This window comes from Bidens hawaiensis, unplaced genomic scaffold, assembly GCF_021521415.1.
Source record: "Bidens hawaiensis isolate Kalapana, Puna unplaced genomic scaffold, B.hawaiensis_p1.1 tig00014139_1, whole genome shotgun sequence".
Taxonomy (NCBI): Eukaryota; Viridiplantae; Streptophyta; class Magnoliopsida; order Asterales; family Asteraceae; genus Bidens; species Bidens hawaiensis.
Window position 1 is genome coordinate 1 of NW_027492216.1, and position 72,089 is coordinate 72,089.

General features: G+C 36.1%; 1 pseudogene; it reads left to right on the plus strand.

Annotated features, from left to right (window-relative positions):
• Nucleotides 1–10,522: 10,522 nt before the first annotated feature.
• LOC143545958 (abscisic acid receptor PYL2 pseudogene) lies at nt 10,523–11,083 on the plus strand (annotated as a pseudogene).
• Nucleotides 11,084–72,089: the final 61,006 nt, after the last annotated feature.

The window sequence follows — 72,089 nt, forward strand, 5'->3', positions numbered from 1 at the left end:
AAAGGCCGTTATCATGTCAGAAACCATCACCGGTATGTTCCTAGTCAACGACACCTATGCTAGAGTTTTGTTTGATTCGGGTGCCAATTTATGTTTTATTGATTTTAGCTTTTGTAGTCTATTAAACGAACCTTTAACAAAGTTAAATAAAACTCTAAGCGTCGAGACTGCTAGCGGTGAAATAGTCAAAATCTCTGAAGCCCTTGAAAACGGAAAAATTCTCCTAGTTGGTTATATTCTGCCTATTCAACTTTTACCAATGACTCTTGTTGGTTTTGATATTGTACTTGGTATGGATTGGTGTTCCAACAACCATGCTCGTATCATCTGCAATACCAAGACTGTTGAACTTCGAGCTCCTGATAAACGAACCATTCGAAGAAGGGGATAAAGATGCGGGCCAAGTTAGTCTAATCTCCATGATAAGGGCTAACAAATGTTTAAATCAAGGATGCTTAGCATGCATGGCCTAGGTCACCGAAGAATCTAAAACAAAAGAAATCAAAGATGTTCCTATTGTTTCCGAATTTTCCGATGTTTTTCCCGATGAACTTCCTGGAATTCCTCCTGATCGTGAAGTAGAGTTTAGGATCGATCTTATCCCTGGTACTACTCCGATCGCTAAGGCACCATATCGTCTCACTCCGACTTAAATGAAAGAACTAAAGAAACAAATCGACGAGCTTCTCGAGAAAGGCTTCATTCAACCGAGTTCATCGCCATGGGGAGCGCCAATACTTTTTGTCAAGAAAAAGGATGGCTCCATGCGTATGTGTATCGACTATAGAGCATTCAACAAAGTCACAATCAAGAATCTTTATCCACTCCCTCGAATCGATGATCTTTTTGACCAACTCCAAGGTGCAAGTTTTTTTTCCAAAATCGATCTTCGTTCTGGTTACCATCAACTCAAAGTCCAATCCGAGGATATTCCGAAAATAGCGTTTCGAACAAGGTATGGACACTATGAGTTCACAGTCATGCCGTTTGGACTTACTAATGCTCCAGCCGCGTTCATGGATATGATGAATCGAATCTGCAAACCATACCTAGATAAATTTGTTATCGTATTAATCGACGACATACTTATTTATTCTAAGTCTAAGGTTGATCATGAAATTCACCTTCAAACCTTACTTGAAATACTTAGAGCCGAGAAATTTTACGCCAAGTTCTCAAAATGCGAGTTCTGGTTGCACGAAGTGCAATTTCTTGGGCATATCATAAATGTGAATGGTATTCAATTCGATCCCGCTAAAATTGAAGCCATCTCGAAGTGGGATATTCCAAAGTTGCCAACCGGAATCCAAAGTTTCTTAGGGTTGGCCAGCTATTATCGAAGGTTCATTGAAAATTTCTCTCGTATAGTTGTTCCCCTAACTTCTCTAACTCGCAAAAATATCAAATATGAATGGGGAACAAAACAACAAGAGGAATTCAATATACTCAAACAAAAGCTTACTTAAGCACCTATACTGGCCTTGCCAGAAGGTACCGAAGATTTCGTTGTTTTTAGTGACGCATCTCATTCAGGCTTAGGATGTGTACTAATGCAATTAAAGAAAGTAATCGCTTATGCCTCTCGTCAACTCAAGGTACACGAGAAGAACTATACAACTCACGATCTAGAGTTAGGTGCCATAATATTTGCACTTAAGATAAGGAGGCACTATCTCTGTGGAGTAAAATTTATCGTGTATAACGATCATAAAAGCTTAAAGTACATCTTCGATCAAAAAGAGCTTAACATGCGACAACGGCGATGGATGGAAACTCTCAGCGATTACGACTGCGAGATCATCTATCATGAAGGCAAGGCCAACGTTGTGGCCGATGCCTTAAGTCGTAAAGAACATGAAAAGCCAAAAAGAGTCCGAGCGTTAAGACTAGAACTACAAATAGATCTTATTGAACAAATCAAATCCGCTCAAACTCAAGCGATCAATGAAAACAAGATCTCCGACAAGAAACGTAACCGCACCATTGACTCTCTAGTCAAAGGTGACGATGGTATCCTTAGAATGGGAAACCGGATTTGGGTACCAATCGTTGAGGCCTTGCGAGAAAAGATAATGAATGAAGCTCATAAGTCCAAATACATGATGCACCCCGATAGTGACAAAATGTATCAAAACCTAAAGCCGAACTACTTGTGGAATGGAATGAAAAAGGACACCGCTTCGCATGTGGCGAAATGTTTAACTTGTTTGAAAGTCAAGGCTGCACATCAAAAGCCTTCGGGATTGCTTCAGTAACCCGAACTTCCTGTATGGAAGTGGGAGTTAATAACCATGGATTTTATCACCAAACTCCCGAAAACGACTCGAAAACATAATGCCATATGGTTTATTGTGAATTGATTAACAAAGTCTGCCCACTTTATACCTATCAATTATTCGTACTCAATGGATAGACTAGCGCGAATCTATGTGAACAACATCGTTGCTTTACATGGAGTACCGCTATCTATAACTCTGATCGAGACATTCATTTTACGTCTCACTTCTAGAAAATCTTCCAACAAGCCTTAGGCACCAAGCTAAACCTTAGCACCGCCTATCATCCACAAATTGATGGGCAAAGCGAAAGGACAATTCAAACGTTTGAAGACATGCTCCGCGCTTGTGTAATTGACTTAGGTGGAAGTTGGGTTGACCACTTACCCTTAATGGAATTCTCGTATAACAATAGTTATCACACAAGCATTCAAGCCGCACCATTCGAGGCGTTATATTGTCGTAAATGTAGAACGCCCGTCTGCTGGTATGAAACTGGAGACAATCAATTATCTGGACCCAAGAACTATTTAGACACATGTCAGTTCAGTATTCAATATGCTGATGTGTCCATCAGTAGGCCTGTCCACACCTTCCTTTGAAAAGCTTTCCCTGAAAGCTTCTTTACTAAATCTCGACGCTGCTTCCAATATAACTTCTTTCAATTTCAAATTTCAAATTTAAACCATAGATCTTAAATTAAATCTATTGAAAAAAAAGACATATATCTCCGTCACTTTTTCAAATTTAAACCATAGATATTAAATTAAATCTATTGAAAAAAAAGCCATATATCTCCGTCACTTGTTCGTGAAACCCATTCTCTGTTGTCAAATTGACTCCATCTCGCCATCGGTTTCTTCAATACGGTAACTGATTTGATCGGGGTGATTGAGTTTTGCCCCCAAATTAAATTCTAGTTGCAAAGCAGTCAAAACCCACCACCACCACGTACACTGTGGCTGCGTTGTAGATAACCCTGAATCTCCAACAATAGAATCTTCATCTAAGGTAAGATTAAAACCAAGGTTATTACGCTTCATATTGTCATATCACTTGAACCCTTTTGTTTTATGAATTCTTATTTTATATTCATTCTTTTTGCTCACACTGCCAGCCACTGTTAGTAGCAATTTATGGTAATGATTAGTAATTTTGAGTATTGAGGTCAAACATAGTAGTTTTTATATGACACAGTTGATTGTATATACACTGTATAATCTTTATGGCCATGAAAGCTTATTGTTTTATCACTAGAATTGGATTTTTAGCATTGAAGAAGAAAGACTTGCGGTTTTTGTGTTTTTATTTTCATTGGATCAGCGGATGATAAATTAAGGTATTATTGTTTTTGTGTTCCTAAAACTTTTTGTTTCAGTTTAAATTCAAGGGCTCAAGCTTATCAATTACAGTTTAAGCTCTAGGGTTGTTTCTAATTTTTTTTTTGTAGTTCTTTAATCGGAGCATGAATACGACAGCGTTGATGACGGTGGGGGCGTTCCTCCGCCGAAATCTGTGAGGTATGGTTTTTTACTTTGCTTTGATTTGCTTGATTTTGTTTCTTTTTTATCTCTAAATGAATACTTAGTATTTAACTGCAATCATTTTAATGCATAATTAACTAATATATCTTATATTATGATGTTGAGTTCTAAGTTGATGGTGATATTGGGGCCATTTGGAGTATAAAAAACCTCTGGGAAAAAGGCTTTTAAAAAATGTATTCTTCATTTTGCATTATTGTTTCATACTTCACTATTGTCAAAAGCCAAAATAATAACAACAAAAAAAACTGCCATTTACATTGGATATTAGGTTGGCAAAAAGTTTATGCTTCAATTTCATATACATTATTGATTTACATTAGGTTGGCAAATGTACCTTTCGATTCCTTATCTTTATTGAAAATTTTGATATAAAGCAATTAATGAATAGGAAGGAATTGAATTAGCAAGGAATCAAATGAAGGTTTCTGATTTGATATGGAGATTCCTTATTTCATTTTCTCATAAGTTATGTGATACAGATTTGCAGTTTTCTTTCTTGGCTTTTTTATTTTAATCTCATGTCCTTTCATAGCCCTTTAAAATACTATTATTGTAATTAATAGTAATTTCTTATAATTTTGCTGTGATCTTATTTTTCCTAGAAATATAACCCTAATTTATAAAGTAAGGCTTTAAATAATATAATTTAGGTTTCATTAAGTAGTATGTTGTACTGCTTGCTAGCCTAAATAGATAATTGATGTGTGACTGTGGAATTGAAACTTGATACAACTTTGGTATCATGCATATATTTTCATTTGTTTGCAAATGTCTAAGTCGTTATTCAAGTACTAAATTCGATATAATACTAAGAGTTTTGGTTTGTCAGGTTTTGCAACACTTTGAAAAACCCGGTCAGAGACGAATATTTTTACAAACCTCTCCTCAAGAATCAGTTTGCTTATAAGAATCTTAGTCCAGTGTCGCTGAGCTAAGATATGGTATTGTTGCTCTTTAAGCGGCAAAATGAGTTTGTTGGGCAACAAATTTATAGCTGCTAACTTAACTATAATGGACAAGGATAGGTTACTAGCCTAATTCACCTTTGTCTACAATTTTTTTAGATATTTTGTTAGTGGATTTTACATTTATTTTGTTGTTTTGGGGCACGTATGATTAGACTATGACTTAATGTTGTCACAAATATGTGCTATCTATGTTTTGGCCAACTAAACGTTATGAATATGTATAAATTGTTAATTTTTTATGCTTATTTACATTATATGTAAGTTATTACTTATTTCATCTTATTTGGTTTGGTTGTTTGTTGTATGTTTTGTCAAGACTACAAATAAGTGTGTACTTGGTAGAGGTGAAAAAAAACCGGTTCCGGGGTACCCGGTTTGGAATTGATTATTCCTGGAAATCCCTACCCGGTTCTATCATTTATTTATGATATCGGTTCCTACTAGAGATGTTCAAAACGGTTTGGGACTAGGAACCGGAACCGGTTCCTAACTGGTTCCGGTATTCAAAACCCCATTATAAACCGGTTCCAGGCTCGAACCGGTTAGGGAACCGAACCGGTTCTCCCATCCTCGGACCCCTAACCTATCTAACCGGTTCTTACCGGTTCTTAAACCGGTTCCTGTACACGGTTACAGTGTAAAAATTTTTTTTTTTTTTCGTTTTTCGTTTGCGATTTGGATTCTAAACTACGATTCGTATTTGTATAACATGAAAAATAAAAAAAACAATTAACATAAAATTCATTTTATTTACTTTAAGAAGTTCAAAAAAAAAAAGGTTACATATTTTAAAATCTTCAAAAACAAACTAACAAAACATTAAACTTATAAATATAAAGTTGTGACATATTATTTCTAGAAAAGCCTTCTTGTTCGTCGTAATTATTGAGCGGCGACTTCTTCCTCGGAATTACTTGTAGAAATGCCTTCTTGTTCGTCGTGCACTCGAACATCAAGTGGTGTTTCATCTTCGAGAGTGGTTACGTGTTGAATACGATCGATTGAGTCCAAGTGATCCTTTAAGCAAATGCACATCTCCACCGACTCCGAATTTAGTCTTGTTCTTCTCACCGATATTACCCTGCCACTAAGAGAAAAAGCGGATTCCAAAGCTACCGTAGAAGCTTGGACGGTTAGTAAATCACGGGCCATGGTGGCAAGAATCGGAAACTCGGTTTCCTTTACCTTCCACCAAGTCAAAACATCAAAAGTGCCATATTCCTCTTCGGATAAACCGGTAGAGTAATCATTTGCACTATACCTTCCTAGTTCGCTTGAAGAGGTGTTACCCCTTTGTTTTTTAGCCGTTACGTTTCGAACGGTGTTCATAAGGCTAATCATGGGATCTCGTACTCTAGTAGCACTTGAACTTGATGAAGACCCCCCCGGCATAGGCATGTGTATGTTTGACCCATATTTATTTAAATAAAAGTCATACATAAATTTAAAATTCAAGTTAAAATAATTTTTTGCCTCTGTTGAAAAGTTTGGGTCAACTTCATGCATATCTAAGGCTGAAAAAATTTCGTCTATCACACATTCAACTCCCGTAACATTTAACATTGGGTTTAAAGCGGCGGCGCAAGTAAAAACCGGTGGCAATTCAAGAAAGTATTTTTTTAATTTAAACTTCATTGGTAATATGATGTTTGAAAACATTTGACTTTTATATTCAAATTCTTTAAGATTGTTAACCATTAAAAATAACTCCGAAAGAACCAAGGGACTTGTCGGATAATACGTTCCCGATAGTTTCGTAGTTGATGTTTTAAAAACTTCAAGAAAAGTCGATAAGTCATTGATAATTTCCCATTTCTCATTTGAAAAGGGGATTGCCAAATCGTTCTCGGCAAGACTAGAATGAAACATTTGTAAAGTTTCTCTTTGTTCCAAAGCACTTTGAAACATTATGCAAGTGGAATTCCATCGATGAGGTACATCCCAATTAGCTCCCAAAGCTTTTCTTCCCGTATCTTTACAAAATTTTCTATAATCCATTTGTCTTTTTTTACTTTTCTTAAAAACTTCATGTATCATTAGTCTAAAATCGTTTATAACCGATGTAACCTCATCCGAAGCAAGTCCGTCTTGCACGATTAAATTAATGATATGTGCAACACACCTTGAGTGAAAAAATACACCATTGCAAATCGGCGTATATTTTAATTTTAATTTATCAACCGCCGATGTATTATTCGACGCGTTATCAAATGTCATTGAAAATATTTTATTTTCTAGTTTATAAGTTTTTATAACATAATCTAAAATTTCAAACAAATTATCTCCCGTATGTGGATACTCAAAGAGTTCGAAAGCAATGGTGCGTTTCATCATTTCCCACGATGACGGGTCTACCCAATGAGCGGTGACACAAAGATAAGATTCGGGTAGACCATGTGGAGCCGACCAAACATCACTAGTTAAGTTTATTCCCGTATTTATATTTTCAAAATATGCAATTAGTACCTCTTTGGCCTTCTTCCACAATTTTAAACAATAACGTTTAAGAGTATGACGACTTACGTGAGTGTATTGTGGTTGAAGCGTATCTCGAATCATGGCGGTTAAGCGAGGGTTGTCGAAGTGGCTAAACGGCAAAGCTTCTTGAATCACAAACTTCGCCATACGATCTTGAACTCGATCAATTTGGTATGTAAATATTCCGCCTTCACTATCCATTTGCGTTTGTTGCGAATCGACGTTCTTTTTCAACGCCTTGCAATACGGTTTTTCGATGTGTTTCTTCAAATTTGAATTCGAAAGTGGGTTTAAATAAACCCCACAAAACTTGCACCGAGCCTTCAATGAATGGTCACTCAATTCAACCAAATCCCAATTGCACCAAATCTCTTGATTACGATTATGATGTACAATACGAACGAAACTTGGTTCGGCGTTGGAACCTTGACCAACCGATGATTGTGAGGCAGCCATAACAACAAATATGAATATAGAAAAAGAGAAAACAAGATATTAGAGAACTCAAAACGTTGTAATAGCGTTTTTTTGTATTTTTTTGCGTTCGGGTTTGCGTTTTGAGTGTTGTGATGAACCCATAACACCAAATACCTATTTATACTAGTAGTGGGGTGCTTGGGGGAGCCAAAAAACGGCTATTTTTGAACCCAACGGTCAAAAAACGGCCAAAAAAACGATTTCCAACGGCTATACTCGATCCAACGGCTAGAACCGGTTCCTAACCGGTTCCGGATGGAACCAGTTAGGAACCGGTTCCGGTTTGGTTCCGGTTCCTACCCGCCCCCACTCAGAAACGCAAGAACCGGTCACGGATCATCGGGTTTAATCAGATAGGGTCTGGTTCCTACAAAAAACGGGTAGGAACCGGTTCGGTTCCGGTTCAGGTCTACCGGTTCGGTTCCAGGAACCGGTTTGAATGATCATCTCTAGTTCCTACCCGGTTTCGATTCCTACTTGGTTACATATTTATTTGTTTTTTTATAATTCATAGAATATATATATATATTAATATGCTCTAACAATAATTTTTTCAACCCGTGTGTCATACGAGCACATAAACTAGTATATATATATATACTTGAATAAAGTAACTGTATGTCTGGATGATGGGGTCATGCTCCACAATTTGAAATTTTAAGTTGACTCTCAGCAAATTGTATAACAAACAAATCCATCATCCCTTAATTGGTAAGAAATCATAATCAGCCCTCACAATTTGATTATATAATTAATAAAGCAAAAGACAAATTACACTCTCACCCCTTTGCGTTCATCTAATTTAACCTTGAGCCCTTGTAGTTATAGCCCCCCTAGTGTTTTAAATTATGTATAAGTATCTAGAATAAGTTACAAATTATACAATCAATTACATGTTGGTTCTAAATCTTTATTAACTACACTATACAATCTTTAAAGCAAGGAGCGGATAACACGTTACATCCTCACCTTCTCTTTACATTGGTTAATGCCTCCCTCCCCCCCCCCCACACACACATCGTTTTCGGCATCTTGCAAACCAAATGAGGCAGCAATAGCTTTGATTCAGGCGAGAAACATCGATGATATGATTTTAATCAAGACTACCTTACGTCATCTTTATCAACACCCACCCCCCCGGCACACACAAATACACATCGTTTCCAACCACATCTCTCTCTCTCTCTATATATATATATATCTTAGTCATTAGATTTAATTTTATTTATACACACACAAATGTATCATATAACATATTTTCCATTTAACATGGATTTAACTAAAAATTCTAACGTCATTTATTGTGAAGGACATAAAGTGTTACAAACCCATTAGTTTAAGGACATATAGAGTAGCTAATAAAGAATTAAGGACACAACCAGCAATTAGTTTAAGGACGTCTGATATAACTGATAATGAATTAAGACGTCTATATTGATGTATTGTTTAATAGATAAGACATTTTATGGTGGAGTTGGCAGATCTACAAAATGCATACCTGCATATAGCATTGTCGATCAAAAGATACTTGGGCTTGGATTGAAAATTCTTCTAGGATTTTTTGATTGCATCTATGAAGATGATTGTATTCAACACCTCGTTTATCTTTTCAAGGAATAAATGAGTTCCAAACAAAGTAAATATTTTTGTTTGGAAAGCGGAGATGGATTGCCTTTTGACACATGAAGGTCTAGCATACAGGAATGCGCAAATAGAGACAATAATTTGCCAATTATGTGAGGAGTCCGTTGAAAGTGCAAGCCACTTGTTAACTTCTTGTAACATTGCCAATCGAGTTTGGCAATCGGTATGCTCAAGTTGCAAAGTCCCCCTTTCATTCGCTTTTTCGGTTTGTGACTTGCTTGCAATCCAAAAAAAAATCCCTATTGGCAACAAAAAGAAAAAAAGTCATATACGAGTCAATACATTTATTATGAAAGCGTGTTGGTGCATTAAGATAAAATTTAGAGAACTCCTCCATCCTTTTTTTTAATGGTAAAATTTAGAACACATTATGAACCAAAATCAAGAAATATATTGGTTGTTAAATACAATTAGTAAATTTAGAATGTAATCTCACTATAAAAGTTATATAATTTCTTTTGTTGTTAAAGGACCTGAAATTAAAAAAAAAAAAAAAAAAAAACCTTTTCTTACTATTATTCATTTTCTCAAGAGACAGAGAAAGTTGGTGACTTTTCAAATCAGTACATTTGCTTTTCATTTTAAGTTTTTAAAAACACAATAAATTTTGAGATCTTTCTTAGAAAAACATGGTATCATGATTCCCCAATCTTACAAATACTAGAAGCACATTATTTGTGTTTGTGAACAATACAAACTTTAACAGTAGTTCATGTAATCATGTCTCATCGGAAGTGGCAATAATCCAAATTTGAATAAAATCCTAAAACCCTCATGAACCCAAATGTCAAATTGGAACACCCTTTTAACAATCTCCAAAGTCCAAACATAAGAGGACTAAACAAAAACAAACCGAAAGAATAAGGTGCAAATCTAAGTTTTAGTTAATTCCAAAGGACCAATAACCAACACCTTCAAAGACTGCCTCAAACTTTTATATAAAATTGATAAAAGAAAACCTCCACCTCCATGGTTAATGTGCCATTGTCCACCAACATCTCTCCTCTCACTTTCATAATTCATAAAACATAAAAAAAAAAAAAAAAAACTTAATTAATCTTGCTCTAAATTCAGCAAAAGCCACCTCATGATTCACCCAAATTAAACCCTCTCCCCCCCCTCAAGTGTTCATTCAATGGATTGTAACTCAATCCCACAAGGGCTGAGCCCAGATGAATACTCACAACTGCAAGCATTGATTGAAGGGTACCACATGATTGAGAAAATGCCAAACACATGCACATCTCTGATCACGCAGCGCATCGATGCGCCCGCCCACGTGGTGTGGCCCTAGTACGCCGCTTCGATAACCCACAAAGGTACAAGCATTTCATCAAGAGCTGCAACATGATCATCGGTGACGGTGGCGTCGGGAGTATCCGAGAGGTCAATGTTATCTCGGGCCTCCACCAGCACCGAACGCCTCGAGCTCCTCGACGACGACAGGCGCATACTCAGCTTCCGCGTCGTCGGCGGAGAGCACCGCCTCAACAACTACCTCTCGGTTACTTCGGTTAACGAGTTCAACAAGGAAGGCAAGCCTTACACCCTTGTGTTGGAGTCTTACATTGTCTATATACCCCAAGGGAATACGGTCGACGACACCAAGATGTTTACGGATACGGTTGTTAAACTCAATCTGCAGAAGCTGGGTGTGGTGGCTATGGGGTGTTTGCATGGTGGTCAATGATGGTGGTGGGTCCAAGTAAGACTTTTTTTTTCATAAAATATGAAAGATGGTGATGGGATAGGATGTTTCTTTGATTACTTAAATCTTTTTTTTTTCTTTTTTTACGAAATAAATTTGTAGTTGTTATAATATTAGCTCTAACTATAACAATATTATTAGTGTAATATGAGAACTTGAAGATAACAAAACAAAAGAATAAGAAAATGTATGATTCAGTAACTTTTTGATGGTGTCTTCTTAGATTACAAAGGTAGATATATATACAAAAAGGTAATACTATTTAGAGGACATGTTCATTAGTTGGGATTGAAAATTTGGCATCCATCACATGGATATGTCTTACCGACACTTTCATAATACTTATGTGGAGTGTTCATGTGGCCAAGACTTTTGACAAATGTGAAAAGGTGTTATACAACTTGTAAAATCGTCGGTGGTTTCACAACACTCCCCCTTGGATGACACCTTTTCAAAACTTCAGGGTCTTGAAGTACTGCCTCATTAAAAACCTTGCTAAAAAAAACCCAATGGGAAAAAGCTTTAGCTAAGGGAAAAAGAGTGCAATAGATAGCTCCCCCTCAAGTTGCAGGTCGTTACATTGTTCGTACATGGCGCATGCCAATATCATGGACATGTTTTCTGAATGTTGCTGTGGGAAGTGCTTTTGTGAAAAGATCAGCTGAGTTGTTGCTGGATTTGACATATCTCATCTCAACCTGATTTTCTTTAATAAGGTCCCGAGTATACTCAAAGTATCTTGGTGGTATATGCTTTGTTCTGTCACTTTTGATATACCCTTCCTTCATTTGCGAGACACAAGCTGCATTATCTTCATAGATAGGAGTTGGGATTCGATCTTTCTCTAGACCACAAGAAATCAATATGTGTCGTGACATAGATCTTAACCATACACATTCTCTTGAAGCTTCATGCAATGCAATGACTTCAGCATGATTTGAAGATGTTACAATGAGTGTTTGTTTCTGAGAACGCCATGAAATCGCAGTTCCTCCATTCTTAAATACGTATCCAGTTTGAGATTTTGCTTTATGGGGATCAGATAAATAACCTGCATCTGTATAACCAACTAACCCTTCTTTTGAATCGTTAGAATAAAATAAACCTAAATCAACAGTTCCTTTTAAATACCGAAAAATATGTTTAATGCCATTCCAATGTCTTTTAGTAGGGGATGAACTGAATCTTGCCAATAAATTAACTGCAAAAGAAATGTCAGGTCTTGTACAGTTAGTAAGATACATAAGTGCTCCAATTGCACTGAGGTATGGTACTTCGGGACCAAGAATCTCTTCATTATCTTCGCAAGGACGAAAGGGATCATTGTCAACATTGAGTGATCTAACAACCATCGGTGTGCTTAAAGGATTTGCTTTGTCCATATTGAAACGTTTTAAGAGTTTCTCAGTATAATTTGACTGATGCACAAGTATCCCATTATGCATATGCTCAATTTGTAAACCAAGACAATATTTGGTTTTTCCAAGATCTTTCATTTCGAATTCTTTCTTTAAAAGAGCAATTGCTTCATTAATTTCTTTTTGTGTCCCAATTAAATTTAGATCATCAACATACACAGCTATGATCACATATCCTGATGTTGTCTTCTTGATGAAGACACATGGACAAGTAAGATTATTTGTGTATCCTTTGCTTATCAAATAATCACTCAAACGATTGTACCACATCCTTCCAGATTGTTTCAGTCCATACAAGGATCTTTGTAATTTGATGGAATACATTTCCTTAGGCTTTGAGCTTATTGCTTCGGGGAGTTTAAATCCTTCGGGAATTTTCATATAGATGTCACTATCTAGTGATCCATACAAGTAAGCTGTGAAAACATCCATAAGACGCATCTCTAACTTTTTAGAGACTGCTAAGCTGATTAAATATCTAAACGTAATAGCATCCATAACAGGAGAATACGTTTCTTCATAGTCAATTCCTGGCCTCTGAGAAAAACCTTGAGCTACAAGTCTTGCTTTATATCTTGTAACTTCATTTTTCTCATTTCGTTTTCTCACAAAAACCCATTTATATCCTACAGGTTTCATTGACTTTGGTGTAATGACAATAGGTCCAAAAACCTTTCGATTGTTTAGTGAGTTTAATTCAGCTTGCATAGCATCTTTCCATTTGTTCCAATCTTGTCGATTTTTACAATCATCTATAGATTTTGGTTCAGGGTCATCATTTTCTTCCATGATATCGCTTGCCACAGAATAAGAAAATATATCATCAATATTTTCCATTTCATCTCGATCCCACATTATATGTGATTGACCATAGTTGATTGACAATTCTTTATTGGAATCATTTATTCATTCCTGAGGAAATGTTATATCATTTATTCTTTCCTGAGGGAAGGTTTTGTCAATCATTCCTTCCTTAGGGTCAGTATCCTTTTCAAAACCCTTTCTTTTTCGAGGATTTTTATCCTTTGAACCGATTGGCCTTCCACGTTTTAAACGTTTTTGAGATTCATGAGTTGCATTATTATGGTTTTGCTTGCTTGGAATCTCAACTCGAGCTGGAGCATTAGCAGCTGGTATATGAGATTTAGTGACCCTGTTTATATCAGTAAATGCATCAGGTAACTGATTTGCAATTTCTTGTAGATGTATTATTTTTTGAACCTCTGTCTCACTTTGTTTTGATCTTGGGTCTAGGTGTAACAATGATGGCACACACCATGATATATCTCTTTCTTGCTTTTTCATTTCTCCCCCTAATGTCGGGAACATTGTCTCGTTAAAATGACAATCAGCAAAACGTGCTGTAAATACATCACCTGTTAAAGGTTCAAGGTATCTTATGATGGAAGATGTTTCATATCCAACATATATTCCCAACCTTCTTTGAGGACCCATTTTTGTGCGTTGTGGTGGTGCAATAGGAACATACACAGCACAACCAAAAATTCTAAGATGTGAGATATTTGGCTCATTTCCAGAAACAAGTTGTGTGGGAGAGTATTTATGATTTGCACTTGGTCTCACGCGGATTAATGATCCAGCATGCATAATTGCATGACCCCAAATAGAAACAGGGAGTTTTGTCCTCATTATTAATGGTCTAGCTATTAGCTGTAGGCGTTTGATCAATGACTCGGCTAAGCCATTTTGTGTGTGTACATGAGCAACAGGGTGTTCTACAACAATCCCCACAGACATGCAATAATCATCAAAATCATGTGATGTAAATTCTCCCGCATTATCAAGCCTTACTCTTTTAATGGTATAATCCGGAAAATGTGCACGTAATTTCATAATTTGAGCAAGAAATTTTGCAAAAGCAACATTACGAGTCGATAATAAAGAGATATTAGACCATCTGCTGGATGCGTCTATTAAGACCATGAAGTATCTAAATGGTCCACATGGTGGATAATTGGTCCACATATGTCACCTTGAATTCTTTCAAGAAACATTGGTGTTTCTTTATCGACTTTTAATGGCGAAGGCCTTGTAATTAATTTTTCAAGAGAACAAGATGTACATTGAGGCATTTTATCTATTTTGTGGATCTTTTGACCTTTCAGTGGATGCCCATGTGTATTTTCAATGATCCTTTTCATCATTGTGGATCCTGGATGGCCTAATCTGTCATGCCATAAGTTTATGATACCAGAATCGCAACAATTTTCTTTGACTGCCATATGTGCTTGAGGCACATTTATATATGTATAATGCAAACCAGAATGGAGCATTGGCAATTTTTCCAATATTTGATCTTTGCTTATGATATGCAAATATTTTTCATTACTAACAGTCCTTGACTGAGTATCATATCCATTATGATATATGTTTCTGTAACTCAATAAATTTCTTGTTGATTTTGGGGAAAATAAAGCATTTTCTATTTTGAGCTTTGTACCATTTGGTAATGCTAAATTAGCTTTTCCCACTCCTTCTATCAAGTTTGTAGGACCTGATATTGTATTGATGATCCATTTTGTTGGTTTCAGTTTATAAAAATATTTTTTAGATCTAAGTATAGTATGCGTGGCTCCACTATCCGCTATACATATATCTTCTTCATTTGTTTGATCTTGTGCTCCGGTGATTTTCATTTTAAATCTTGAAAAATATTAAGAAAAAAAATAAGTGTATAACGAAGACATATGATATTTTAATAAGAACTTTATTTAATTGAAACACAAGTAGTACATGAAAGAGGAACTACATAATTAAAGATAATGAGAACACACTTAATAACTGCATCTAATTATAGTAGTCAAGCAACTTTGTTTCAAAGTTCTACCCCAAAGTCTTTAACGCTCAGCTCAGCATTGATATTATTAAAGTTATCAACATAGTTCACTTCTTTCTCTTTTCCTTTTAGAGAGGCTTGGTACAGTTCACACAAATGTGGAGCTGTGCGACAAGCCTTTGCCCAGTGGTTTGTACTTCCACATCTAAAACATGAAGTGCCATTGTTTTCGGACCTACCAGCTTCGTTCTATTTATTTTGGTGGTTGGAATTGGTATTGTGTGGGACATGATAATTATTGGCTCTCTGGTTACGACCACGGCCACGACCACGACCGTAAGAATTATTGTTCCATTTGAATGAAAGCTTACGATCATTAAAATGTCTTTTGTCAAAATGACCACGGCCACGTCCACGGCCTCGTCCTCGACTTTGTTCCCATTTATGACCAGAATTTTTATGAGAACTTTTGTGAGCAACATGTGCTTCTGGTATTGCTAATGAACCCGTGGGAAGAGATTGATGATTTTTCATCAATAATTCATTATTTTTCTCTGCTACAAGGAGCAATGCATTTAGATCAGAGTATCTCCTAAAATTCTGCAAACGATAACGTGTTTGCAAGTTTATGTTTGATGCATGAAACGTGGAGAAAGTTTTCTCTAACTTTTCTTCCTCTGTTACGGGATACCCACAAAATTCTAGCTTTGAGCAAATTTGGTATAAAGCAGAGGTGTAATCATTTACCCTCTTAAAATCTTGGAACCTAAGACTGTTCTATTCATCTCTAGAAGTAGGAAGTAAAACTTCCCTTAGATGACCGAATATGCTTTTCAAATCTTCCCATATCATATATGGGTTATCATAATTAAAATACTCATGCTGTAGTAATTCATCAATATGTTTATGGATGAAAACATCAGCTCTTGCTTTATCCTGGTCAGAGCAATCATTGTATTCTTGGATTGTTTCTAACACATTCATAGATTTTAAATGTCTTTTGACATTTGCTGTCCAAGACATATAATTTTCTCCAGAAATGTTGAGTGCAGGGAATTCGAGTTTTGCTATATTTGACATTTTGTTGCTAAACATAATAGAGCAAATAATAAGATAAATATTAGAATCCATATATATATCAATCAACAATGAGATACAATACATTGGTAGAGCTATAAACATATAAAAGAAAAAGAAAATGCCGAAATCTTCAGATGGGAGATTAAAAATTAGAATGAGAAGTAGTATAAGCATTATAGTGACCAACAGCAAAACCGGGTGAATCATTTTGAGAACTTTATCTTGGATAAATTTAATAAGAAGAATGTTTGTTGTAAATGAAATGGGGTTAATGATTGGTTATTTATAGTGAAAATTTATAACCTTTTTACAACGGTTACATTACCGTTTATAACGGTAACATTACCGTTTGTATGTGTGTGTGTATATATATATAATATATAATATTAATTATTTTAAAGTTAGATAATAAATAAGATATTAAATACAGTTTATTTTATAAAATATATAATTAGTATGCACAATAATAAGAATAGAATTGTTAGTGTAAATAAATCTAACTTCTAAATGAGATATTAGTGTGCATATATAAATAAAAGTTAGAATAGTTATCAAATTTTAATAACAATGTTTATACACATTATTGCTATTACTCAGTATATTAGTTAGTATATGTATATGCATAGATATATATCTAATGTACATAATTAAAGAAGTGTTTATGATGCTTATGTAGATACCTTTGTGTCTATTACCTTTCTTGGTTAGGATATAAGCGGCTCGTGCTGATAACGTGTTATAATATTAGCTCTAACTATAACAATATTATTAGTGTAATATGAGAATTTGAAGATAACAAAACAAGAGAATAAGAAAATGTATGATTCAGTAACTTTTTGATTGTGTCTTCTTAGATTACAAAGGTAGATATATATACAAAAAGGTAATACTATTTAGGGGACATGTTCATTAGTTGGGATTGAAAATTTGGCATCCATCACATGGATGTGTCTTACCGACACTTTCATAATACTTATGTGGAGTGTTCATGTGGCCAAGACTTTTGACAAATGTGAAAAGGTGTTATACAACTTGTAAAATCGTCGGTGGTTTCACAACAGTAGTTAGAATTTTTAGATATTAGTTTCCAAATTCGTATAATTAATATTATTAAATTCACTAGTTGTTTGATTTATTTCATTGTCAAACGTCAACTCATTGTTATGATTTTGACTTTTGCAATTTGGTAATTGACTATTAAAGATTCCAAATTGAGTTCCTACATCCATAATAACATATTGATTTATATAGATAGATGGTTTTGTAAGTGTTTGGGCGTCTTTTCTAACTCTTATTATATATGTGAAGCACTATATTAAATTGTATTATACGGTGATGATAGTTGTTGATTTAAAATTGGTTAATGTATGTATTATACGCTACTTGTATTTTTATATTTAAAAATGGTGAGGTACGTTATTCAATTGGTATTAAAGAACACAATTTATGAATCATGTTTGCAACTTGACGATGATAATATGTGATGAAAACATGGGTATTATAGCGACATCTTTATTTTATTATTGCTTAACTGGCACATATCTTAAAAAGGAAGAAGATAAAGGTTGGTGAAGTTGGGAGACTTGTGAGCAAGGCCAAGGCCCCCCGGAAACATGTGATCATGAAGCTACTTCTTTGATTCTTGGTTTGGGTGTTCCGGTTCCACTCGTTTGGACTTTTAAGTCGAATCGCTAACTATAATTTGGAATAATGGAACTTTGAACTGTGTAATACCAATTCCGTTCAACAGCTTGAACAATGTTTTTATTACTATTAAAGTTAGTTTGTATTGGATGTTTTTAAGAACTAAAACAGTCCCAAAACCATAGAAACGCAAACAATTCATTTTTGAGGCGCCCAAGTGGTATCTGCCTCAAAACCACGTGGGAAGCAAAATGCAATTTGCTCTATATATAAATAATTGCATATCTAAAGTTAATGTATGTATGTGTGTGGTGTTGTTCACGAGTCATACCAAACCGAGTGATGATTTGCTCGCGTTTAGCTCGTTTACAAACCGAACAGAGCTGATCGGCTCATTTACAGACCGAGCCAACTTGAACGAGAATTTTCTGAGCATTTTTTGATCGAGCATCGAGCGAGTTTACGACATTGCGTATCTCTTTTATCGCTTTATTTTATTTATAAGAAACAAATTTAAAGTCAGATATAATGTATTTGAAACAAACTTCAAGTAACCTGAAAGCTTGAAGTTTACAAATGAAAGTGACGTAGAGAATGGAATTTAAAAAGGCTTATAAAATGTGTGTAAACACATATATAAATAATAAGTTAAAAAGAAATTCGAGCAAACTGAACCAAACTATGTGGTCTATTGTTCCCCTTGGTTTCTTAAAAAACCGATTCGAGCTAACCGGGTCATTTACAAACTCAGCCGAAATCGGAAGTGCATTTTCAAAATATTATGCTATTTTGCGAGCGTTCTTTGAGCAGTTTAAACAGCCTATATAAGTGTGTAAATATAACTGACCTTGTCAAACCCACTTTTCAAAATTTAAAACGGTAGACAAAATCGTATAAATTTTAGACAAAATTACATAAATTGTCATTTATGTTTGCACTCAATCACCACTAGAAAACATGCCAATTGGCGACAACAGTATTTGTAGCAAAATTGTGGCAAATGGCTCATAGCCACAAATTTTCGACAAACCAGATTTGTGTAAAAAAAAGCCGTGGCAAATCCCTTTACTTACAATTATGCGACAAATTTTGCTTCAAATATACTACAAATTCTATTTGTCGCTAAAAATGCGACAATTTTGCCACAATTGTTTTTTTTACCTTTTTCTACAACTAAAGGACAAGTTTCACTGTTTTATAAAAAATAATTTAAATTGTTGATAACATTAATAAAAGTAATTAATCAGTAAAGATAATTAACTAATTAAATTTTAATTATGACAAAATTGTCACAAAACGCTAACGGACTTTGCCACAATCTTCCTACAAAAGCTTCATACAAACTTCCCACAAATTCATGAAATAAAACTTGCTACAAAACCTTGGAAAAGATTTACTATAAATTTGCTACAAAACCTTAATAAATTTTGCTACAAACTTTCTACAAATTTTGGATAAATGCTGCAACAAAATTGCTACAAATGATTAAAAAATTAATGTTTTTTATAAATATAGAAAACAAAATTTTGCTGTGAAAAATGCAAAATTATTTAAAAATTTCCAGAAGAGCACGTTTACAATCGTGAAATAAAAATAGCAAACATCTTACGTGATCACACGTTCGTTAATACAAAACGAAAGTCTTTTACTTGTCCGCAAATTTCTTAAACATTTCTTCCATCCTTTTTTGCCATTCCTCACGTTCGGCACGTTCTTTTTCCCGTTCTTGTTCACGTCCTTTCCCCGCTCTTGTTCACTTTCGGCTCGTTCTTCTTCCCTCTCTTGTTCATATTGTTCTAAGAGGGCTTGTACTTTTGGGGTTAAAATTTGCCAAAAGGTATATAAAAAAAGTATATTAACCAAATGTTTGTTACTAACACATATATAGAAAAAATGGAATATTAAACTTCAAAGAATGTTACTTTTGTTATCATTCTAATAAATATACATAACATAATGATCTCTTATGATTAACTTAAAACATGTTAAGAATCATATATGAACTCTCATGATTAAACCCAAAATCCCACAACCAAACAACAAGCACAATGACTACATTATAAAGAAAAATTAAGCCCTAACCATAAACAAAACATCAAATGCAGCCAAACCCCTAACAACAAAGTATGTGCATATTACCATTTCTTGTGTTTTAGGGGCAACTCTACAGAATAATAACCAAATTTTTAAACTGTTTCAATCATATCACTCATAAAATCTTTTGTCCAATCATGCCACTAAAGTTGTCTTTTTATTCTAATCCTAGATATTTTAAATGGATAAAACGTCAATAGGTTTTTTTATTTTTAAATATTTTGACATTGCGAAATATTTTTTAAAAAATTGAGAACAATAAATATTAAATTGCGAAAAATTGCAAAATATAATAATAATATTCTGGAAAATTGCAAATTTTTTTTTTTGTAAATTTAAGCTTTCTTTTATGAAAAATTACAAAAAAATAATAATATGAAAAATTGCACAAAAAAACTGGAAAATTGCAAAAAAAAAAAAAAAAACCTTTTCAAAAATTTTCAGTTTTTTTTTATTTTTTCACAATTAATTTTTTTTTTCTCAATGTTTACTAATTTTGTTAACTATTTAAAAATAAAAAAATCTACAAAACCTGCTATCAAGGTAAAATATATAGGATTAGAACAAAAAAAGAAACTTTAGTGACCTAATTGGAACAAAATGTTTTATGAGTGAACTATTTGGAACAATTTCAAAACTTTTTTACTATTTTATAGAGTATTCCCTTTTTTTAACAAACGAAATGAAGATAAATTACCAGTTCTTTCTAACATGGCGTGGTTAAACTGCTCCAACAACTTCTACAAAACTTCTATTAAGGAGTAAATTGGTTTAGGTAGTTCGATTAGGGCTACAAAAATGGTGGTGGTGGGAGACAATGAGGAGAGAATGAGAGAAGAAGAGAAACATCGAAAGTGGGAATGAATTATCGTTTGGTGCCAGATAAGGTAGAGAGAAGAGAGTGATAGGGAAATAAAGGAGTGTTAGTAGCGGAAAAGGAAAGGAAAGGAAAGGAGGGGTTTTTAAGTTTTGGGTTTCTAAGTTTCATGTGACATCCCACATCGGTTGGGAAAGAGAACTAAGCCTTCATTACAAGAAGATGGATACATTCCCCATCGTAATGCGCTTTGGGCGCTTAATGGTAGTGGATGATAGGAGAATTCCACGGTTAAGCGTGCTCAGGTGGGAGTAGTATGAGTATGGGTGACCACCTGGGCAACCAAAAGGAAATCTATGAGGCGATGGTGGTACGTCCCTGCCAAAGTAGACAATATTATGGTGCGGTTGTAGCTGTGTTGTTACAGAGTATCAGAGCCAAGGTCAGACCGGTGGTATCAAGTCCCGCGAGAACGCTATACCCATAAGTGGGGGGCGGGGGGGGGGGGGGGGGGGTGGATTGTGAAATCCCAAATCGGTTGAGAAGGAGAACTAAACCTTCTTTATAAGAAGGTGGATACCCTCCCCATCATAACGCGTGTTGAGCGCTTAATGAGAGGAGAATTCCACAGCTAAGCGTGCTCAGGTGAGAGTAGTATGAGGATGGGTGACCACCTGGGCAACCAAAAGCAAATCTATGAGACGATGATAAGACTTTCCGACCAAAACAGACAATATTATGGTGCGGTGATAGCAGTGTTGTGACATTTCAATAATTGAATGATGGTATGAAAGTCTTGATATTTCTTTTCAAGTGTTTATATGCCATTAACTGAACGTGGTATTTCAGTTTTCTTATTTATCATGAGTAATTACAAGTCTTTATAACTAAGTGGCGCATGTTAGATTACTAAACTAAAGCAACAACATTCTCAATAAAACTAGTTATTTTAGTTGAAGTTTCCTTCTGTTTTTTAGGAAAAACTATTTATTTTATTACGCGTGTTACCCTCTTTTTTGTTCTTTATGAAAAACTAGTTATTTTACTCAGCGCGTTACGTCGGGCAACTGGCAGAACGACCATCGTTAAAACTCGGGCATTGGTAAACCCAAGTGTTACGTTGGTGGGTTGACATGAATTTGAGAGTTAAAACCCAAGAAATTAATTCGTCAAATTAAGATATAAAAACAGTATTTAAAATGATGTTTATTATATATTAATGCATATAAAAAAAATTTAAAAAACAATAATAAAGAATGAAGCAAGATTCTTCCAATCTACTCGATCAATCGCTTTTGGTACGCTTCTAGTCAGTATCCAATCACACCTGGGCCACTTTCCTCAAAGTCTAGTTCCGCCTCCTATACGACTCGTGTCTACTAAACCGAATACACAACACGAACCTACACTACTTTAACATGTATCGTGTATGACCTTAATAGGTTTTGTTTACTAAACAGGTAGACACGAATCGACCTGGTAATTTTCGTGTCTAAACAGGTAAAATACTCGTTTACCTATTAAGTACATGTTAGTACAGTTGTGTTCATGTTCGTGTTTGATATATAGGTACATGGTAACTTTTCGTGTCATGTGTCTTATCGTGTATGGGTATACATGATATACTAGCCATACGTACACGTGCGCACACACACACATACATTCATACATACATACATACACACACACACATACATACATACATACATACATACATACATGCATGCATGCATGCATACACACATACACACACACACACACAGACACATAGGCGACATTATCACCACTATCTTGCTTGAGGTTTCAAAATTCCTCCTCGAGCTTTTGAAGTTCGTGCTTGGGACAGAACTTCTTCATCATGAGTTCCTTGAGATCGGACCATGGAAGAGCCATAGCCGTTTCCGATCCTTGGAGGTGCATGATATTACCCCACTATGTAAGAGCCGTCTTTCTAAACATGCTCGAGGCGAAATTTATATTTTTCGCTTCGGGGCACTCGTTGTTTCGGAACACACTCTCAATCGATTCAAACTATTGCAACAAAGTAGTCGCACCGTTGGTTCCAAAGAACTCGGTAGGGTTAGCAGTTGTAAATTGCTTAAACAAGTAAGATGCGGGTTTGGGTTCAACAGTTGCAACAACGGGTGGAGGTTGGGTAGCTTGGATTTGGGTTACATGTTCGAGAATCACAACGGCCATTTGCTTGACGATGAAAGCAGCCATACGTCGGTTGGAGTTCTTGTGCGGGTGACGGCTTACCGGAGGCATGCTAAAAATTATAAAGAAATGGGATAAGTTTGAGGTAAAAAGAAATGGATATGATGGTGTATAAAAAATAAGATTTCAATTTTTGATTGTGAATCCTAGAGTTAGTGAGGAGGAGATGTTAGTGTTAAATAAAAATATAAAGCTTTGTATATAATAACAAAACCGAAAACAAACGTAAATGATTTTTGTGAGGTTAAAGCTTGAAAATTTGAGATTTGAGATTTCTAGAGTCGAAAAATCGTACATGAAGCACCATGATTTGATATTCCAACACTAAAAAGTTATCACACCCCAAACCACGGCCTAGGTGTATGACACATATGTTGGTACCACAATTGTAATTAAATCAGAGTCATGTTTTAATAGCGGAAGACTTTAAAACTTATGGATTTAAAATGTAATATTTACATACAAAAGACGGGGTTTTAAAAGTTCCCGTATATAATTTGAAAGATTACTTGTTTAAGTTTTACAAAACAAACCACCATTTATATTATATTATATTTCACAAAAATATCCGAGCCATCGGATTCTTGCACTCCGTCATTCCAAGTGCTAACCTTGATCACCTGCAAAATGTAAGAAAATACGTCAGCAACGAATGCTGGTGAATATTCTCACGCTAAAAAATATTTTCTTTACTAAATTACCCCCCGAGACTACGTAGGTCTCGGCCCAACGTGGCTTAGGAATAATCAAGTTAAAACAACACAATTCATAAACTTAAGTCTCTATACTCGGTTCCCCCCAGCAAACACCGCACCGTTCGACTAGTTGAGTGCCTATACGTATACACAAGGTCATACTCCCCGCAGGCGAGCGTAATTGTGACCAGGTGTGATGTGCCCACCACATATATAAGGATCCAAACAAATGTACACGATAGCCTGAGGCCAGTATTTATACTCTGGTTTGTAAATATTTTAGAGACACTTAGTCTCATGTAAAGTTTTTCATGTAACCTGTTTGACTCGTTTGAAAACAAGTTTGTAAAAGTTGGGGCGTATTCATCTTTTGATTTGGATCGGCTTCAAACACCATCCGAGGTTCTTTCCCGTTGCTATCTCGCACCTATAGTACGAGTATAACCAATTGTTAATCGGATATATAATCCGGCTTACGACCTATAGTCTTATTTTATAAACTTTACCTCGATGAACCTTTAGTTCAAAATCTCTTTTACTTTAAAACCATTAGTTTTAAAAGTAATTTATAAACCTTTAGTTTATTTATAAAACCCTACGTTTCTTCTTTTCTAGGAAACATATTCTTTTCTTTTATTATTTAAGAATAGTTATTTATTCCTTAAATAATATTTATAACAAAGATTATATATATACTTACACACATATATACATATTTCTAAATGCTCATAATTTATCTTTTATTTTTTCTTTGTTATATTTTCTTTTCTTTTATCGAGGTATCGAGTATAACCTCGACTTAAGGTTTAAGCCTTTTATAATATTTTATTATTATTTAATTGGTGTTACGCCTACCTTTGTTGGCTTATGGATACCCTAATTACTCGAGCAGCATTCCTACGTCGCTTCACCTTCTTTTCTTTATCGATCACCCTTTCCTTTCCTTGGCTCGCCAAATGACAAACACCAATCCTACACCACTTATCGGCACGCCTTACGAGACTAACCATCATGATGTAAAGGAAGTAACAAAACACCTTCTTGGTTGATACGTCGGTGGAACGTGGCACGAATTTCGAGGAAACGAACACGGAAATCAAGGAATTATAGCACGGTTTTCAAGGTGGATTCGAGGGTCGGGTTCTCGGGGTTTAGAGAGATGCTAGAGAGATGAGAGAGAGCAGGTTTTGGTGTGAGAAATGAAAATCCCGGACCTGCTATTTATAGACAAATCCTGGAAGCCCATCGCGGTACGCGACGGCTTCCTGGTCACCCGTCGCGTATCGCAACATAGCCCAGGCCAGTCACCATGTAGGTCTGCCACGTGTCACCACGTGGCAGACGGTGTGCCACGTGTTGACATGTGGCGGACGACGTGCCACATGTGGCCACGTGTCGGGACATGTTGCGGGAGGTGTGCCACGTGTGGACATGTGGCAGATCTTGTGCCAAGGTGTCAGACCACGTCATCGCGTATGCCAAGGTGTCAGACCACGTCATCGCGATACGCGATGACGTTGGTTCAACAACGACCGCGTATCGCTGTTGACTCCTTCTAGAACCTTTTGACCAAGCCCCTCGCGATACACGATGGGCTTGTCTTTTGTCCCGTAGCGTATCGTGATAGGACAAGATAACAGAATTTTCATTTTCAACCTTGAAGTTTGGAATTTGGCAGAATTGGTCCCTTGACTTTGGAAGTTTGATATTTTTGGCTCGAAATTTCCGTGATGTTACATCCTCCCCACCATGAAATAAATCTCGTCCTCGATATTGCTTCTTTATAATAGATGGGGGTATTTCTTTCTCATTTTGGATTCGAGTTCCCATGTATACTCGGGCCCTCTTCGCGAGTCCCATTTTACTTTAACAATTTTCAATGTTCGTCTTTTTAATTTCTTAGTTTTCGAATCTTCAATTTGAATTGGACGTTCTATGAATTTTAAGTTTTCATTTATTTCGACTTCTTTTAATGGCATAGCTAAAGATTCATCGGTTAAACATTTACGCAGATTTGAAACATGGAACACACCATGTATTCCTTGCATTTCCTCGGGCAATCACAAACGGTATGCAACAGTACCAATTCGTTCAAGTACCTCGAAGGGTCCAACGAATAGAGGACTTAACTTTCCTTTCTTGCCGAAGCGAACTACGCCTTTCCATGGCGAGGCTTTTAAAAGAACTTTGTCACCAACATTGAATTCTAACGGCTTACGACGGACATCGGCGTAACTCTTTTGGCGATCACGTGCCGTCTTAAGTCGTTCTCGGATTTGGAGGATTTTGTCGGTGGTTTCTTGGACTATTTCGGGTCTAGATAATTGATTATCTCCGGTTTCAGACCAACACACAGACGTTTTACACTTTCGACCATATAATGCCTCGAATGGTTCGGCTTGAATACTTGTGTGATAACTATTGTTATACGAGAATTCCATTAGGGGTAAGTGGTCATCCCAACTCCCACCTAAGTTAATCACACAAGCGCGGAATATGTCTTCCAACGTTTGAATTGTCCTTTCGCTTTGCCCATCAGTTTGTGGATGATAGGTGATGCTAAGGTTCAGTTTCTTACCAAGCGCTTGTTGGAAGCTTTTCCAGAAATGAGACGTGAAACGACTGTCTCGATCAGATATTATAGACAGCGGTACTCCATGCCAAGCAACAATGTTGTTCACATAAATACGCACTAATCTATCCATAGAGTATGACTCATTGATAGGTATAAAGTGTGTGGATTTTGTTAATCGATCCACAATAACCCATATGGCATCATGTTGTCGAGTCGTTTTCGGGAGTTTGGTGATGAAATCCATAATGATTAACTCCCATTTCCATACGGGAAGTTCGGGTTGCTGGAGCAATCCCGAAGGCTTTGGGTGTTCAGCCTTGACTTTTAAACAAGTTAAGCATTTCGCCACATGCGAAGCGATGTCCTTTTTCATCCCATTCCACCGGTAGTTTGGTCTAAGATTTTGGTACATTTTATCACTACCGGGGTGCATCATGTACTTGGACTTGTGAGCTTCATTCATTATCTTTTCACGCATGTCCCCAACGATTGGTACCCAAATCCGGTTTCCCATTCTAAGGATACCATTGTCACCTTTGACTATCGAGTCAATGGTGCCGTTATGTTTTTCGTTGGAGATTTGGTTTTCATTTATCGCTTGAGTTTGGGCAGATTTGATTTGTTCGAAAAGATCAACTTGAAGTTCTAGCCTTAACGCTTGGACTCTTTTTGGTTTTTCCTGCTCTTTACGACTCAAGGCGTCAGCCAAAACGTTGGCTTTACCTTCATGATATACGATCTTGCAGTCGTAGTCGTTGAGAGTTTCCATCCAGTGTCGTTGGCGCATGTTAAGCTCTTTTTGATCGAAGATGTGCTTCAAGCTTCTATGATCAGTGTACACGGTAAATCTTACTCCATAGAGATAGTGCCTCCATATCTTTAGTGCAAAGATTATGGTGCCTATCCCTAGATCGTGAGTTGTATAGTTCTTTTCGTGCACCTTGAGTTGACGAGAGGCATAAGCTATCACTTTCTTTTGTTGCATTAGTACGCATCCCAAACCGGAATGAGACGCGTCACTAAAGACTACAAAATCCTCAGTACCTTCTGGCAAGGCCAATATAGGGGCTTGAGTGAGTTTTTGTTTAAGTATGTCGAAGGCCTATTGTTGTTTCGTTCCCCATTCATACTTGATATTTTTGCGAGTCAAAGAAGTTATGGGGACAACAATTCGGGAGAAGTTTTTGTGACATTCGTCAATTTCGGGTCTCAATTCATATTTGTTTTATAATCTTTATTGATATAAACCGACCCGTTTTGTAAACCCAAACCTTTGATATAATAAAAATGATGGATTTTATGTTACAATATTGTTTTACACTTGTTGGGTCTTGAAAACATTCATTTCGGCCTTTAAAACGCGTAAAAATCACTTAAAACGAACCGCATGGACCAAAACTGCCATTTTTGAAAAATGAAAATATCAGATTTTGCACCCATAGCGTAGCACGACCAGACAACAAGAACTTGGGAGCGTAGCGCGACCAGACTGCATATCAGCAACTCATTTTTGGTTATTTTTATGTATACATGTCACCAAAACACCCCATTTTCATGCAAGACCCTTTATGCTTGACAATTTCAACTTACCCTATATATACACCACCCTTTCCTTCCATTAATCTTTGCTACAACTCCAAATTCTCTCTCAAATTCAAAGATTTTAAGGTTATTTTCATTATGTTCTTGAAGGTTTGACCTCTAAAAGTCAAACTGAGTTTTCTCTTTAATTCTAACTTGTTCATCTAACATTACTAACTCTTGAATATGGTGGTACAACATATATATAATACACACCCCTTGTTTCCTTTGTTAGTTACTTCACCGACTCCGGTTGGTTGAGTTTCGAACGTCATAAGGTAAGGCTTCATGGAGGACTTCGTGTTCTTGATATACACATACACACACATAACTTATTATACATATCATTTATGCCTAACTTCTGCTCATTTTAGTTTGTTAGTCACATTTACAATTCTTGGGTATGTGGAATCCGTCTATGAACTCATTGTGAGATGGAAACCGAACCAAAACGAACTTTTGTTAAAAAGACTTGTTGTTGACCTTTTTAGTTGTAGAACTTAAATATTTTCATTTGTACATTTTTATACAAGATCTATGATATATGGGTATACAGAATCCATCTATGAACTTGTTGTGAGATGGAAACCGAACCAATCCGAATTTTACTCACTTAAGACACACAAGTGTGTTTTTAGCTATCAAGACTTGTATACCTTAAAAATAGTTTACAAATTGATTTTAATTATTATCTTAAGTACTTGGAATTGTAGGATCCAACTTGATCTCATAACATAGTTTGGACCGACAAAACCGAACACTCGCTTAACGTGCGTGTTAGTTCTAAAACAATAGATCTACATACTTGGTTAAGTGTTATTATATTTTAACGAGTTATCTCATGACAATTAATATTTAGGAAAGTTGACTTTGGGTTTGACCATTTGTCAAGACCCGAACCAACAACCTGAACACTCGTTAAAAACCCGTTTTAGTATCTTTGTCCTAAAGGAACTTGCATTTCGCATTTTTCTCACCTTATTACTTAACTTGGGTTAAGTAAATATCGAGGTTAGATACTTTAACCCGGTTTCAAGAAAACTTACATTTTAAAGGGTTATTATTATAAATTCTTAAGTAGTTACATTTTAAACCTTGAATTTTAAATTGTTTACTTTTTGCAACAATTATTTTATTTAAAGATCTTCAAGGCAACCTTTCTAAATCCAAGACTTCTTTTATTTTAAGCTTCATAAGTTAAATCGTCTTTCCGGAAAATCTCTAAATAATCAATCTTTCAAGTTTATTACTTGAATGTGAGTAACTTCATACCCTGTTTTCTATCTTTTACTTTGGGGGTGACATTTCATCTTATCTAAACTAAATGTTTTATACTTGGGTCTTAAACCACAAACATTGTTGTATACTTTACTTGAATAATTGCTCGATTTGGTGTTCTATGCTTATTTGCCTATGTGTTTATAGCTTTTGGATGGTGGATCTATAAATCCTAGACCATTTGGCAACCCCTCATGGCAAGGTGTCGTTAACGTAATGGAATTAATGATAACTATAAAATCCTAAACTATTTGGCAATCCCTTATAGTTGGGTGTCGCTAACTTGTTAGTGATAACTATTTTATCTAAGTTTTTAGCTATTATTTATGGTTTCGTATACTAGTTTTGTGGCTTTTCATACAATATAGCAATTGTTCAAACTTATGAATTGCTCACCAACCTTTGTGTTGACAAACTTAATTTTATGAAATGCTACAGGTTTGCATCTAGGTTGATTATGGAGTTCGGTGAAGAAAACGTCACAAATACCGTTAGGATATTAGCAAAAATGAACAATATTTGATTTGCTATATTTTGCTATATTTTGTTGTACTTGACTTATGAATATTCGGTTATGTGACATGTTCTATGTCGTGAAATGAAATGAGTTTGTTAAATATTGTCGCTTTAAATAGTGTCATGCGATTATGGGCAATCGTTACACCTCGGCATGTTCCGCCGCCTTTGGTCGGGGTGTGACAGATTGGTATCAAAGCCATGACAATTAAGATAGGTGGTTAGACGTAATGACCTAGAATTGTTATGCTTAGGCTCCTATACGTGTGTTCATACGTGTTTACTCTATTTTATTGTTCATATCGCAAGTTTATTTATAAACTTGTTTAAAATTCACCAACATCCTAAATGTTCACATACACACACTTTCATAGTATTTCCAAGGTATCCTTACCTTAAAACGCAAAAAGTAGATTTTTATTGTGTTTTATGGATTACAAGATTAACTTGGATCCCGTTGTTTCAAATCCTTTAAAAGTTGCGTTTATATCGGGTTTGTAGCCATCATAGAAAACGAGACATTATAAAATGACCATTTGACAAAAAGATTCCAATGATCGAAGGTGATTTACTTACCTGGGATGGTTGAGTTATAATGCTCGTTTTCTAGGCCATAAACCGCGTTATAAATGTCAATTCTTTAAGTAGTCGAATGCGAGCGTTCCGGTCGCCATCCTAATTTTTGGTGTTAAAACAATAGGGCTACGGTGATTTCGTGGACTAGTGTTTTGGCATGACGTTGTATCTCGATTTATTGTGTTATCATTGTTATTTGAGTCTAAAACATGAAAAAGTCATGGTGATCTCGTGCACATGTTTAGACTCCAACGTGGTGTTTTATAAAACCTTTTACTTAGTGTTGGAATATCAAGTCGTAATGATTTCATGCGCGATTTTTCTGATTCTATAAATCTCAAAATCTCAAATTTTCAAGCTTTAACTATCTCAAAATCATTTAAGTTTTGTTTACGGTTTTATTATTTATGAACAAAGTTTTATATTTTATCTAACACTAACATCTTTTCCATACTAACTCTAGGATTCAAAAATCAAAAAAAAAAAATCAAAATCTTATTTTATTTTATACACCTTTATATTCATTTCCTTTTACCGAAAACTTATCCCATTTTCTTTATTAATTTTAGCATGCCTCCGCTAAGACGCCAACCGCGCAAGAACTCCACTCGACGTATGGCCGCCATCATCGCCAAGCAAAGACCACTGTGATTCCCGAACTTATGACCCAAATACAAGCAAACCAACCCGCACCCGTTGTTGCACCTGTTGAACCCAAACCCGCATGTTACCTACTTATGCAATTTACTAGTGACAACCCGTCCAAATTCATTGAAACCAATTGTGCGACTACCTTGTTGCAATGGCTTGAATCGACCGAGAGTGTGTTCCGAAATAGCGAATGCCCCGACGCGAAAAAGACAAATTTCGCGTCAAGCATGTTTAGAGAAACCGCTCTAACATGGTGGGGAGTGTTATGCACCTCCAAGGTTCGGATGTGGCTATGGCTCTTCATTGGCCGATCTCAAGGCGCTTATGATGAAGAAATTCTGTCCCAAACACGAGCTTCAAAAGCTTGAGGAAGAATTTTGGAACCTGAAACAAGAAAGTGGTGATAACTCCACTTACTCACTCCGATTCCATGAGTTGAGCATCCTTTTTCCTCAGTTGGTTACCCCAACCGAACGTGAAGTCGATAAATACATTGGGGGTTTACTGATGCAAATCCATGACTCCGTCATGAGTAGCAAACCCGCAAACCTTGAGGAAGCCATCACATTAGCCGGTGCGCTATTGGAAAATCACGTGAAGGCGGGTACTCTAACCCTCAAGAAACCAAGTGAGAAAGCCAAAGACGAGCCCGCTCCCCAAGCCAAGGTTGAACCCACACCACAAGCCATTAACTACTCAAACTCTTCCCGACACAACAACAACAACAACAAAAAGAAACCCAAAACCAACTACCGAAATTATGCCGTCACCCAACCTCAACCACAACAACAAACTCAAACCCTCCCTCAAAACCGAAAACCTTATGTTGGGAACTCCCCGCTATGTAACACTTGCCAACTTCACCACCCAACAAACTCGCCTTGTCGCCAATGTACCATTTGTAACCGACTTGGCCATCTCAACACCATATGCCGATCCACCCAACGAACCCAACCTAACCAACCAAGGATTTTTCCCCAAAATTCCCAAAACCTATATGCACCCTACCCACCAAACCAACCCCAACCACCCCGAGCTTGTTACAATTGTGGAGCTCTAAACCATTTCCGCAACAATTGCCCTCGCCTCACCTTTGCTAACCAAACCATGACCGTACCTTACTACCAAACCCAATCCTACCAAGTTCAAACCTACCAACCCCAAATTCCCCAACTCAATGCACCACTCATCCAACCCATCCAAGCAATCCAAGCACCACCTCCACCTCCACAACAAGCACCTCAAGTTAACCATGGTAATCAAGGGAGAGCTTTTATGATGAATGCAAATCAAGCTCAAGTGGCAAACGATGTTGTGAACGGTATGTTTTTGGTGAACTATCATTTGGTTTCTATTTTATTTGATACCGGTGCCGATTGAAGTTTTATTTCTTTGAAATTTGAGTCGAAACTTGCTATGCCTCGAACTAAGCATTCTCGACCGTTCTCTGTTGAAGTCGCCAATGGAAATTCTATTACCACCGATTCCGTCATCCGCGATTGTTCTCTTATTCTTTCTAAGCATAAATTTTCTATCGATCTCATCCCGATGCAAATGGGTAGCTTCGATGTCATAGTAGGCATGGATTGGTTATCTTTGTACCGTGCCGAAGTCGTTTGTTTTGATAAATTCATTCGCATCCCGCTCGTCAACGGTAAAATTCTTAAGGTCTTTGGAAACACAACGTCTCGAAGGCTAAGTCTCATGTCGTGTGCTCAATCGCAAAAGTAATTACGCCAAAAGTACGTTCCGTTTCTAGCTCTCTCGGTGACAAAAGACAAAAAGGAAAGGAAAATCCAAGATATTCCTATTGTTTGTGATTTCCTTGATGTCTTTCCCGATGATGTTACCGGTCTTCCTTCCGTTCGTCCGATTGAATTTCAAATAGATCTTGTGCCCGGCGCGATGCCCGTGGCCAAAGCTCCTTATCGTCTAGCCCCGTCGGAAATGCAAGAACTATTAAACTAACTCGAAGAACTTTCCGATAAAGGCTTCATTCGTCCAAGCTCTTCTCCTTGGGGCGCTCCCGTTCTCTTCGTGAAAAAGAAGGATGGTTCATTTCGTATGCGCATTGATTATCGTGAACTTAACAAGCTTACTATTAAAAATCGTTACTCATTGCCACGTATCGACGACTTATTCGACCAACTTCAAGGCGCAACTTGTTTCTCCAAAATTGATCTTCGATCGGGTTATCATCAATTGAGTGTTCGCGAAGAAGACATTCCTAAAACCGCTTTCCGTACTCGATATGGACATTTTGAATTTTTGGTTATGCCCTCCGGGTTAACAAATGCACCCGCGGTATTTATGGACCTCATGAACCGCGTTTGCAAACCATTCCTTGATAAATTCGTTATTGTCTTTATTGATGACATCCTTATCTTCTCTAAATCCAAAGCCGAACATGAACATCATTTTCGTTCCATTCTCGAGCTCCTAAGAAACAAACAACTCTATGCCAAATTTTCCAAATGTGAAATTTGGCTCGAGGAAGTTCAATTTTTGGGACATATCGTAAACGACAAAAGTATTCATGTTATCCCGCTAAAATTGAGGCCATAAAGGATTGGAAAACTCCAACGACTCCCATGAAAATTCGATCCTTTCTCGGTTTGGCCGGATATTATCGGCGTTTCATTCAAAATTTTTCCAAGATCTCTTTGACTCTTACCGCTCTCACCCATAAGGGATAACCCTTCGATTGGGGTTCGAAGCAAGATGAAGCCTTTTGTACTCTCAAGGACATGCTTTGCAATGCTCATATTCTAACCCTTCCCGATGGAAACGACGATTTTGTTGTATTTTGTAATGCTTCCCATCAAGGCCTTGGTTGTGTTCTCATACAACAAGGTCAAGTCATCGCATACGCATCAAGGCAACTTAAGGTCAACGAGAAGAACTATACGACTCACGATCTCGAACTTGGTGCCGTCGTTTTCGCTTTCAAAATCTGGAGACATTACCTTTATGGTACCAAATGTGTGGTTTTTACCGATCATAAAAGCCTTCAACACATTTTCGACCAAAAAGATCTCAACATGAGACAACGACGAAGGGCCGAATTACTTAGTGATTACGATTACGAGATTCGCTACCACCCCGGTAAAGCGAATGTTGTCGCCGATGCCCTAAGTCGAAAGGTTAATGTTAAATCTGTTCTGCTTCTAAGCGTCATTGTTTAAACCGATCTTCAAATTCGTGTCTTTCAAGCTCAACGTACCTCCGTCGAAGAAGGTAACATGTACGATGGAATTTCATGTGGAGCCGAACTTTAACTCGAAACCAAACCCGATGGTCTTTTGTAATTTCTCAATCGTTTGTGGGTTCCCGATCGTGATGTCCTTCGTACTTGTATTCTCGACGAAGCTCATAATTCGCATTATTCCGTACATCCCGGTGCGGATAAGATGTATGTCGATCTTCGTGCTACCTTTTGGTGGCCGGGTATGAAAAAGAACGTAGCGTTGTTTGTATCTAAATGTCTTACTTGCTCAAAAGTCAAAGCCGAACATCAAAGACCTTTTGGTCTACTCGAGCAACCACCGATTCCCATTTGGAAATGGGAAGACATTGCTATGGACTTTATCACCAAATTACCCAAAACCCACAAAGGCAATGATAGAATTTGGGTGATCATCAATCGATTAACCAAATCTGCTCATTTTATTCAGATCCGCGAGAAGTATTCTGTCGAGCAACTTGCTCAAATCTATGTTCGGGAAATCGTGCGTCGACACGGTTTGCCATTGTCTATCATCTCCGATCGCGATGCCCGTTTTACCTCTCATTTTTTGCGTTCACTTCAAGAAGCTTTGAGAACACGTCTCGATCTTAGCACCGCTTATCATCCGACATTTCATGTTTCGAATCTCAAAAAGTGCCTAGCCGAGGGAAATCTCCATATACCTCTCGACGAAGGTCATGTTGATGAGTCTATGATTATGGTTGAACGACCCGTTGAGATTATGGATCGCAACGAGAAGAAAACCAAGCATAGTCGAATTCGGTTAGTAAAAGTTCGTTGGGAATCACGACGTGGCGTGGAGTTTACTTGGGAACGAGAAGACTCAATGATAGAGAAGTATCCACATTTTTTTGCATCGTCGTCTTCATCTTAATTTCGGGACGAAATTTCCTAAAGTAGGGGATACTGTGACATTCGTCAATTTCGGGTCTCGATTCGTATTTGTTTTGTAAACTTTATTGATGTAAATTGACCCATTTTGTAAACCCAAACCTTTGATATAATAAAAATGATGGATTTTATGTTACAATATTGTTTTACACTTTTGGGTCTTGAAAACATTCAGTTCGGCCTTTAAACGTGTAAAAATCACTTAAAATGAACTGCAGGGACCAAAACTACCATTTTTGAAAAATGAAAATATCATATTTTGCACCCATAGCGTAGTGCGATAAGACAACAAGAACTTGGGAGCGTAGCGCGACCAGACTGCAGATCAGCAACTCGTTTTTGGTTATTTTTATGCATACATGTGACCAAAACACCCCATTTTCATGCAAGACCCTTTATGCTTGACCATTTCAACTTACCCTATATATACACCACCCTTTCCTTCCATTAATCTCTGCTACAACTCCAAATTATCTCTCAAATTCAAAGATTTTAAGGTTATTTTCATTGTGTTATTGAAGGTTTGACCTCTAAAAGTCAAACTGAGTTTTCTCTTTAATTCTAACTTGTTCATCTAACATTACTAACTCTTGAATATGGTGGTACAACATATATATAATACACACCCCTTGTTTCCTTTGTTAGTTACTTCACCGACTCCGGTTGGTTGAGTTTCGAACGTCATAAGGCAAGGCTTCGTGGATGAATTCGTGTTCTTGATATATACATACACACACATAACTTATTATACATATCATTTATGCCTAACTTTTGCTCATTTTAGTTTGTTAGTCACATTTACAAGTCTTGGGTATGTGGAATCCGTCTATGAACTCATTGTGAGATGGAAATCAAACCAAACCGAACTTTTGTTAAAAAGACTTGTTGTTGACCTTTTTAGTTGTAGAACTTAAATATTTTCATTTGTATATTTTTATATAAGATCTATGATATATGGGTATGTAAAATCCATCTATGAACTTGTTGTGAGATGGAAACCGAACCAATCTGACTTTTACTCGCTTAAGACACCCAAGTGTGTTTTTAACTATCAACACTTGTATATTTCCTTAAAAATAGTTTACAAACTGATTTTAATTATTATCTTAAGTACTTGGAATTGTTGGATCCAACTTGATCTCATAACATAGTTTGGACCGCCCAAACCGAACACTCGCTTAACGTGCGTTGTTATTTCTAAAACAATAGATCTACATACATGGTTAAGTGTAATTATATTTTAATGAGTTATCTCATGACAATTAATATTTTGGAAAGTTGACTTTAGGTTTGACCATTTGTTAAGACCCGAACCGACAACCCGAACACTCGTTAAAAACCCGTTTTAGTAACTTTGTCCTAAAGGAACTTGCATTTAGCATTTTTCTCACCTTATTACTTAACTTGGGTTAAGTACTTAAGTAAATATTGAGGTTAGTTACTTTAACCCGGTTTAAATAGTTTGTTAAATATTGTCGCTTTAAATAGTGTCATGCGATTATGGGCAATCGTTACACCTCGGCATGTTCCGCCGCCTTTGGTCGGGGTGTGACAGATTGTTTTCAAAGCCATGACAATTAAGATAGGTGGTTAGACCTAACGACCTAGAATTTTTATGCTTAGGCTCCTATACGTGTGTTCATACGTGTTTACTCTATTTTATTGTTCATATCGCAAGTTTATTTATAAACTTGTTTAAAATTCACCAATATCCTAAATGTTCACATACACACACTTTCATAGTATTTCCAAGGTATCCTTACCTTAAAACTCAAAAAGTAGATTTTTATTGTGTTTTATGGATTACAAGATTAACTTGGATCCTGTTGTTTCAAATCCCTTAAAGGTTGCGTTTATATCGGGTTTGTAGCCATCATAGAAAACAAGACATTATAAAATGACCATTTGACAAAAAGATTCCAATGATCGATGGTGATTTACTTACCTGGGATGGTTGAGTTATAATGCTCGTTTTCTAGGCCATTAACCGCGTTATAAATGTCAATTCTTTAAGTAGTCGAATGCGAGCGTTCCGGTCGCCATCCTAATTTTTGGTGTTAAAACAATAGGGCTACGGTGATTTCGTGGACTAGTGTTTTGGCATGACGTTGTATCTCGATTTATTGTGTTATCATTGTTATTTGAGTCTAAAACATGAAAAAGTCATGGTGATCTCGTGCACATGTTTAGACTCCAACGTGGTGTTTTATAAAACCTTTTACTTAGTGTTGGAATATCAAGTCGTGGTGATTTCATGCGCGATTTTTCCGATTCTATAAATCTCAAAATATCAAATTTTCAAGCTTTAACTATCTCAAAATCATTTAAGTTTTGTTTACGGTTTTATTATTTATGAACAAAGTTTTATATTTTATCTAACACTAACATCTTCTCCATACTAACTCTAGGATTCACAAATAAAAAAAAAAATCAAAATCTTATTTTATTTTATACACCTTTATATTCATTTCCTTTTACCGAAAACTTATCCCATTTTCTTTATAAATTTTAGCATGCCTCCGCTAAGACGCCAACCGCGCAAGAACTTCACTCGACGTATGGCCGCCATCATCGCCAAGCAAATGACCACTGTGATTCCCGAACTTATGACCCAAATACAAGCAAACCAACCCACACCCGTTGTTGCACCTGTTGAACCCAAACTCGCATGTTACCTACTTAAGCAATTTACTAGTGACAACCCGTCCAAATTCATTGAAACCAATTGTGCGACTACCTTGTTGCAATGGTTTAAATTGTTTACTTTTTGCAACAATTATTTTATTTAAAGATCTTCAATTCAACCTTTTTAAATCCAAGACTTCTTTTATTTTAAGCTTCATACGTTAACTCGTCTTTTCGGCAAATCTCCAAATAATCAATCTTTCAAGTTTATTACTTGAATGTGAGTAACTTCATACCCTGTTTTCTATCTTTTACTTTGGGGGTGACATTTCATCTTATCTAAACTAAATGTTTTATACTTGGGTCTTAAACCACAAACATTGTTGTATACTTTACTTGAATAATTGCTCGATTTGGTGTTCTATGCTTATTTGCCTATGTGTTTATCGCTTTTGGATGGTGGAACTATAAATCCTAGACCATTTGGCAACCCCTCATGGCAAGGGGTCGTTAACGTAATGCAATTAACGATAACTATAAAATCCTAAACTATTTGGCAACCCCTTATAGTTGGGTGTCTCTAACTTGTTAGCGATAACTATTTTATCCAAGTTTTTAGCTATTATTTATGGTTTTGTATACTAGTTTTGTGGCTTATCATACTATATATCTATTGTTCAAACTTATGAATTGCTCACCAACTTTTGTGTTGACAAACTTTATTTTATGAAATGTTACAGGTTTGCATCTAGGTTGATTGTGGAGTTCGGTGAAGAAAACGTCACAAATACCGTTAGGATATTAGCAAAAATGAACAATATTTGATTTGCTATATTTTGTTGTACTTGACTTATGAATATTCGGTTATGTGACATGTTCGATGTTGTGAAATCAAATGAGTTTGTTAAATATTGTCGTTTTAAATAGTGTCATGCGCTTATGGGCAATCGTTACACCTCGGCATGTTCCGCCACCTTTGGTCGGGGTGTGACAGTTTTCAATGAATCTACGGTAATAGCCGGCCAATCCTAAGAAACTTCGAATCTCAGTTGGCGATTTTGGGATCTCCCACTTAGAGATAGCTTCAATCTTATTGGGATCGACTTGAATACCGTTGACGTTGATGATGTGACCTAGAAATTGCATTTCGGGAAGCCAAAATTCACATTTCAAGAATTTGGCGTACAACTTCTCGGTTCTTAGTATTTCAAGCAAGGTTCGCAGATGATTTTCATGATCGTCCTTAGACTTAGAATAAATGAGTATGTCGTCGATGAAGACGATAGCAAATTTATCCAAGTAAGGCTTGCAGATACGATTCATCATGTCCATGAACGCGGCTGGCGCATTAGTAAGTCCGAACGGCATAACGGTGAACTCATAATGGCCATACCTTGTTCGGAAAGCAGTTTTCGGGATATCTTCGGATTGGACTTTGAGTTGATGGTAACCGGAACAAAGATCGATTTTGGAAAAGAAACTAGCACCTTGAAGTTGGTCAAAAAGATCATCGATTCGAGGGAGTGGATAACGATTCTTGATTGTGACTTTGTTTAACGCACGATAATCGATACACATACGCATAGATCCATCCTTCTTTTTGACGAAATGTATCAGCGCTCCCTATGGTGATGAACATGGTTGAATGAAGCCTTTCTTGAGAAGTTCGTCGAGTTGTTTCTTTAGTTCATTCATCTCAGTTGGCGCTAAGCGATATGGAGCTCTGGCGATCGGAGCAGTACTAGGGATAAGATCAATCCTAAACTCTACTTCACGATCGGGAGGAATTCCAGGAAATTCATCAGGAAAGACATCAGAAAATTCAGAAACGATAGGAATGTCTTTGATTTCTTTTGGTTTGGATTCTTTAGTGACGTAGGCCATGAATGCTAAGAATCCTTTATTCAAACATTTGTTAGCCCTAATCATGGAAATTATGCTAACTTGGCCCCTTCAATTCGAATGGTTCGTTTATCAGGGGCTTGAAGTTCGACGGTTGTGCTATTGCAAATGATACGAGCATGGTTGTTGGATAACCAATACATACCAAGTACAATATCAAAACCAACAAGAGTCATTGGTAAAAGTTGAATAGGCATAATATAACCAGTTAAGAGAATTTTTCCGTTTTCAAGGGCTTCGGAGATTTTAACTATTTCGCCACTAGCAGTCTCGACTCTTAAAATTTTATTTAACTTTGTTAAAGGTTCTTTTAATAGACTACAAAAGCTATAATCTATAAAACTTTAATTGGCACCTGAATCAAACAAAACTCTAGCATAGGTGTCGTTGACTAGAAACGTACCGGTGCTGGTTTCCGGCATGTCAGCGGTCTTTTTCGTGTCGAGCACAAAGACTCTTGCATTTCCTTTCTTGTTCTGGCCACTTTCACCCGCACCACTAGTCGCGGGTTTGTTCTTCGGGCACTCGAAACTTAGATGTCCCATCTCCTTGCAATTATAACACATCATCTTTTTCTTCCAACAGTCAACCGCAGCATGGCCCGGTCTTTGGCATGATTCACAAATGGTTGTCGAAACATGTCGGCATTGCCCTCGGTGGCGCTTTCGGCAGACCTTACAAAATGGAGCATTTAAGTTGAACCCAGATCGACTTTGATTTGCACCCTTGCCTTTGAAGTGGGTGCTTCCACCAGTTCTCCCTTGATTGTTGGTTGTTGTTATTTTCTTGTCTTCTTCTTTGTTGCGGACCAGGCCGCTCATCAAATAACCAGCCAACTCCATCGTGGAATCAGCGGTTTGAGGTAAATGAGACCTCACCATGTCGCGGATTTCCCGCGACAATCCCCATATGTATCTTGTGACTTTGCTGGACTCAGGGTTAGCCAGCTAGGGAACAAGGCGACAGTACTCATGGAACTTCGTGTTATATTCTCAGAGGTTTGTCCCGATGACCTTATGGTTAAGAAACTTAGTTTGAATTTGGTCGGTTTCGTGCATCGGACAAAACTTCGCCATTATTATCTCCTTAAACTCTCCCCAAGTTAGATTGTACATCACCTCCCTTCCTTTACTCATGATCATCGTATTCCACCACTCGAGAGCTTCCCCTTTGAACATCAGGGCAGAATATTGAATCTTCTCTTGGTCGGAACACTTGCTTGTTATGACAATTGTCTCCATTTCTTCAAGCCACCTCACGGTTGTGATGGCTCCTTTGTCTCCATGGAATTCTTTCTGTCCATAGTACTTGAAATCTTTAAATGAACACCCACCAATCTTAAGCCTCTTAAATTCTTGTCTAATACCACCATCAACATTGGATTCGTGAACACTTTCCTCGATATGGGATGGTTTCGGACGAGACTTAACGGATTTACGTGAAAAATCAACAGATTGAGAATGTTTGGAATGTTTTGATTGGGATCTAGCCATAGATTCTTCCCTAACCGCATCCTTTATCATTTTTTGTATTTGACTCATATATTTATCAATGATGGGTTCATCTTGATTGTTTTCAGGGTTTTTCCCTTTTTCTTTTTCTTATTTATTCTTTTTTTCGAACATTCTCTATGTTGTTACTTGTAACATCACGAAAATATCGGGTCAAAAATATCAAAGTTCAAAAGTCCAAGGATTAAAAGAATGAAATATTCTGAATTCGCGGCCGATTGCGATATGCGACGTACTTGGACACAACGCCATCGCGTATCGCGATGGCGATGTCTGACAAACCGACACGTGTCATGCCACGTGTCAACACATGGCACTCCAACTGACACGTGTCACCACGTGGCAAAAGGCCATGATAATGTGACACGTGTCCTGCCACATGTCACAACGTGGCATAAGGCTCGCCACGTGTCACCACGTGGCACCGCATCTGCCACGTGGCAGACCTACGTATGACTCATCAAACCTGCGTCGCGATACGCGACGGGGTTCTTTCTAGCCATCACTTATCGCGATGGCATGGCGACTCAACCTATAAATAGAGGCATTTGGCCTCTCATTTTTCACACACCATTCACACATCTCTTTCTCTCTCTAGAATACTCTCACACTCTCTCTTTAAAAATTACCTCAATAAATGTGTACCGAACACCTCGTGATCCATACTAATAAACCAACAATACACTGACATACCGATGACATCATCTCGAAGTGCGTGTCGACCTGAGACAACCCGACGACCCGCCTCGAAGTACGTGCGACCTAAGATAACCTGACAACCCGCCTCGAAGTACGTGTTGACCTGAGATAACCCGACGATCCGCCTCGAAGTGCGTGCCGACGAGACTTGAAGACTGGCGTACCTCGATTTGCGTGCCAAGGAGGTGTTAATCAAGATTCTCGATATACGTGTCAACGTCGAAGTGCTTCTAGTGAGTTTAGAAAATAATAAACCAAGGTAGGCATAATGCCCGAATAAAATATTAATAAAATAATAAAAGCTTAGAACCTAGTCAAGGGTGTAGTCAATACCTCGAACATAAAGAAAATAAAATATAAAGATAAAGATAAAAGTATAAGTCTTTATTATAAATATTGTATGATTATTATTTAAATAAATTTTAAATAATAATAAAAAGATAAAGAATAAAGAAATAATAAAAGAATCTTTATTAATAAATAAAGATAAAAATATTATATATTTTTTATAATTATTAATATCAAACTAAATGATATACGTTGTTGTAAAACATAGATTTTAGCAACAAAAACATAACGGACTAAAAGTCTGAATTTGAGAATAAGAGATATATGATTTGAACTATAGGTTCAAATATATTATAAAAGAAAAAGGAAAAGAAAAGTAGAAGATAGTTATAGTTGAAATATCATATAAGTTTTTTATTCTTCAATAATAAGTGAAAGAAAAATATACGTTTCATAATAAAGAAGAAACGAAGAGTTTAAGAAAAGGAAACAAGTTAAACTAGAAGTTTATCTTGTAAAAGAAAATAAGTTAAAAGAAAGAGTTTTTACTTGAAAAATAAAAGAACGAAATAATATTTTAAACTAAAATGTTTAAAATAAAGAAAAGATGTTTTGAAATAAAGGTTCAAAAAGAAATAAAAATCGAGATAAAGATTTTACAAAAGAGACTAGAGGTCTTAAGCCGGATTGTATATCCGACTAACAAAAAGTTATACTCGTACTATAGGTGCGAGATAACAAAGAAGAGGGAAAGACCCTCGGACAATGTATTGAAGCAGATCCAAAATAAAAGGCTATACTCGTACTATTGGTGCGAGATAGCAACGGGAAAGACCCTCGGATGGTGTATTGAAGATGATCCAAATCGAAAAGGTGAATACACCCAACTTTTACAAACTTTCTTTTAAACGAGTCAAAATGTTATATGAAAAACTTTACATGAGACTAAGTGTCTCTAAAAACATTATAAATAAGAGTAAAAGCCTAGCCCTCAGGCTGTAGTATATGTTTGTCTGGATCCTTACATATGTGGTAAAATGTGGTGGACACATCGCACCACGCTTGGTCACGACCTCCAGCCACGATGGGTCGGACCTAAGTATGTTCGAGTGAGACTGACCATGTGTGAGTATATGGCACCTAAGTATGTCGAAACGCAGTGGTGTTTTGCTGGGGTGACCTAGTGTAGAGACTCAAGTTTATAATGATATTTGTCACACCCCGACCAAAGGCGGCGGAACATGCCGAGGTGCAACGATTGCCCATAAGCGCATGACACTATTTAAAGCGACAATATTTAACAAACTCATTTCATTTCACAACATCGAAAATATCACATAACCAAATATTCATAAGTCAAATACAACAAAATATAGCAAAATATAGCAAATCAAATATTGTTCATTTTTGGTAATATCCTAACGGTATTTGTGTCATTTTCTTCACCGAACTCCATAATCAACCTAGATGCAAACATGTAACATTTCATAAAATAAAGTTGTCAACACAAAGGTTGGTGAGCAATTCATTAGTTTGAACAATAGATATATAGTATGAAAAGCCACAAAACTGGTATACAAAACCATAAATAATAGCTATAAACTTGGATAAATTGACAATCGCTAATAGAATTACGTTAGCGCCACCTAGCTACAAGGGATTGCCAAGTAGTCTAGGATTTAATAGAATATCGTTAATTGCATTACGTTAACGACACCTTTCTACAAGGGGATGCCAAGTAGTCTAGGATTTATAGATTCCACCAACCGAAAGCGATAAACACATTGGCATATAAGCATAGAACACCAAATCGAGCAATTATTCAAGTAAAGTATACAACAATGTTTATGGTTTAAGACTCAAGTATAAAGCATTTACTTTGAATAAGTATGAAATGTCACCCCAAAACAAAAGATAGAAAACGGGGTATGAAGTTACTCACGTTCAAGTATAAAACTTGATCGGTAAAAGATGAATAACCGAATGGATGAAGTTTAACGAGCAAGGCCTAAATGACAATAAAATCTTGGATTTAGAATGGTTGTCTTGAAGATCTTTAAATAAAATAATTGTTGCAAAAAGTAAACAATTAAAGTTCAAGGTTTAAAATGTAACTATTTAAGAATTTATAATAACAATCCTTTAAAAATGTAAGTTTGCTCGAAACTGGGTTAAATATCTAACCTTAATATTTACTTAACCATTGTTAAGTAATAAGGTGGGAAAAATGCTAAAATGCAAGTTCCTTTGGGACAAAGATACTAAAAAGGGTTTTTAACGAGTGTTCAGGTTGTCGATTCGGGTCTTGACAAATGGTCAAACCCAAAGTCAATTTTCCAACATATTAATTGTTATGAGATAACTCATTAAAATATACTAACACTTAACCAAGTATGTAGATCTATTGTTTAGAACTAACAACGCACGTTAAGCGAGTGTTCGGTTTTGTCGGTCCAAACTATGTGATGAGATCAAGTTGGATCCAACAATTACAAGTACTTAAGAAAATAATTAAAATCAGTTTGTAAACTATTTTTAAAGAAATATACAAGTCTTGATAGCTAAAAACACACTTGTGTGTCTTAAGCGAGTAAAAGTCGGTATAGTTCGGTTTGGTTCGGTCTCCATCTCACAAATAGTTCATAGATGGTTTCTACATGCCCAAATATCATAGAACTTGTATATTGGTTTATAAATGAAGAAAACTTAACTTTTACAACTAAAAACTTAACTACAAGTCTTTTAAGCAAAAGTTTCGGTTTAGTTCGGTTTCCATCTCCCAACGAGTTCATAGATGGATTCCATAATATCAAAGAACTTGTAAAAATTATTTTTGAAACTCAAATATAGCAATAAACATGTTTAAACAACTATTTTAACAAAATTAGTAAACAAAAGTTCGGTTTCCGGTTTGGACTAGTTTCGGTTAAACCGAGGTTAGTCTTATACAAACCCACACCAAGGAACTTGTAAATAAGATGAACAAACTAAAAGGGTTAGAAGTTAGTCATAAGTGATATGTATAATAAGTTATGTGTGTGTATATATATATCAAGAACACGAAGTCCTCCATGAAGCCTTGCCTTATGACATTCGAAACTTAACCATCCGGAGTCGATGAAGTAACAAATAAAGGAAACAAGGGGTGTGTATTATATATATGTTGTACCACCATATTCAAGTGTTAGTAATATTAGATGAACAAGTTAAAATGAAAGACTATAGTTAGTTGACCTTAAGAAATCAAAATAACAAAATGTTGAGGATGAATACTTGGATTTGAGAGAGATTTTGGAGAAGATGAACAACCAAAATGGTGTATGGAGCCTTACTTTTATAATGGTAAGAGTATGGTTCATACAAATAGGGTAAAGATGCATGTGATGGTTGAAATGGTCAAACAAGTTTTTGGTAAATGGCAATAATAGTCCCCAAAGTTCGGTTTAAGTCATTTAAGGAGTTTTAAGGACCAAAAAGAATGTTTTCAAGACCCAACAAGTGTAAAATAATATTGTAACATAAAATCCATAATTTTGATTATATCATAAGCTTTGGTTTACAAAATGGGTCGGTTTGTGATAAACGAATACAAAAACGAATAAAAACGAGACCCGAAATTGACGAATGTCACAATATTGTTTTAACTTAATTATTCCTAAGCCAAGATGTGTTGAGACAAACAATTGACCTAAGGGGGAGATTGTTTGGTCAAAGATTTGTTCTAAAAGACATATGGAAGATTGGAATCATCTCAACCTTCTCATAATTCGCTAAGTATGGATCCGGGCACACCTTAGACATTCGAGCAAGCTTTTACTTAGCCAGGTACGATATTTTGTCTATCGGGCAAGGTTATCTTCAATAAGTCTTCTTAAGTGATTATCCGAGCAGGGTTCACTAATTAGTGTATTACCGAGTAAGGTCTACTAGTTAGTATACTCCCGGGCATGGATCACTTTATCTAGCAAGTTAGTTCTTCATAGCCGAGTAAGGTTTATCTCCGAGTAACCTCTTGGCTAACCAAGCTCAAGAAACCAAGTGATTGGTAGACCGGGCAAGGTATTGATAATAATAATTGGTCCAGGCAAGCTTGATGAATATTGATATATCTTAAGTATCATCGAGCACAGTTCAACTCAAGCAAGGAACAGTACTACCGAGCACACTTTGCTAATAAGTTATTTTGTAGCAAAGGAGTTGAAGGGACCAGTGAAGAACAAGGTTGCTCGTAAAGGTTTGTCGGGCAAAGTCTGGCAAAGTCAAGAAGATTGAAGTCTACCCGGTGAGTATTTTACTTGGTAAAATACTTCTCTAGTAAAGTCTACCCGGAAACTGATCCAAGCACACTTCTATGTTACCAAGTCTTGAGGAATGGCAGAGTACACAGCGTACTCGGGAAATGAACATTGTTACAAAGCATACCTGGAAGACTTGTTTTACACTTAGAATATTTTGTGATTATGTAATTTGAATATTTATTTATGTTTGGGGTTTCTAGAAGGAATGACAGCTGTCTTAGGGTGGCAGGCCTTTAAATAGAATATTTTATGGCACGCCGCCTAAGGACAAGCGAATCCCGGCCTTTACACCTTTTGGATAAGAAAGAATATTATTGAGGGTGACGGCTGTCCTAGGATTCGTACGGATAAACCTTCCTTCAAGAAACCCTAAATAGATTATCGTTTGTATGAGTAATATTATATAAATGGAAATATTTTGAGTGAATCTTGTTCGTTTTGGTTACCTTTGAATATAGATTAAGCAACCGTATGTTTGTTATTGATTCCGCCTTTAACAAATGGTGATCTTTCTAAATATAGCAACCCGTCATTAACTCTCTTGTCGGCACATTAATTTGTGTGAGTTATGGCATGATTTAAGCAAGATCCAGCAGAAATCGGGGACATGACAAGTGGTATCAGAGCTGGGTACTACTATTTTGGAAAGATTGTTGCTGATTGAAGATTTGAAGAAAGATGACGTAAGCAGACCACTGTTCCATTGAAAAGTGACGTCAGCAGCTATGTTCTTCATTTTTCTTCCAGATCTACAATCATTTGGTGTTTTCTCTTCCTTATTCTATTTAAAGTTCTAAATTTTACATATAAATCTTGTTCTAATAGCATCAAACAACTCAGATATGAACAACCGGTTTTTCAGATCTGATTATTTTTTAACTCTGTTTTTACAAAGAAACTACTTTTGATTTCTCAAAATGTCTGGTTACGAGGAACAAGAAGTGTCTACTAACAAGATTCCTAGACTGTATGGACAGGAAAATTTCACAAAATGGAAGCTCTTATTTGAAGCAGCCGTATGCTATAATGATGTTGATATGTGGAACTCCATCCGAAATGGTCCACAAGGCAATGTTGAGGAAGGTGTTAATCCAGCAGCAACTGCTGCTGTAAGAGAAAGGATGAGAAAAGTAGATGACAAGGCTTTAGCTATGTTGAAGCTAGGTCTGTCTTGGGAGATACTTACCAAGGTTGCACATCATGCCACTGCCAAGGAAATGTATGATGCAATACTTGAAATGTTTGAGGGAAATGTTGAACTTAAAAACATCAAGAAGCAGAGATTGAAGCAGCAACAAGAAAGATTTAAGTATAAAGAAGAAGAAAGGTTGAAGTCTATTCTGTAGAGGTTCTTAGCAATAGTGAATGATCTCAGAACCATAGACTATGTCATGACTGACTTTGATCTTAATACCAAGCTGCTCAACTCTATGCCAAAGGAATGGTACACTGCCTGCAAATTCATCCTTCAGAAACACAACTTCAATGACTTGAAATTGGATGATGTAGTGTGATTTCTTCAAGCTGCAGAGATAGAGATGATAGAGAATGAGATGATTAAGGAGGAAAGACCCTGCTTCAATGTTTCAAATGCATTGATTGCACCTATGGGTAATTTGACTACCAAGAATCAACAACAGATCCCTATCATTGAAGAACCTGTTGAACATAATTCTGATACTCCAAAATCATTTGTTGGTGGTAGCACATGTAATCATGGAAACCAGCAAAGATTCAATGTGCAGCTGATTAATGACACTGATTCTGCCTCTATGGCAAGTGGGAATGTACCTCACCCTAGTGGTGGAAATGGTCAAGGCAGTGAAACACAAGCCTTGCTTTCAATGTAAACTGAGTCATACAATGCATTTGTTGCAAAAAATTTAATTCACACAAGTGTGGTACAAGATGATCTTGAGCAGATAGATGCTGATGACTTGAAGGACATGGATTTGAAGTGGCAAGCAGCTATGTTGGCTCTTAGAAGCAAAAAGTTATATAACAGGACTGGTAGGTCACTTCTATCAGGACCAAATGAAAGAATTAGTTTTGACAAGTCAAAAGCCATTTGCTATAATTGTCAACAACATGGTCATTTTGCAAGAGAATGTAACATGCCAAGAAACTTCCAATTGAACCAATTTCAAAACCAACCAAGAAATCAGCAGCTTCAATATCAACAGCAGCATCAATATCAGCAGAGACCCAACACCAAAAACTTCAACAACAACTTTAACAACAATCCCAACAACAATTATAATCCCAACTTCAACAATCCCAACAACAACTTCCAACCTCAAATAAACAATCATGATCAAGGAGTGACTCAGAATCAAGGTTTTCAGAGAAACAACAATCAAAACCTTCAAAATATTCCAAACAACACTATTCCAGCCAATCAAAATCAGATTAGAAATCAAGGAAATGTAGCTGTAACAACACAGCATGAGGCTAACTTTGATTGGAGCAATCATAAAGAAGACATTGCAGATGATATCAAGAAAGCAAATGTGGCATTCATGGCCATAATTGAGAAAGAATCTGGATCATCATCTCAGGTACATTCTGCTCCTACTATTGATTTAACTGAAGTTATCAATGATTTGAAAATGAAAGTAGGCAAGCTGGAAAGTGAGTGTTTTAAGAAATAAAGTATCATCAATGCATATGAGACAAGTGAACTGGTGAGTGAAGAAAGAATGAAAAGTTTGGAAGAAGATTGTGTAAACAGTTATAGAGCTTAGAAATGATTCACAACTGAAATAGATGGGTTGAAGAAAATGATTATAGAAGAGAAGGTGCAGAACACAAAATTGCAAGCTGATAATGAATTCTTGAAGAACTTGGTCTCCACTGGAAACATCTGTGGAATTCTAAACCAAGTTAAAGAAGAAGACAAGTACAAAGCAGTACCACCACCTTTCAACGACAACTTTATGCCAAAAGTTGATAAAGAGAAGAGAAATGCATATCTACAACAATTCAAAGATGTCTTTCAAGACAAAGAAGAACTTGTGGATTTGTATAAGAATGTTGAGGTGAGTGAAGAAGGAGAGTTTGTTGTGAAGAAAGATGTGAAAGAAGAAAAGTCAATTGGAGTTCAAGTCTCTAAATATGACTTTGATTCAATTGATTTGAATCAAGATGACTTGAGTGATTTAAGTGATCAAATCACTGATGAGGAAATCAAAGATGCAGAAAGAGGAAGAAAATTCAAGAAACCAGAATCTATTGACAAACTTCCAATGTATCCACCTGTCACATCAAGAATGAAGAAACAGAATGAAAGAACAAAGAGAGAACATGTGTCCTTTGACATATGTGAAAAGAAGAAGGTAAATTACAATGCTGTAAGGCCAAGCCATGAAGTATTGAAAAGGATAAAGCAGAACAACAAAAATAGGGTAAAAGAAAATGTGGATGTTGAAAACTTTATCCCTGTTCATCCTATTTTCTCTAATCATGAAGTCCTTGATATTGGAGAAGTGGAAACAATGGAAGAATATGAAAAGAGGAAATCAAGACATAGAGAGAGTCAAGATGAAGAACCACTGAATTTGCAAAAAAAATATGTTTGTAAAGAGCAAGACTGAAAGACAAGACATCAAGATTGAGGAGTTTGCCCCTTTCTCAATCAACTTTGATAGTCTAAAGAATAAGAAGACCATTGGAGTCAAAGAACCCAGACCAAGTGAAAGATTCATGAAAGAAAAAGAACATGAGAAATACAAAGAAAAGGTTTGGTGCAAGAAGTGTGATGAGTATGGTCATCATACAGACTCAAATTCAAGCCCTTTCATGTCCCAGATGAAACAAAGTATGGACAAGACTTTGTTGTGTACAAGAAAAAGTATAATGAATACCTGGGAAAGGGAAAATCTTGTGAAAAGGAAGTTCTGAAGAAAGAAAGCCAAAAGCCTTCAATGAAAGCCAAGAAACATGTGGCTAAGCATGCTCAAAGGGGTAAATCTCCTGTGAAGCATGAGAGAAATGTCAAAAATAACTCTCAACCCTTGAGAATCATCCCAAAAAGGGATACTCAATCTGTCAAATCTGATAGTTCTCAAGGATCATCAAGCAGTGAGAAGACAAGAAGAAAAGATGCACTTCCTAGGAAGAAACCAACAGAACTCACTGGTGATGAAAAGTTTCTGATGAAACATGGATTTGAACCTGAAGGAATTCTTTGGAAACCTAAGGATGAAATTAAGGTTGAAACACTTGCTGATGTAAGAGACTACTCTGAAAAGAAGGATTATGTGATAAAGGAGTATGCCACTGACTTAGCAGAATGCCAGAATTCAACCTCATTTGTTAAAACCCCAAGGGAGTGCGGTTATGAAACAGATAATTCAGACAATATAGAAGTCACTCATGAAGATCCTGAACCAACAACACTCACTTCCCAAGCTGCCTCTGAAACTGAATCTGATGAGCTGCAAGTTGATATAGCTTGCACTTCATCACTTAACTAATTAAACTATTTCTTATGTGCAGGAACAGTCCACTCCTCTGAATGGCATATAGTATATGGATAGTGGTTGTTCTAGGCACATGACTTGTGACAAGAGATCACTTGTCAATTATGAAGAAAATTTTGAAGGACCTGTAGCATTTGGGAGTGATGAGAATGGTGGAAAGATTGTAGGGAAAGGAATCTTAACAAATGGAAAAGTCTCATTTGATAATGTATTTCAAGTTGAAGGTCTTCAGTATAATCTACTGAGTATATCACAAATGTGTGATAAGGGTTACAAAGTCAGTTTTGATGATTCCCACTGTTTCATTCTAAAACCTGAATTTGTAATTCCACCTGAAATGATTATGATGATGTCACCAAGAAATGGCAACTTATATGAATTGAATATGAAAGAAGCTGTTTCAAGAGGGGGTGCATGTTTTGTTTCCAAAGCCACTGAAAATGAATCAAAATTGTGGCATAGGAAACTTTGTCATGTGAACTTAAAGAACATGAATAGACTTGTCAAAGGTGAGCATGTAATAGGCTTACCAGCAAGAGAGTTCAAATTGGAAGATCATTGTAATTCATGCCAAAAGGGAAAACAACACAAATCTACTCATAAGCCAAAGCTCATCAACTCAATTGATCAAGTACTTGAATTACTTCACATGGATCTCTTTGGTCCTGTGAGTGTGCCAAGTATAGGAAAGAAAAGATATTGTCTTGTGATCATTGATGACTATTCAAGATATACTTGGGTTTATTTCCTAAGTACCAAGGATGAGACTGCAGAGTTGATTAAGGGTTGAGTAACAATGATTGAGAACAAATTGAATAAGAAGGTTAAAATGATGAGAAGTGACAATGGTACAGAGTTCAAGAATGGAGTTTTGCAAGAATTTTATACAGCAAAAGGAATCATTCAACAATTCTCAGCTCCTAGAACTCTTGAACAAAATGGTGTTGCAGAAAGAAGAAATTGAACTCTGATTGAAGCTGCAAGAACCATGTTAGCAGATGCTAATTTACCTGTTACTTTTTGGGCTGAAGCCATAAATACAGCCTGCTATGTTCAGAACAGGGTACTTGTCAACAAAAGGCATAACAAAACTCCATATGAAATATTCCACAACATAAAGCCTTATATCAAGTTTTTCAAGCCCTTTGGATGTAAATGTTTTCTTCTGAACACTAGAGATTATTTGAACAAGTTTCAAACAAAATCACTAGATTGTTTCTTTGTTGGATACTCTACATACTCAAAAGCATACAGAGTATATGTGAAAGACCATCTGAGTGTTATAGAATCATCTGACATCATCTTTAATGAGAATCAATTCAATACAGTTGATGGTGCAGCATGGCTGTTTGATCATGAAAAGATGATAAGGTCCTTCAAGATTTATCCTGGAGACTTTGATGAATCTTTCTACAAGACCAGTGTAATTAAAGAGAAAAAGAAGAAAAATTGGACTTGGAAGAATTATGGATGAAGGTTGCTAGAAAAGAAAATGAATATACTTTTGTGAAGAATTCCTCATGTGATATTGTTGAACAAGTTCAAGAAAACAATCAAGAAAACAATCACAGTCCTGAACATGATCATACTGAGATCAATCAAGACAATCAAGATGTAGTGAATGATCAAGTTCAGAATGAGTGAGACACAAGTAACCTATTAATTGAAGAAGAAGCTGCATCTACTGCAAGATTTCAAGATCTGTTTCAAAGATTGAATTTAGAAAACAATGGTGCATCTACTTCAGGACAACATAATGATGAAGCACCAGAATTTCATGATGCAGAAATTGATTTAATCATTGAAGAACCAGATCTCAATGAAACAAATCTTGACACAAATTTGTCTACAAATATGATTGTACAAACTCCTTATGTGGAAAAGAATCATCCTTCTGAAAACATCATTGGAGATTTGCATGAAAGAGTCATAACAAGTCATTCTGAAATTGCAAACATCTGTCTTTACTCATGTTTCCTATCTCAAATAGAACCAAAGAACATTGCTCAAGCACTAAAAGACAATAGTTGGGTGGAAGCAATGCAGGAGGAACTGGCACAGTTCAGAGATCTACATGTGTGGGATCTTGTTGATAGGCCAATAGACAGATATGCAATAAGAACCAAATTGGTTTTTAGAAACAAAAGGGACGAGAGGGGTTTGGTGATTAAGAATAAAGCAAGACTTGTAGCACTGAGATGTCCTTAAGAAGAAGAAATAGACTTTGAGGAAGTCTTTGCACCTGTTGCAAGACTTGAAGCTATCAGGATCTTTTTTGCATATGTTGCCTCAAAGAACATTAAGGTGTTCCAGCTTGATGTTAAGTCTGCATTCCTAAATGGAAAGATTGATGAAGAGGTGTATGTAGCTCAACCTCCAGGTTTTGAGAATCCTTTGTATCCAAACAGGGTGTATAAGTTGAACAAAACCCTATATCGATTGCATCAAGCTCCTAGAGCTTGGTATGATGAGCTGTCAAACCATCTTCTTGAAAATGGTTTTCAAAGAGGAGCCATTGACAAGACACTCTTCTACAAAAGAAAGGGATTAGATTTGCTTCTGTTACAAGTGTATGTGGATGACATCATCTTTGGATCTACAAATGAACGAATGTGCATGGAGTTTGAAGGGGTAATGAAGTCCAAATACAACATGAGTTCTACGGGAGAAATGAACTTCTTTCTTGGATTACAAGTTCAACAGAAAGCTGAAGGGATCTTCATTCACCAAAATAAATATGTGAAGGACATCTTGAACAAGTTCAACTGTCATGAGTACAAAACTGCTTCAACTCCAATGGACACCAAAGAAAAGATGATTACAGATGAAAAGGGGGAGCCTGTAGATGAACATGAATATAGAGCCAAAATTGGATCTCTGATGTAACTGACTGCAACAAGACCATATATCATGTTTGCTGTGTGTGTGTGCAAGATTCCAATCAAGTCCAAAAGTCTCCCACATGAATGCTGTTAAAAGAATATTCAGATATTTTAAGGGAAGACCAAACTTAGGGATTCGGTATCCAAAGAACCAATCTTTTGAACTGATTGCCTATACAGACAGTGATTATGATGGCTGTAACATGAGCAAAAAGTCAACCTCAGGAGGATGTCAATTTTTGGGTGAAAGGCTAGTGTCATGGCAATGCAAAAAGCAGACTACTGTCTCAATCTCTACTGCAGAAGCTGAATATGTTGCTGCATCTGCCTGCTGTGCACAAGTTCTATGGATTCAAAACCAGATGCTGGACTATGGTTTGAATTTTCTGAATACCCCTATTCTTATTGACAACACTGCTGCATATTTTACAGTTAAGAATCCAGTTCAACATTCTAAAACTAAGCACATTGAAATCAGACATCACTTCATAAGAGACGCGACAGTGAAAAAGGTTTGATTGAAATGCAAAGAGTTGATACAAGTGACAATTTGGCTGACCTATTCACCAAACCACTTGATAGAACCAGGTTCAACTTTCTTCTGAAAGCCCTGGGAATGATCAACTCTGATGAAATCTGATTAAGGATGTGTGCCTAGTTGTGTACCTCTATGTGCAAACTAATTATCCTGCTAGAGGTCACACACAATGAATGTTTAGTGAATATGCTTGATTATGTTGCTGAATATGTAAACTGTTATGTGCTTTAACTGATTATGTGTGCAAAATTAGACATGATTGTTTGATTGATAGGTTTGTATGCTTATCAGTTGATGTGCATTTGTGATGTTAGAGTGAGTGTTCTTGTTATAATTTACTTGTTAGAGTAAGCTTATCTGACATCACTGCTTAATTGCTTGAATATGTGCTTTATCTGATCATTTGATGTTATTAGGATAGGCTAAATCTTGAATGTTGGTATGGTTTGCTTGTCTTGATAATGTTATGTTTGATTAAGATTTGATTATGTTACAACTGTTTATGTCAAAATGAGTCTTATGTCAAAATTAAGTGATGAAAATGAAGTTTACTAATGAATTTTGCATAAATACTTTATTTTGGTCAAAACATGAGCAAGTTGATTAATGGTGTAAAGATATGATAAGATTATTCAGTTCAAGCTTTAAAGAAGCTTAAGAGAAGGATTTTTAAGGAAAAGTCTCAAGTAGTTATTCTTGCTGAAAATTATGTCATTTGCCCAATTGAAAGGACATGCACTTGTGTATGTTTGGTCCTTAAATCTCTAAGAGATTAATAGGATAGCCATTGACCTGAAAACTGAATGCATTTGGGGCAATTATAACTTGTTTCTTATTCTTTCACTTAAAACTATGTCAATAGCTCTGACTTTGAAAGGACATATATTCACATGTATGTTTGGTCCTGTTGACCACTTTTGGTCAAACAGGATAGCCATTTGTCTGACAATTAAGAGAAATTGTGGTGACTGAATACTAAACTATTAATGTGGTAAATGATAGTACATTGACTACTTAGCCAATCATATGGATTTAATAGGATAAAAGGACCTTCGTATAGTCATTAACATGTATGGTTGCTTTCCCATGATGATGTAAAATCTAAGGTGATATAAATATAATGAATATGCTAATCTTTATGTGGAGATACATAGTTGTCTTTGCATGTCTCAAGATAAATCTCTCCAAATGATAGGCAGGAAAGTGATTACCCAGTCATACACAAACCTGTTGTTATTTGGTCAACCAAAATGAAACATCTTTAAATATGACAAAGAACATGTGTTAGAAAATTTGAGAAAATATCAAAAACAAGGGGAAGAATGAATAAATCAACCAAAAGTTGATAAGTGTTTTAAAATATTTTATCAAACAAGAGGGTTACAACTAAGAACTACAAAGATGTTGACAAAATCTGTTTCATCTTGAATGAAAGGCTTGTTATTTAACAGTAAGTCCAAAGTTCAACCTCTATATATGTTTGAATATCAAAAATACAAAAAGATCCAATAAGTTCTGTCATACAAAAACAATTTTTGACCAAATACAGAAGGTTGGAGTCAAATTGGGGTGATCTGGGGAAAGCCAAATAAGCTTTGAGAAGAGATATGAGGCATCATAGCACAGTGTTGACCATTAATGCATTATGCTACTAAATGACCTTAATCATATCACCAAAGATATGAAATTCATGCTAAGTTTATACCTACTGTTAACCTATCTACGTTGTCATAATAATGTTGAGAATGAAGTATTTAGAAAGCTACTTAGTCAATATGATCCCATTCTTAAGATCTTTTCAGAAAATGGAACAAACTGTTTTGAAGAGAAATAAATTTGATCTCTAAATGCACCATTTGCTCTTAAACTATGATCTTTAATGAAAAATATATTTTGACAAGTGGTTTAAATCAAAAAGTGTTGCATTTTGCCTTTAATAGGTTGAATATGTAAGTCCGGGTAAGGTTTGATGTTTTATAACCTTTCCGAGCACAAAAACAGTTGAATATGCTTGAATATGTACTTTCGGGTAAGGTTTGATGTTTTATAACCTTTCCGAGCACAAAACATTTGAATATGTTTGAATATGTATTTTCGGGTAAGGTTTGATGCTTTATAACCTTTCCGGGCATGCTTAGTCATTTTAACTAGGTTTATGATTTTCAGGCATGCTTTGAAGTGTTTACACTTTCCGGGTAGAGTACATTGTTGTACTAATTTCCCGAGCAAGCTTGAAGTCTTGAGATGATTATGTGTTATAGCTAGCTTTTAAAAAGAAATTCTTGTTCCGGGCAAGCTTCGCATTTTATATGTTGATTGCTATTCCAAGAAAACTTTGTGAACTTAGGTTAATACACCGAGTAAGATTTGTGATTTGTGTGAATATGTTGTTAGGAAAGGTTTGTTAACCTTTCCGGGCACACTTAGATACTATAGTTTAAGTTTGTCTTTTTCGGATATGGTTTGATATGTTGAAGTCTCTAGGGTAGACTAAACTGTTTAGTCTAGTACTCAAGCATATCCGATGATTGAATATGTGTATCCTAGTAAGCTTAATGCTAACATAGGTTTTTCGGGCAACCTCTTTGAAATTTTAGACTATAGCACACTTAAATGTTTATGTGTTTTAATTTCATTCCTAGCATGATCTGTGATATTTGTGTTTATGATTTCTTTTGAGATTACAAGTGTTTTCGGGAAAACCTTGTTTACCGGGCGCACTTTATATTTCAGGTACACTTTTGTTCCCTCAATATACTTGGTAATTTCAAAACTTGACTTTCCAAGTACACTGTATGCTAAAAGATCTTTTCCGAGCACACTTTGTACTCTATAAAAGTTATTCAGGTATATTTGCATAAGAAGGTTGTTCGGGCACATTAAACATTGTGAAGGTTGCTCGGGCACACTATGCTTCCAAGTATGCTTGATTGAATGTGTTTTTAATATGCTTAATTGAATATGATTCTTATTCTGATAGGGTTTATGCTAGATTGATATGGGGATCTTCATTGATTCCTAGTAAGGAGGTTTATTTGATATTTTATACTTGATTATTTGTTTTGTGATTAATTTCTCAAGAAATCTGGTATTTCGGGTAAGCTTTCTTCAATAGTGTCTTGACTTTAAATCACTTAGCTTGACCAAGCAAGGTTTGTAAGTAGAAGGGATCGGGCAAACTTTGCAAATCTAATAATGAAAATTTTACCAAGCAAGGTTTGATGTTTCTATTTCAATCGGGTAAGCTTTGTGTAAGTGGAAGTATACCGAGTAGACTTTGCAAAGACCTACTTTTCCGAGTAAGGTTTGCTAAACTTAAAAGATAAAAATGTTTTTAATATATCAAGTGGATAATGTTACTGTTTGACAGCTAATAATTCACTAAACAACAAAAAGCATTTAAAACCCACTTTCAAAAGGTATATAAGAGGGAGTTAGGAAAAATTTTTCAACATTACACTTCCCTCTCTCCTTCCACTGCAACTGCTTACTCACAAAGAAACCTAAACCGACTTATCGCATTCATTATTAATCCAAACCCTAATTTGAATTAGCCCTCTAATTCCGACTCGGTAAGCAATAATAATGTGTTTTCCGATCACGATTAGACTATAATGGGATTTGATTATGTATCTGATTACTAATACTCTGTTTTTGTGTTTAGGTTATAAACTTGTCAAAGAACAGGTTCTTGATGATATTTCTATTTTTCTCCTTCATTTTTATACCTTGAAATTACTTAAAGTTCTGAACTTTATGACTAATTTCACTTTGAATATGTTTGATTGTGTTGTTCAGATATGGAAGAAGAAGAAGAACAACCCAAATACTTATTTGAGAAGAAGCATAATATGTGTGCACTATTGTAAGTCACACCTAACAACGAGCCGGGTGGCGAGAATGATTACGTGGATGGCTCGATCAAATGTCAGATTTTCTTTCACAGAATGCCCAATAATCTACAAAAATCATTCACTAGATTTCTGGAGATATGCAAGATTTGTTGATGACATTAATGGGAAAAGGATCGAAGCAACAGTCGCAATCCATGAAATTCAAGTGATAGAAAGAATGATTAGAAGATGTTTGCGGCTGAAAGATGATGATCATAACCCAATAAACTTCAATACAGCACACCTGATGAGGATATTTGAAGAGACGATGGGTTATCAGGGAACTCTACATGATGGACAGTTTCAAAAAGGGATGTTCCCTATGCTGTATAGATTTCTTATTCATCATGTGATACAGGGGTTTGCTCTACGAAAAGGATCATGGACTCTGATGAGTCATGATTTAGCAAATGCCATTGTGGGGATTATATATGATTTGCCATGCAATTTTTCAAAGATGATCTTTGAAGGTTTGGTATCAAATTTGAAGAAGCCCGAGGTGAATAGATTCTTGCAATACCCAAGATTCCTACAGATAATCTTCAACAGTGAATTACAAGATCTACCCACTATTGGCATTACACACCTATTGCCGAATCCCGACACATATGGAAGAATTAAAAATCCAGGTGTTGCCAATAGATTTGACTCAAATGTCCCATTTGAGATCTTGTCATGGTTGTTGGACCATGACTTGAATGTGATGCCAGTGCCTGAGTTAAGCTCAGAGGAGGAAGGAGGAGAAGATGTTTCTGGAAGTGATAGTGATGACTCTGATGGAGAGAACAATGCTGATGATGTAGATGAAGGAGGGGCTGGAGGAGCCATGATTGTTGGTGCACATGATCAGGGGGAGCAACCAGAACAGCACATTCCAACACCACCACAATCACCACCACTCATTGAACAACCCATTATACCATCACCACCACAAACTCCACCACATCAAACCACTCAATCCCCACCCCACACCCTAAGCCAATCCCAACCTGAAACATCATCTCATATATCCCCAACACCACAATCACCACCACTATCCATATTCCAAACTCACACCACAAACCAAGAACTACCTGAACATGTACCATTCTCTACATCACCACCTACAAAACCACTCACTTACACAGACTTATTTCAAAGAAATCTAGATTTAATGTTAGAAAATGCTGAATTGAAAAGAAGGAATAAGGAGGTGACCAATGAGAACGTCATGTTGATAGAGAAGTTGGTCAGAGCTGAAATGAAGATTAAATCCCTGGAGCAGGAGGTTGAGAAGACCTCAGCTGCCCCAAAACAGGGGGAGAATGAAAAGATGCCAACTGACTATGTTGAAAATGTTGAAACTGAGAAGGAGATGGATACAAGTGTTGAAACTGTGGATGCTTTGAAATTGATTTTGAATGTTTATGATAGTGAGGATGAAGACAGTGAGGAGAGGAGAATTGAAGAGATAGATTATGAAGCTGATAAATATGATGTTGGAGAACAAGATTATGATGTAAATGATGATATTATGAATGTTGAGTGGAGAGAGGAGGATGATGAAGTGAGAAATGATGAGGAGACAGAAGGTAGAATTGAAAAGACAAATGATGAAGAGAATATGAATGATACTGAAGAAGCAACTGATGTCTTAACTGACATTCAAAGTGATGTAATAAATGAGGAAGATGCTGCTACTGAGGAGCTAATATTCACTGAACCTGAACAACCTGAGATCTCCAAGAGAGTAGAGCATGATTCAGAGTTAGAAGCCCTTGAAAAGGAAATTGATGAATATCAACAATTTGAGGATGAGGAAGAAGTACATAAAATGAATGGACAAAGGAAAAGCAAAAGTTACTGAAGAAGAGCCTGTTGAGGCAAATCCAATGAAAGACATCTTGTTTAGAGATGATGCAAAAGCTTCTACTGCTGCCCTGAGAGAACATGAAAATATTATGAGAGAAACAAGGGATAGGGAGATACTGGCCCAAACCTTGACTCCTCAAGAATTGGCAGAGCAGGAAGTATTGATCTCTCAAGCCAATGTGGCCAAAATGATAAATGAAGATGAGGCTGAGGATCAGATTGCTATTGAAGCTCTGATTGAGATGAAAAGAGTTGAGGAGGTGGATAATTCCTTGGCTATGGTGGTCAGTATGTTTCAACCCCAAAGTCAACATGAAAAGAAATCTCAACAGGAGCCTGAGAAGGAACCTGAAAAGAAAAATGAAGAATCAATAGAAGAGATGTTGGCTAAAGCCTCTAGAATACATGAAAATGTGGGAAGATTTGAAAAGACATATTCTAAAAAGAGAAAAGCCACTGATCAAGACATGAGGGAGGATCTGAAAACCAAGAAAGGAAAATGGGATGAAAAGAACAAGTGTTATGTGGAAACTCCTGATGATGAAGATAGTCCAATCAGGGCAGTCCCACTACAAACATTGTTGCCAGGAGTAAAAATCCCAGGTGTTCCTGATGTGACCATTAGAACTGAACCAAATCCAAATCATCCACCCTCTGATGAACCCAAGATTGATGTTGTAAATGATTTAACTGAAGAGGAGGATGAGTCTGAAGATTCGGATGATGATGATAATCCTGATGATAATCAAGGAAAGAGTGCCAAGGCTGTTAATGTTGAGTCTCCACAAGTTGTAATGATTGATGAGCAAAGAGAAAACATTGAGTTGAGTATGAGGGAATCCAAAAGGAAACATCCATTGGTTGTAAAGTTGAGAAGGTATGGCATAAGCTTTGAAACTTTGGCTGATCTGGATGATGATCAGTTGCAAAAGAAATTGGACAAGGAGAGGGAAGGTTTCAAGAAAAAAATGGAAGAGAATAACAGAGATAGTCAAAAATACAGAGAATATCTGAGAAAATATAACTATTCAGAGAAGGACTTGACACACTTCAACTTTGACCAGCTTCAAGAACTCTACAACAGTGAAAGAGAGAAAGTAAAAGAAAAATTTGTCAAAGAAAATGATGAGATTGAAAATATTGAAGCCCTGAAGAGGAAGTATGGAGGTATGTGTGGTTACCTACTGGAAAGAGGGTTGAAGCCTGATGTTGTAGAAAGCCTGTCAAGAGAATCTGTGCAGGATCAATACAACAGGTTGAAAAGAAAAGAAAAACTGAAAAGGGCACAAACTGAGAAGTCTACCAAACAATCTGAAACATCTGTTGAGCCTCCAACAAAGAAAAGAAAGATAATGACTCTAAGGGAGAAACAGAAGATTCAGGGTGAAACTACAGTTCACACATCAACCCCACAAGAAGTCAAACCTGAACCTGAAGATGAACCTATTGTCCCTTAGGAGAATGAAGAAATTATAAACATTCTGAGGGGCATAATGATTAATCAAAGGGGGATGGATGAAGCCTCATTCAATGCCTTGGAAAAGCAAGACTTGAAAGATCTTTTCTATATACAAAAGGCTGATTGGGAGAAAGCTTTGAGGGAGGGTGATAACCCTAGAAGCTTTGTTGAAGGAAGATTTGTTCTTGCAGGACTGCCAAATAGTCCTGGGATAGCTAAGATGTTGCTAGCTCTTAAAGAACAAGCAGGACAGGATGTTGTTGAACTGGCCAACCTCCCACCTGAAATGGTAACTTCAATATACATCAAAACCTTTAATTTGGAGCCTTTCAAACCAAAGAAGTCCATTCCATTCAGGCCTCCAATCTCAAGAAGAAATCCACAAGGTGGAAGAGGTGAATCAAGTAGATCTACACAACAAAGAACAATAAGACCACAATCTGATGTCGATCTTCCAAGAGAAATCTACTTTGATTCTGTAACTGAGTCCATGAAGGTGATTATGGAAAGTAGGCAACTGAGAGACATTATTGTCAGAAGTGACTTTCATGAATACACTGAAGAGCAACTGGAAAGGATGGCCAGTTTTAATTTGTATGATTATAGAAACAGAAACAGGATGGCTGGAAGACAAATGAATGAACTCTCAAAATTTTTAAAGCAAAAAGCTGACAGTGGATTCCGGTTCTTAAAAGAGAAAAGAAGCTGGAAAACAATCCAACTTCAAAGGTCAAGAAGGACAGGCAAGTTGAAAAGAATGGACAGTGCTGAAAGGTACTACAAGATGAATGTCAGAGACAGGAATCCAATGTCAAACACGAACACATGCATAAGTCTTGAAAGAAGAATGACACGCCCCAACTACACTGTACAAATAAATGGAATTATAACTGAAGTTGAATACAAAGAAAATGATGACCATTACTTGCTGAGAAACTCTGATGGAAAAGTACTGGGGATTATCAAGAAAGATGAAGACTTGACCTACTTTCATGACGAGGATCTGATAGATATAAGGGATTTGGTCATACCAGAAAGTCATACTCACTACCGAATCCTTGATATCTTTAAAATGAAACCTGCATCAGAAATAGTCAATCGAAGACAAGCCGCCCACAATGCAAGGAAGAGACAAGATTCATAGAATAGGCTTTGCTATGTAATGTCTTCTGACAAAATTTTGAATATGTAACTTTTTTTTGTTATGAATATGTACTTTGATTATGATTTGATTTTTATTTTGACTAAGTGTATGTAACCTTAGAGGTGTTTTGGGACAGCTGAGGTGTTCCAATCTAGGGGGAGATTGTTGAGTCAAACAATGTTTGGTCAAAGATTTGTTCTAAAAGACATATGGAAGATTGGAATCTTATCAACCTCCTCAGAATTCGCTAAGTATGGATCCAGGCACACCTTAGACATCCGAGCAAGCTTTTACTTAGCCGGGTACGATATTTTGTCTATCGGGCAAGGTTATCTTCAAGAAGTCTTCTTAAGTGATTATCCGAGCAGGGTTCACTAATTAGTGTATTACCGAGTAAGGTCTACTAGTTAGTATACTCCCGGGCAAGGATCACTTTGTCTAGCAAGTTAGTTCTTCATAGCCGAGTAAGGTTTATCTCTGAGTAACCTCTTGGCTAACCAAGCTCAAGAAACCAAGTGATTGGTAGACCGGGCAAGGTATTGATAATAATGATTGGTCCAGGCAAGCTTGATGAATATTGATATATCTTAAGTATCATCGAGCACAGTTCAACTCAAGCAAGGAACAGTGCTACCGAGCACACTTTGCTAATAAGTTATTTTGTAGCAAAGGAGTTGAAGGGACCAGTGAAGAACAAGTTTGCTTGTAAGGGTTTGTCAGGCAAAGTCTGGCAAAGTCAAGAAGATTGAAGTCTACCCGGTGAGTATTTTACTTGGTAAAATACTTCTCTAGTAAAGTCTACCCGGAAACTGATCCAAGCACACTTCTATGTTACCAAGTCTTGAGGAATGACAGAGTACACAGCGTACTCGGGAAATGAACATTGTTACAAAGCATACCCGGAAGACTTGTTTTACACTTAGAATATTTTGTGATTATGTAATTTGAATATGTATTTATGTTTGGGGTTTCTATAAGGAATGACAGCTGTCTTAGGGTGGCAGGCCTATAAATAGAATGTTTTAGGGCACGCCGCCTAAGGACAAGCGAATCCCGGCCTTTACACCTTTTGGATAAGAAAGAATATTATTGAGGGTGACGGCTGTCCTAGGATTCGTACGAATAAACCTTCATTCAAGAAACCCTAAATAGATTATCGTTTGTATGAGTAATATTATATAAATAGAAATCTTTTGAGTGAATCTTGTTCGTGTTGGTTACCTTTGAATATTGATTAAGCAACCGTATGTTTGTTATTGATTCCGTCTTTAACAAACAGTGATCTTTCTAAATATAGCAACCCGTCATTAACTCTCTTGTCGACACATTAATTTGTGTGAGTTATGACATGATTTAAGCAAGATCCAGCTGAAATCAGGGACCTGACAAGATGGGCCGAGACTTACGCGGTTTCGAGGGGTAATTAAGTAAAAGAAAATATTTTTAGCGTCAGCGTATTCACCAGCATATCGCTGAAGTATTTTTTTAACATTTCAGGAAAAGTTCAGCATCAAGAATTAGAGCCATTCATGAAGTGGATGTTCGCAAGGTAGAGATGGCTCATTGTTTTAAATGATTAAAAATAACAAGATAAACTAAATAAATATTTATAAAATACTTACTTGGGCATTTATTACACAAGAAATTTTTCAAACAAAAGAAATTATAATTTATTGATAATGGTTTCAAAGTAAATAAATATTTTTTTAAAAGTCTTCCGCTAAAAACAAACTCTGATATATTTACAAAACCGGTACCAACTGTTGGTCACACGCCTAGGCCGTAAGTCGGGGTGTGACAGGTTGGTATTAGAGCTATCGATTTAGCGAATTAGGTATTCAGTTATACCTAGGCTTGATCAAATGATAGATAAATATTTTATTACAAGATTTTATAAGCGTTAGAAAAGTTTAAATACTTAAATTAACAATATCCAAATTTAAAAGATATATATATATATATATATATATATATATATATAAAGAGTTAGGGATAAGATATAATAAGTACGGATAGGAAAAGAAACATTATTACATTTAATTTATAAATGTGGAAATAAGTCAACTATGGTCCGACCAAGAGAAACAATGCAACTTTCGGCAGAAAAGGGAGAAGAAAATACGAAATTGAGCTTAACCCAAAAATTACTATATGAATAGTAAAAAGGGTTAAAGCAAGCAAAAACAAATAGAAGATGTTTGAAAAATAGCAAGCAAAATTAAAGGAGAAATACTTGAAACATGATCAAGTAAACTAAATCAATAAGTAGATATGAAGAAATAAAGATCCTCATATGTGATGAATGAGTGAAGATGGATTATAAATACGAAATAAGACGATACATTCGTCCAATTGGTAGCAACAAACCATTTCATAGACTTCATAGTAGAAAATCTTTCATAGTACAAGAAATATTTTGATAAATAATTAAGTATATCTACGCATTATTATAGAAAGCAGAAAATATAAAAAGAAACATTTCCAAAGAAGTAAGAGGAATATTAAATAAAGATATGAAGACCCACATTCCTGATGAATAAGAAAAAGAAATTATAAATAATTTAAAACTAATAATCGCTATGAATGTTGTCACACTAATAATTGCTAGATAACATACTATAAATTGATAGTATAAATTTTCAAGCAAATATAATTTAAAAGGAGTAAACGTACATAACAACAAGAATTGTAGTATATAAATATATTATTATATACACATGATAAATATCATCCACAGTTTAGCTCACTTAATATAATACAAAGATATAAAACTTACAATCAGATAAGTTTACAAACACTTAAAGGCAGGATGCCACGTTCCATCCATTTCTTTTGGATACAACACGTGTCAACCAAATGTTTACCATGCTAATAATATATATATCTTGATATTCAGATAATAGGAATGGTGCATGACTCACTGATGCCTCAATTGTTTTGATTAAAAACAATGTGTACCCACAAGCATTCATATACATATATTCCATCATTTTTGCTTTCATATTAAACCACAAGAAAATATCAAGTGTTTGTAAGGTGAACCCAGAATAATTATACACAACGATATAACTGGAAGAGTGGTGGCCATCATTTATGATAATAATGATTAGTTAGTGATAGTTCCGATAATGAAAATGCTAAATTCTTAACATATTGTCAAGTAACTCCGCGATTAAATAATTTGGAGTTTAACAGAATGATGAAATACATATCTAGGCTACCCAAAGAGACAAGAAGAATAGTAAAACTACAAACAAACCTCTGAAGCTAGGATGGTAGCCAAATGTGTAATAAAAAGAAAAAGAGATTAATAAAACAAAGGAAGTGAAGAAAAGTAAGGATGAAAAAGGATCGCCTAAGTTCACCAGACCCATATGTAAAAACTGTGGAAAAAGGCATCATGGAAAATGTAAAAATACTAAAATAGTCATGTGCGCTTTTTGTAAGAGAAAAGGACATTACAAGAACGAATGTACGGAAAATCAAACAAGTAAGAGCAAAAATAAAGAAAGGAACGTTGAAACACACACAAAGAACGCATAAAGAAATATCAATACAATCACACAAAGACAAGGGTAGGCCAAAGGAATGTTAACTATTGTAAATAACTATTAGTCTAAATTAACTCATGTAACCCATTTACAAATTCGTTATAAACAAGAAATTTTGTAATATGAATGAATAATTAACTTCCTAATATATATAAAGAAAATATTATCATATAGATCGTGTCTACACACATGAATGCTTATATGCAAAGGAAAAGAGATAGTAAAATTTTCAAAATACAAGAAAATATGTTAATAATTCATCATCTATAGAAAGATGAACTAAAATGAATGATAAATTAAACAAAGCATGTCTATTCAAAGAAAATCAATTATCCGAACTTTAAAAGTTCAAGGATAATAAACAGAAAGAATCCGTCAAATTCATGAAGCAAGGGATTACGTAAAACAAGTATGAAAATCTTGAAAGCTCTCAAATAATAAGTAAGTTAAAAAGGATAGAATGAGATTCGATAGATTGAAACCGAGAAATATCTAGTTAATATTTAGAATACTGAAAGTAAGGTAAATAATTAAACACAATTGGCCACTGTATTTAGCGATTTACAATTACTTGCGACATTATAAACATACTATATCATCCAAAGACATAAAATTAACAAAAGAGATATACTACAACACTCGGAAATATTAGTAAAAAGTCAAACAAGTTAACTATAGAAAGAAGTTATCTATTCCTAATCAAATCACGGAAATGTATTTAGAAGATTGCATAATTATATAAAAGAATGAACGTAAAACAAGATGGTATAACATTAGAATATCTACTTAAGATAGTAGATCCAAATAGTTGCTAAAGATAAAACCATTAAGTCTGAAGATCTTATTACCCAAAAACGGAACAAAATAAGAAAATCTAAAGAATTAGAAGTTTAAAACTCTAAATAGCCGTAGACAAAGAAAAACTAAGAAAACCTCAAGAGTAAGTAATCAACAAAAATCAAATCTCAGTTGAGAAATGCTAAGATACAATCGATTTGTTAAAGCTAAGAATGATGATGAAATACTTATACTCAAAAAACTAAAATTTGATACCGATAATAGAAAGCTATACGAGATGATAATGAACAAAGCTCATAAGTACAAGATGCACTCAAAGGTAATAAAACATACAACAAATTATTAATAGAAGAATATGAACAAGATATCACTTCGTATGTAATGAAAGATCAAATTCATTTACAAGTGAAAACCAAGCACAAGAAACCTTTGGATTACTTTAAATAACCCAAACTCCCCATTGTAACGATTCCGACAAAACCCGGTATACCCTAACCGGTAAACAATAGTTACGTTATATTTAACGTCGGGTACATGAATTACCATAGTAATTATACGAGAATACGTGGTTCACTGTATCGATTGTACGTGAATATATAATTCATCGTATTGAATATGCGATCAATCGATCGATAGTTATTGAAACCCGAACGAATCGAGGGTTCAATTATAGACGATATCTATAATATTTAGTGATGTTTACGAAGTATTAAAGCTTCGGGATAAGTGAATTAAAGCACAGAAAAAAAAAGAATTTTCGATTTAATGTACGTCGGTACGTTAAACGAAACCTTTAATACCAAACCGAGCAAGAGACGATCGATCAATCCGAAAAAGATGCGCAATTATTAATAATATGATGTTTTAAGTTAATAAATGTCATGGTTTAAGTTTTTAAAGTTCTTAAATCGGTTTTATATAAATTCATTTTTAAGCCGAAAAACGACCGTTTTAGCCTCGTTTTAAGCCGAATTAAACATTTAACCGAAAAACGAACTGAACCAGATTATCCAAAACATTATCCGGATTACGAGAATCCAAATGTGTGGATAGGAATGGAGAGGTGGGTCCCACCCCACCCCCCACATAGACCGATCGGAATGGGGTGTTACCCCCTTGGCTTTCATTTCTTTTTTTTTTTACATCAAAACACTCAAGATCATCAATTCTCTCCACTTCATCATCTAAAAACCCGAGTTTTTAGCAAGAAAACCGAGGTAAAAACAGAATTATTTACGTGTTCATCTTCGTTTCTTGAGTTTATTTGCAAGAAAATGAGGTTTCAAAGATGAAAACCGATTCTTGCATGATCAAGTGATGTATACGGGTTATACAAGGAATCTTGGTCCAAGAAAGGAGTTAAACGGACCAAAAACGGATTTTTACGGTTAAATCTTTGTTTTTAAAGCAATAACCAAAACTATAGTGTAAGAGGCTTGATCGTGAGTGTAACTTGCTTGGTATTGTGGTATGTTGGTTGTAGGTTCTGTATTTAGTGGTAGATAAGGCGGAAAGACGAGTTTGTAGCTTGTAGTGGCGAAAAACGAAAGGTATATTCGGTTTATGTTCGGTTTTGGAGATTTGGACAGATTGTGATGTGTTTAGAGTTAGGTCATGAAATTTTACAGGGATGTTCTACACATGAAAATAAGAGTTCTGTGAATTTTTGGTAATTTTTGGATAAAGGATGAATATTTGGTGAATTTAATGCTCGATTTTGGCTAAAAATGGTGAAAAATAGTTAAATATCATGAAAAATTCTGGAAAATTGCAGATAAGCTTTTTATATCATGTATAAGTCACACAAAAAATTTTAGGTCAGTTGGAGAAGTCTAAGTAGGCTTTTCGGTTAAACGAGTTCAAGGGTTTTCTAGCTCGGTTTTAGTGAAAATAGCATGTAATAGAAGATTTTGGTTCTGGAAAAATTACAGGGGACTATGTGGATGGCAGGGGACATCCAGGAGAAATTTGGGATTTTTCTAAGATCGTTTGGTATTTACGACATATTTAGTGTTTAAATGGTGTTTAAAAAATAGATAAATAAATTTTAAATATAAAAATTAATTCTGGAAATATTTTTATAAAATTCCCCACTGTCAAAAAGTCATTTGTGCAAAAATGTCAAGATCCGAGATTAAACAGATAATTATTTGTGCAAAAACAAACTTTTAAAGCTTAAAACGAGTAAACCTGTAAAGCTCGCTTAAACGAGCTGACTGGTGTATAAAAACCCTAAAAATTGACTATTTTCATATAAATGAGTTAAACAAGTAAAAATAAATCATCTGAAAATAATTCGGATGATTTGAGTAATTTTTGTCCGATTTAACAGTTTCCAGTACGCTAAAGACGGAAACGGGTCCCGCGGCCAATCGGGGCGTCTAAACCGAGCTATAATTTCACATCTCTAATTAAATTATCAGTCAACAACTGCTTTCGGGTCGTGTGTTACAAAACTCATTTTTGAAACGTAAAAACGGATAACCGTGCTAGGCACGCAAAACGAGAAAAACGACTAATAGTAATTGTGACCATGGAACTCTAAACTATATCACAATCTGAGTCCGGAGAAGTGTTTCTGGGTTAACCTTGCCCCCAGAACGGGTACAGTGCTGGGTTAACAGTGTCCCCAGATGTACCGGTTAACTTGGTTAAAGTTATAATAATAATGAGTGTATAGTAACGATCGTAGAGATCATATTACCGATTGGACGTATTAACTGATAATGATTGTTGTTACCTGCTTGCATGTGCTAAGGTGAGTTTCACGAGCCCCTTTTTCTGAACTGTTTTCGAATATTTCTCGGGGCGGAAGCATGTTTTTACTGAGATGTTTAAGTACATACTGAACGCATGGATTTGCGTGTCTTTATAAATATTTGATTGTACGGGAATCGTACAGAATGGGTACAGTACTGGGTTAACAGTGTCCCCAGATGTCTTTGGAAGTGTTACTGGGTTAACTGTGTCCCCAGATGTCTTTGGAAGTGTTTCTGGGTTAACGTTGCCCCCAGGATGAGTACAGTACTGGGTTAACAGTGTCCCCAGATAATATTATATTTTGATAATGATTTATCATGGTTTACTCGAATTGTGAAACTCACCAACTATTCGTAGTTGACCCGTTTTCTCACTTGCTTTTCAGGTACAATTAAGATGAAGTGATTGCTTACGTGCTAAGTGCTTGATGTGTGTATGATTTGCGTGCGGGATGTTAGGATACATTATAACAGATAGAATTATGTATCGTATTGTATGATGTGTGTATCACCTAGACGGTAATGAAATACGAGATAATGTAATTTTGAAGTATATTAATGCATTCAGTTTTCTTTATAAACAATGTGGTTGATATCAGAGGTGTCTGTCGCATCCCGTTTACGTTTCCGCTGCGGTTGCGGTGTAGGTCCCCGGGATGGATCTGCACGGGATATCTCGATCTACACAGGTGCGGAATCCCTGCGTAGGTTGTTACGAGCGTAGAACATGAATCAAACAAACACACGATACGAATAAACACACGTTATATTATAACCGAAACACGTGATATAATCACTGAATACAGACTCAATACTCTCTGGTTCTCACGTCTCTCGACTCACACACGCGTATACGATTATATTCAACAACTCTTAAACAATCCGTGACCTATCTTATAAATACACGACAACTTCGCCTGATATGTTCAGGCGAAGTTGTTGCTAACTTCGCTTGACTAACAAGTTCACCTGATAAGCGAACTTGTCAGTAACTTCGCTTAAACATAAACAAAACACAAATAACATTACAGACTGGATTACAGACACTAGACTATGAACTACTGACATTATGCACCAACAGACTCCCCCTTGGCAGTAGCTTCATATCTTTATCTTTAAGCACTTGTCTTGTAATCTTCATGCATGCACTCCCTCTCTTACACAGACCGTGACTACTGTTGATATTTCCTCGCTTCGTCTTTCCAAACAGGAATATAGAATATCTTCTTCTCGTTTAACACCTGCAGATCAGCTTTAGATAAATTAACGAGATGTATCGGATCATACACTCTTAGCACTTCTTGTTCGTCTTCGGCTTCCATCACGGCTTCAGCAGTCTGGCAATCCACATACCACCATTTCAGATCTTTCAGCACATCTTGAGGCATAGTCTTCATTGGAACCTCTTTCAAACACCGAATCGGCTTATATTTCATCACCATCCAAGGTTTGCCATCTGCTCTCATTCCTCTTTCAGTATCTTCAACTAATTTCCCTTTCTGTGGTTTTAACAACTCAAACTTTTTCTCTTTAATACTTTCTTTCCATACTATCTTCCCAATAACTCTGGCCATATTATCATCACTTCTATTAATCAACCCCAGTCTGGCCAAATCCTTTACCTCACACTCAGGTAAGGTATTTAGAGATCTCAACGTCCTCTTAAAGTATTGGATCCCATCATATCTTTTCAACACGAACACTTTTAGCTGTTCATCATATAACCAACAGATAATGCCTTTCTTTGACTCAGCGTACCCTTTAATATTATAACTTTTCTTGAACATTGTAGGTACCACTGGCTTCTTCGTTTTGATAAACCAATGAGCATAGCCTTCCTTCCATCTAGGCTGCTCCTCCCATTCTGTATCATCGACTACTGTATCTTCACATACATTCGACTTCTCAACGGTTGGAAGCTCGTGTTCAACATTCTCCTCTACAATTTCACCTTCTTCAGCATCATCTTCTATCACTATCTGTGCACCAATCTTCTCAATTTCTTCTAATGGCAGCACATCATCATCACACACATCATCATCATCTAACATATCATCATCCAACTCCTTCAAGGCATCGATCACATCATCTCCCATCTCCTCGTCATCTACCATCACCACCTCATCACCACCAGAACCGCCAGCTGCACCTGCAGACTCCCCCTGAGCTGTGGTTGTCCCAAGAGCTTGAGTAGTTCTTGGCAACTCACCACCTGCACCTTTCGATGCATTGGGA